Source organism: Mesoplodon mirus, assembly GCF_964341445.2.
Source record: "Mesoplodon mirus genome assembly, chromosome: 4".
NCBI classification, from domain to species: Eukaryota; Metazoa; Chordata; class Mammalia; order Artiodactyla; family Ziphiidae; genus Mesoplodon; species Mesoplodon mirus.
This window is the reverse complement of record NC_138979.1, coordinates 36,829,666-36,882,922: the sequence shown is the minus strand read 5'-3', so window position 1 is coordinate 36,882,922 and position 53,257 is coordinate 36,829,666. Positions and strand designations below refer to the sequence as shown.

General features: G+C 48.4%; 1 protein-coding gene across 1 annotated transcript; it reads left to right on the top strand.

The window, feature by feature from the left end:
- Positions 1-3,419: 3,419 nt before the first annotated feature.
- Positions 3,420-51,846, top strand: ALPK3 (alpha kinase 3; the record flags this gene model as incomplete). Its single annotated transcript, XM_082617713.1, has 13 exons — positions 3,420-3,562; positions 12,301-12,422; positions 23,170-23,287; positions 23,874-25,101; positions 39,287-41,378; positions 42,030-42,177; positions 42,553-42,680; positions 42,831-42,866; positions 45,095-45,375; positions 45,935-46,023; positions 46,824-47,047; positions 49,410-49,458; positions 50,065-51,846. The coding sequence occupies 13 exons, from the start codon at positions 3,420-3,422 to the stop codon at positions 50,408-50,410; spliced, it is 5,004 nt and encodes a 1,667-aa protein (XP_082473839.1). The 3' UTR covers positions 50,411-51,846.
- Positions 51,847-53,257: the final 1,411 nt, after the last annotated feature.

The following is a 53,257-nucleotide window of genomic DNA, read 5'->3' as shown; positions in this document are numbered from 1 at the left end:
CAGAATTCAAAAAGAGATAAGAAGGAAAGGGAATGTGTGATGAAGAACATGAGATTTAACTTTAAAAAAAAAGGTGAAAGTTTGCACTTAGGATATAAAAAGACTTTACAAGCAGGAGTGGGAAAGACTTAGAGGAACAGTGGTTCATGTTGAAAATTTACAGGCTCTGGATCAGTGAAATAATTTGGCTGCCAAAAAGGTTGTTGCTGGGACTTCGCTGGTGGCGCAGTGGATAGAATCAGCCTGCCAATGCAGGGGACATGGGTTCGAGCCCTGGTCCGGGAAGATCCCACATGCTACGGAGCAACTAAGCCCGTGCACCACAACTACTGAGCCTGCTCCCTACAGCCCCTGAGCTGCAACTACTGAGCCTGCAAGCCGCAACTACTGAGCCCACGTGCCACAACTACTGAAGCCCGCGCACCTAGAGCCCGTGCTCCACAACAAGAGAAGCCACCATACTGAGAAGGCGGTGCACCGCAACGAAGAGTAGCCCCCACTCGCCACAACTAGAGAAAGCCCGCATGCAGCAACGAAGACCCAAGGCAGCCAAAGGAGAAAAAGAAAAGTTGTTGCTAATTGTGTGGAGCCCAGACCCAGAGAGGTGCTAATTCAATCGTGGGCTGCTCTGGTTTGACCTCTGTTGGGGTATGTGTGTAACATTTTCAAAAGGAAATTGATAAATTGGAGAGTCACTGGGGTAACTAGCAGCACCATATCCACTGTCATGAGAAATGGCCTGAAAGGGAATTCTAGGTTCTTCATTGTACTAGGCAAGGCCTTCAGGATCTGGCCTCTGCCTAATTCACTTCCTCTCTGTTTGCTCAAGTCCTTTACACTTGAGTGACATGAATGCCAAGCTGCTTCACACCTCCATATCTTTGTGCATACTATTCCCTCATCTGGAATATTCTGTCCACCTGCCCCCACCCACAAGAGTCTATTTGTGAGTGCCTACACAATTATCAAAACCCTTCTTCAGCTTTAGTTTCTTCCTTGTAAACTGTCCTAACCAAATCCCCAGACAGAACTAACCACTCTTTCTTCTATACTTTATGCTCCGCTATGCATGGCTTTATAATTGTACATTTCACCTTGCATTGTATTTCACTTATATTCCTGTCTCCCCTGTGAGACCATAAGATTCTTGAAGGCACAGATCCTGTGACCCTTGCCTCTAGCACATGTGCTCTAGCCTGATACATGGGTAATCACTTAAACAAATGAATCAAAACTCCAAGCAGGCTTTCAGATATGTGCAGGACTGTCCTGTAGACAACTGAAGAGATTTTAATATGCCCACCTCCAGAGAGCCAAGAACAAGGATGAATGGGGGCATGTGGTCAAATTTGGCAAATTCGGGCTCATTAGAAGACAAGCCTTTAGTATTGGTTAGGACTCTTAGATTCCACTAATAGAAGCCTAACTTGAATCGGCTTGAGCAAAGGGAGAACTTTTGGGGTATGGATTCCAGGAAATGGTTGAACTGCCAAACTGCAGGAAGGCCATGGACAAAGGCGGATCACAGGAACACTTGCAACAAGGCACCTGAAAGCCATCAGGACGCTGTACCCCTTGCCTTTGCTTCTCTCTGTGTCAGCTTCCTTCTTCCTCACTACAGACTGGCCTCCTCCACACAGCAAGAAACATGGCTGCTAAAAGCTGGGACCTTGCAGCTCACAGCTTTCCACCACAGAGGGACAGGTTTTCTTTCCCAATTCCAGGTGAAAACATTTTGGTGAAGAACCTTGATTGACACAGCTTGGGTCTGATGCTTGCTTCTGTAGTCAGGGAGATGGGTACCATGAATAGACTGGCTTGAGTCAGAAGGGAGGGTGCGGGGAGTGGGGGAAAGGGAACATGTAGGATCAAGGCAGTTGCTACTGGAACCACACAGTGAAAGTGAAGGAAGAGCCATTTCCAAAAGGAGTGGGGATGTGAGTGTAGCTTCTATAACAGAGGGGTTGTACTCCTTTGCTCCAACTTTCCTTCTTTCTTTCTTTCTGGTTGCATTGGGTCTTTGTTGCTGCGTGCGGGCTTTCTCTAGCTGCGGCGAGCGGGGGCTACTCTTTGTTGTAGTACACAGGCTTCTCATTGAGGTGGCTTCTCTTGTTGTGGAGCACAGGCTCTAGGTGGATGGGCTTCAGTAGCTGTGGCACCCGGGATCAGTATTTGTGGCTCATAGGCTCTAGGGCGCAGGCTCAGTAGTTGTGGCGCATGGGCTTAGTTGCTCCGTGGCATGTGGGATCTTCCCGGACCAGGGCTCGAACCCGTGTCCCCTGCATTGGCAGGCGGATTCTTAACCACTGTGCCACCAGGGAAGCCCTCCAACCTTCTAATAATTATAACCATCCAGCTCCAGGTACTTTCTGGATGCTCTCAAGGATGTAGGAGACGAAAGAATGGGTAAACAGACTGTGGTCATTCTCAATATTTACAACCAGGTTTACACAGTGCTTAGAATTTTGCTCTCAGAAATTGTTGAATGATTGTTTTTCTGGGCATTAGGACTCAGCCCATATCCCCCTTGGGTGCTGGGAAATCGAGACTGAACAGGGTGGAGAAGGAGGTTCAATTATTCTAGAGGTGTTTACTGAACCCCTAATCTACTAGATAACGGAGAGGAACATTCTGAGGAGTGCTGGCCTTCTCCGGAACTGAGGTCACTTATGCAGGTATGTGGGTTTGGGTTTGTCTAAGTGCTGGATCAACAGCCACTGGCAAGGCCAGGGTCAGTCAGGGCTGCTGCCAGCAAGAGGGGCGGGTCCCTGGCTCCCTGGTCTCCCACTGGATCCAGGCCCCCAGGTTCCGAGCAGCTTTTCCGCCCCCTCGCGCCCCCGGCCCCCGGCTTCTTTGGCCTTCCAGGGCTTTGGGTCGCACACCCCACGCAGCTCCTTGGGTACTTCTGCACCTTCCCCTTGGCAAAGGCCGAAGAGCCTGAGCTTCCACACCTGCGAAACGGGGTGCGAGCAGGAAAGGAAGGTTGGCAGGAAGCCTGGGTCCTAGGGACCTGGTGAGGGGCATATGCTTGGTCTCCTTTCAAGAACCGCACCCCCCTTTCCCCTCTAGCTCCGGGAGGCCTCCCCGGGCAGCTGGCCCCGACGCCAGGGCGGCTGCGGGGGCGGAGGGGGCGCTCCACACAAGTCGGGCAGTGGGCTGAGGGAAAAAATAGACGGACCCTCGGGCAGGGCCTGGCGGGGCTGACGAGGCCCCCGCGGCCCGGCGCCCCTCGGCGCCTCGGAGGCCGCGCTGGCCGGGCCGGGGGAGGGACAGCAGCAGGTGACGACGGCCCGGCCCGCGGCTATAAATAGAGGCGCGCGTCTGCCGCGGGCGGGAGCGGCGGCCGGCGGCGCGGGCCTGGCGGGCGGGGGGCCTGGAGAAAGGGCAGAGGCCGGTGGCGGGCGCGGGCCGGCAGCAGCATGGGGTCGCGGAGGGCCCCCGGCCGCGGCTGGGGCTCGGGCGGACGGTCCGGGGCGGGGGGCGACGGCGAGGACGACGGACCCATGTGGATCCCCAGCCCCGCCAGCCGCAGCTACCTGCTCAGCGTGCGGCCCGAGACCAGGTGAGTCGCGCCCTGGGGGCCGGGCCGGGCTGGGGCGGCGCGTGGGGAGGGCGAAGGCCTTCGGATGGGCCCCTGGAGCGCGGGCCCGAGGCCTGGGGACACAGTCAGGCCGGACCGGCCCTCACGGCCCCTCACGGCCCCTCACGGCTCCCCTGACCTCTCATGGCCCGTGGGCCTCTAGCCTCCGGCAATGCGAGGCTCTGGGGACGAGGAAGGCCCTACTTTGGGGTGATTTCACAGGGGCCTGAAGGCTCTCCTTGTCTCCCCTACCTCACTCTCGCCCCTCGCTCAGCTACTCCCGGGCCTTGGATTCCACAGCTTGCGATAAGGAAAGCCAGAGAGGCTGACATTCCTGCCGGCTGGAAGGGAGGGGGAGAACATCCTCGGGGGTGGGCAGGGGAGAGGGGGAGGTGGGGGGCGCTAGGGGCACTGCCCTGAAGGGGGCTGCTTAGCCCCGGATTCAGCGGAAAAAATAAACGCTGCAGAGAAGGGTCTTCCTCTGGGCCCAGGACTCTGGTCTTCCCCGGGATCTCGGTGGGGGCTGGTGAGGTGAAGGGGTTGCTCGAGGTGCTGGTCGGCCCGGCCTGAGGATTCAGAGCTTGTGGCTCTGAGGAAGCCAGTTTCCCTGCCCAGTCTGGGGGACTGGGATGCCAAGGGAAGGGGCCGAAATGATGAGCCCTTTACTTCTCTTCCAAGAATTAAAGAGGTGTGGATGCTTTGTTTTGGGAGCTAGGCTACGCACCCGTGTAAAGACTTGCAGACAATAGAGGGGCATTTTGGCACTCAAAGGCACCCAGACACACAGGGACACGTTCATTACCATGGAGACGGACACTTCCTGTCCCCTCTGGACAGCTTCGTTTCCCTCCAACTCTGGAGTCTATTCCAAAGGGAATTGTGATGGTTGGCTATTGGGTTAGTGGTTGTGTCCCAGCCCCAGAACTTGTCTTACCGTAGGTTACACAGAAAACAGCCAGTCCTTTGAGAAGCTGTCTGGAGACTTCTTGTCCTCCGTTCTTAAAACAGCACAAAAACAGACATCAAGGACATTCAGGAAAAGTCCCAGGCACTTCCTCGTGGATTGGCTGAGTTCTGTTGACCTTGGAGTTGGAAAAGTTCAAATGTAACCGGAACCGGTTTCTGCATAAAACTCGTCAAATGGTGTCACATGTCTGGGGCAGGGCTGAGGGCTGGTGTTAGTGATTGAGTCAGACTCGACAAGGTCCCTGGCTGCCAGAAAGAATGCCCCTTCCTCCTAGCCACTGGCTCTATGGAAAAACTGGAATGACATTTGTATATTTACTCCAGTCCATGGTGAAGCTGATTGCCTTCCAGGAGCCTCACGCTTGTCTCACACTTGTCACAGTGATTTGTCTGGGCTTTGCCTCCTGTGTCTGGCCTTTGTCAATACCAGTGGAACAAGGAGAAGCGGGAAGCAGGGCCCTTCTCAGAGACAGCATTGGGGTGGCTTGAAAACCAGGCAGAATTGGGAGGGCAGGGGATCTGGGCTGTTAGGAAAAAGGCTGGAGAGTGGACACATGTCCACTCTCCAGCTGCCACCTGAGAAGTTGTAGATACAATTGCACATGTGATGAACGCAAAGCAGTGTGTCAGCCTGAGAACTGTAAGTGGGTTAGAAATGTCTGGCTTAAGTCCCTTTGGACCTAAGTGAGAATGTTCTTAAATGGAGACTCTTTTCATCAAGTGTTTGGAGGGGCAGGGCTGGGGCCTAAAAGAGTTCTTAATGATACCTTCATTAAGAGCGAGGGTTTTCTAGCCCAGGACTGTGGGCTGTGGTTTTGCCTCTGCCAGCTGGCCACAGACCCCCGCCCCGCCCCCGGTCCTGAGGGACAAAGAAGGCTAGGTTTCTCTTACCTCTGGAAAAACTTCTGGCCAAAGAGGGGAGACTGCGAAAGTGAATGGGGCTGTGTTGGGTACTTGGGGCGGAGGCAGTTCACAGCTGTCTATCAAGGCCTGATTCCTGTGTTAGAGCAGGCAACCATAGAGTCTTCTGTCTCTCAGAACAACCTGACTGCCTGTGGGTGTGGGAAGAGGGCCCAAGAGATGGAGGAGAAAGAGGGTCCCTTGAGGACTTTGCCAGTTAACCGTGGCTCCAGCCTAGATGAGCCCTGACTATCCAAGAATTCTGATCGAGAGGCAGGTTCTGTCCCACTCACTCTTGACTTCAGTGTTTTCAGGTCTACCTTGATCACAGAGCTGGTGAGTCATCATTCTCATGGGACCTTGGGAGGGTAAGCTGCCCCTGCGAGCCGATGGACAGCTGGGCTGTGAGCCAGGCCACCAGAAGCCTTGGCCCCTGTGTAGAACCTGTCTTCCTGTGCATACCTTTCCTTCCTCCAACCCTGGAGGGATTTCCAGTCCATAGTCAGCTCAAGGATATTTCCAGTACCCCTGGGATCAGAGGTCCAACATGCAAGTAATCCCCCCCAACTGTAGGCCCTCCCTCCTAGGGCATCCAGCCTCTAGGACCTCACCCCTATAGGAAGGTGGGGTATGGGTAAGCTAGAGTAGGTTAAGGAACCACAGTCGGGTGGATGCAGTTAGTACTAACTTGCTTCCGAGGGACACTTAGAAGTTCCAGAAATCTCTGACCCCTCATTTCTTGGACGCTCTGGTCCAAGTGGGCTCAGAGGAGCAGCAGAGCCCATGATATTTGCTATAGCTTTGTGACACCTCTTCTGTTCTGCTTGGGTCAGGCAGGTTGTCTAGGGCTTTCAGGGAAACTGAGGCAACAGGCCAGGACTTTCTGAGGGCCTTTTATGTCCCAGAATATATGAAAGCCAGGAAGAATGGGAGGCCCCAGCTACCAGGGCCAATCCTGGTCCCCCGCGCTGCCGCCCCCTCTCCCCGCAGGCCTACTTTTCTCCTTTATGAAGAGACCTTTCCTTCCTGGGCCCTGAATTTCCATTCTAAGAAATGAAGGTATCATTAAGAACTCTTTTAGCCTTTCTACCCCAACATTTGATGCCTCTAATTCTGACCCACTCACAGTCAGTAAATGGGGAGTTCCCTCCCTGGGTGAGAGCCCTGAACCTACCTCTGGCCCAGTCAGCAGCGCACAGGCACCTTCTGAAGACAAGGTGCCTCCACAGCCCAGGCCTCCTCCTGACACGGCTAATTATGTAAGGGTGAGGCCTAGAGAAAGCAGGATGATGGAGCCAGGAAGCAGAGCATCACCACCAGCCCTAGAGAGAGCCAGGGAGGGGCCCCTCTCCCAGTTCAGACCCTTGCCCACTTGCAGGTGGAACCTATCGTTTTCTGTCTGAATTAGAGAGCTGATTTTCTGCCTCTCCTTCCTAGGGAAGAAATCCAGACCCAGCAAAGGGGAAACCTCTCCACTCTGAGGAGAAAAGCAAGGGAAGTTCATGGTCAGGAAAGAATGGAGTTGGGTAGTGCCTTGAAACCATGGGAGGTGTGCCCTCCTGGCCTCCAGAGGATTTTTTAAAGCTGTGAGCAAAGGCAGCTGCATTCTGGAGCAGCAGCTCCCTCTGGGGGGCAGGACCCTTCCAGGTTGAAAGAAATACTTCCCTTCTCTCCCTCCCTCCTCTTCCCTCTTTCTCGCTCTTTCTTCCATAAAACAGAGGTTGAAGACCCACTGTATGCCTAGCACTGTGCCAAGAGCTACAGAAGTGACAAGAGCTAGGTTTGCAGGCCGGGTAGGCAGGATTTAGATGAGCAGAAAGAAAGAGGGAGGGCTTTCCAAGCAGAGAGGACAAAAGTGAAGTCTCAGAGACCAGGAATGGACCTGTCCATGCCAGTTAGGCGACAGGTCTGGTTACAGTGGAACCTGAGTATTGGGAAGTAGAGAACCGTGTGTGATGGGGTGCGAGTAGGTGAGGGAGGGGCCTTAAGTGCCCAGTCAAGGAGTTGAGACTCAATATAATGCACAGTGGGGGGATTGTAGCTTTTTTTTTTTTTTTCAGAGAGGTGGTGTGATGAGGGGTGAAGGAGAAGGGTATGGTGTGCTCATCCAATATAGAGCCACGAGGGTCTAGATCAGAACACAGCAGCAGGAATAGAAAAGGAGAAAGAAGGGCCTAGAATTATGGACTAACTGGACTTGGGAGGGAGAAGAAGGAGTCCAAAATGGCGGATTTACAGCTTCAGGAGAGTGCTGGTAGTATCCACAAACCCAGGAGCACTGGAGTGGAAGCCATGTTTTGGGGTAGAGGTTGAGTTTGGTTTTTTTGGTTATAAAGATACAGGCTGTCAGTGGTCAGAGATGCACACAGAGTTCCATTGAGCAGACTGGACTGCTGATAACGAAGGGAGAGCTATTCTCATGGTGGGGACAGACTGAAGGGAGTGAGTGTGGTTGGGTGGCCCCTGAGATCTCCCAGAGAGCAGTGGAAGATCGTGGCCCTAGACTCCACTGGAGGTATTTGTGTTAGGAAAAGTGGAGGCAGAGGCAAAAGTTGACTCATATCAAGTGGGCTGGATCTCCACTAAGGGGCAGCTCTGTGTGAGTCCTCACCCCTCAGTGGCCTACACAGCCCCTAGCTGGTGTCCACTTTCAGCTGCCCCGGGGCAGGAGGGATGATCAGGGCCTCTGAGTGTAAAGGGCCTTGTGCTGGTCTGACCAAACTGGGTGCCTCCTGGCTCCTGTTGAATTAACTGCTTTGTTCTTCTCCTCTTCTTCACTCTCCCAGCTGGTTTGCCTTGTGTGGTCTCTTTAACCATACTTTAACATATTAATGGGTGTTCTCCAAGCCACCTGTCTCCTTCCCAGCCTGTGAGGGGATTTCCAGGAACGGAGGCTCTTCTCCCCATAAAGGCAGACGGTTGAAGCAGGAGCTGCCCCCAAGCTGGCGTGCTGCGGAGTGGGGAACCCTGCCAGGAAGCTATAAGTGATTCAGGGACCTGGGACACACCTTTCTCAAAGCTCGGCCCCTGGGGGCCTTCTTCCTGCCTAACCATTTCCCTGGACTCTGTTGCATTTAACGAGCTCTTGGTTTCAGATACATTGTGTCGGGTGGTGAGGCCACTTGCTAACTGGAGCAGGCCAACTAAGACAGCTGGTCCCTTTTAATAGAAAAGCCCTTGGGCCCCAGATGGTGGCCGATTAATACTTTGCCGACTGTTGTTGATTTCTCCTCCTCCTCTCCTTGCTTTTTTGACCTAATGATTCCATTTGCTGTTTTTGCTTAGCTTATCAAGCAACTGGTTGTCTCACCCCAGCTCTGGAAGGTAAATGCACCATTGCATTACATTTCTCTGACTGCTTTTTTTCTTGTGTCTGGGCATTGAGGGGCCTCTGGGTGACTGCTTTTGCACTAACCAGGCTGCATGGGGTGAGGGGAAGGTGGAGGGTGGTTGGGGAGGGTGTGAGAGGGCACTCACATGAGCATGGGTCTCACAGGGGCCAGAGTTGATGCCTGCATGCACCATCTGAAAGGGGTGCTGGGACCCAGAAATAGGCAAGGGTCCCTGAGATGCCTGCAACTGTATCTCTGTGCCCCTGGGAGAGGCACCATGGGACCAGAACAGAGAACCACCAGTCATGTGCCCCATTTCTCCCCCCATCCTAGGCCTTCATGGTTTTTGTAACCACGTATCTAGGTTTGACACCTTATTGTTTATCTTCTAACCATGGCTACTTCCTTAAAAAAAATTTTTTTTTTTCTCAGTCCCATAAGCTCTCCTTCTGTCATCTCTTTCTCCCAATTTCCCTCTCCTTTGGCTCCTCTCCACCTCTGCAGACTGTGAACCCTGTAAGGTCAGGGAATACCATGTTACTGTATTCTTGCATTAACTTGTTCTCTGAATCTGCTTCAGAGACAGATCGGGGCCTGAACAGGCCCACGGTCCGGGTTTGCCTGTTGAATGACTGTCCTCTTGCCTCCTTAGCTGGGGACAGCTCTCCACCCCTGGCTGAACTGACAATTATGATCAAAATGGGAACGTTTCCTGGCTACTTCCAACCGCTTGGGCCTCATCCCCGACCCTGGTAGATTTGGGGAGAGTTGGCTACAGTTTCTTTACACAGAGAAAGATTTCTGCATAGCTAACTGGTTTCGGAATAGCTAATAATTAGTGCCTACCATGTACGTTTCCTGTGATAGGCAAGAATACTGAGAGACCTTTGTTCTGGGTGGCTCACAGTCTGAAGGGGTAGAAGAGAGGGTATCACAACTAATTCAAAGCAGAGTGTGGTAAGTGCTCAAAGAGAGAGGGTCTTGGAAGTCTATTTAAAGCAAGGTAAATAACCAAACCTAAGGGCAAGGTTAGGTTCCTTTGAACGTGTTGAAAACCAGTGGTGATTCTGGTGTTCTATAGAGACACATGATTAGGCTGTGATATCCTTATGAAGTCACAGAATTAGAAGGACCTGGAGGTGTCAGGGTGGGACCAGACCATTTTCAGATGCATGGACTTCCTGGCTTTCCAGGGCACAGGAAGCAGCAGACTCAGAGTCCATCGCATGTCTGAGTGGTTTGGAAAATGGGAACAGAAAGTGGGTGACATTCAGTAGAATATGATAGTATATGCAGTGACTCTCCCTGTCCCCCCAAATGTACCCCAAATCCACTCTCCCAGAGGACATTCTTCTAGCTATACTTTTCAGCAGTTAATATAGTTAATAATATAGTTAGGACCTAGTCTGGAAAGTTTGAGAAGATAAGCATTCTTTCTTATTCAAAAAAAGTAATGAAATAACATAACTGCCTGTTGTTGAATATCTAGTGTGAGCACTGCAAATTCTCTTGAAGCATAATTTTCCTGTTTTCTCACTTACCCAGTAGCTTATTTTCTTAGATTTGCCCAAGCAGCTTCACCCCTAAGAGTCTAAGCTGAATATGAGATCCAGGCTCATGTTCATGAGTAGGGTAGGATTCAAATTCTGTAGGGAGGACATAATTAGGTATGTTTTGAATTAGTTGCAAAATCATAGAAGTCTGATTACTTTTGGCCTGGACTTTCCTTTAGAAACTGTTGGTTGGGATTTGGTAATCCCCAAAGTCAGAAATTGCTGCTAGTACGAGAGCAGCAAGAAACATTTTCAGATGTAATTCCCGAGTGTCAGGGAGTTGATAGTCTAGGTCCTGAAGGACCCTCTATTTTGAATGGATTAAAAGGGAAAGGAAAGGTCAGTAAGTTGTAAGAAGACAGTTCTTACAACCATCTAATAGGTTACTTAGGTTCCAGGTGAGAGTGTGGCCAGGGAGTGTTATGGCAGCCTTAACTGCAGTCCTGACTCAAGGGTTCAGGCACGTGAGAAGTTGGAATCCCCTTTCTGGGTAGTCTTTGTGGGGGAGGACTCCTGTCAACTGCTCAAAGGCCCAGGCATCTGCATTCCTGTACAGAAACCATGGCTGGACCCCCTCAGTCCAGAAGTCTTACTTGATTCCAGATACTCTTCCTGGGATGTGACCTTTCTCCTCAAACTCAAGTCCAGAATGATAACCACAGAAATGATAAATTGAATGTGGGGCCCTCCCCACAAAGTAGGGTATAGCTCCTATTTGCTTGTGTTCCCACAGACTCTTACCTGCCCCTGGTGGAGAGATTACAGGCAGACACACACTGCCCGCGGGCGACTACCCCCTCCTCTGAGGCTCAGAGAAAGGCAGCTCTGAATGATTTGTCTTCCCCCAACACAGTTTCTCCTGCTCCCCTTCACGTTACCCCTTGCAGTCCTCCCTGCTGCTCACAAGAGGGCGTGTGAGTTGGGAGGGGGAGGAGGGCTGGGCACGGCTTGTGCACCACACAACCTGGCTATGTGGTTACACGTCACGCCTAGGGATGCACTGTGCCTCTGCTGGCCCATGGAAGGGTTTGGCATGGTGGTTTGCTCGTGTGTGCAGGCAGGAGAGGACTGTAAATGCTGAGCAGTGCTGCTGAGTCTGTGCTGGACTCAGCGCACAAATGCCCCTGAGTTCTGGAAGATGGACTATCATGAGGGAACTGGAAGCCCTGGCTTTTGCAGTGGTGGATCTGTTTGTGATTTGGCGGTCTTGCTGGTTGGTCCTGGAGCTGCCAGCCATGTATTCACTTGAGCATGTGGATCTAAGGGGGGAGCAAGGGAGCCATGACTGGCTTTCCACTGGAAGTCCATAGCCCTCTTTAGGCTGAGAATTCATTTGAGACTTTCTTTTCTGATACTCCTAGGAGCTAGAGGCCACCATTGGGTCTAGACCCCTGGCATTGACCAGCTTATTCTTTGTCTACTATGGGCCTATGCTCACAATTTCAGGGGCTTTTCTTCTGAGCCTAAGCTTTAGGAGAGGCCCCTGAGCTCCTAGGACCTATGTATACATGGGGTTGGCTGGCTTTTCCCTCTGTGGCATGAATGGAGGCTCTGCTTTGCTGGGGTCTGCATCTCTGAGGCTGGGCCTATCCATGTGTGTGTCTCCCCCATGCACGAGCTCCCCTGGATATGAAAGGTGGAGTGTGAAGCAAGACTCCACAATAAGGATGGAATGGGGGTGCCAGGACTGGTGGTCTGGCATGCTCAGGAGTCTGGTCCGTGGCCAGATGCTGCCTACTGTAATGGGTCTAGGTCAGGATCCCATTCAGCCCCTTGGTAACTTCCCTGCTCCCAACCTGGCCAAGAGGCCTAGGCTCTCTGGAGGAAAGACTTGCCCAGGTGCTGGAGCCATGGCCACGAGATGACGGATGGACATGGTAAGATTTAAGCTGCCTTGGACACCAGGGTGTGGCATAATGCGGTGGAGGTGGGAGAAAGGCTGCTCTGAATAGTTCTTTGCCTTTCCTAGGAGCACCTTCTGCTCCATCATTGCTCAGCTAACAGAGGAGACCCAGCCGCTATTTGAGACCACTCTCAAGTCCCGGGCTGTGTCTGAGGACAGCGACGTTAGATTCACCTGCATCGTCACAGGTAATGAGGCCATCTGTATGATCCATGCCAGGGCTGCTGCACAGGTCAGGGTCTAAGGGGGCTGTGGGGACAGGCATGGAGAGGGGTTGACTGTGTGCACAAAACTGTGCAAGTTGACATTTGTCTTCTTAGCTTTCTCTCCAGTTTCATCTCCTTGTGTGGGCTGGGGTCCCTTTCTCCTCCCATTCTGGAGCCACATATACACCCTGCTCTTCTTCAAAACCTGTCTTCTGTAAAGGTTCCTCACCCTCAGGCATACATACACGACTGATGAATCTTATTCCAAGGAAAGAAGCTCTCCAGTCGAAAGAGGTGTTCAAGGCTACTCCTCAAATATCCCCATTTTACAGTTGAGTAGTTTGAAACTTGGGAGTCTCAAGCCTGAGAGACAATAATGTATAGTGATTCTGACTGCAGACCCTGGAGACAGACTGCCTGGCTTGGAATGCTGGCTTGTCCCCTTTCCAATTATGTGACGCCGAGCACCTCACCTGCAAAGTGGGGACGATAATAGTATGAATACATGCAAAGCATTTGGAATAATACCTGGCATACAGTAAGTAACGTATAAGTGTTAGAAGTGAAGACTATCATGTGTGCATTTCACTGAACTCCGTGGTGGAATTTGAAGCAACAGTTTGGCAGAATAGGAAGCAGAGAGATACTCCTTGGAAGGGAAGGATAAAGGGGTGAGGGTACTGGGAAGCTGGCCCTGGGCATTGTATCCCTCCCCCAAACCTCCCAGCAGTGGCTCCATTGCACTAACCCAACCCGCTTCAGGGCCTGCAGGACTCACCAATGGGTGACTACCTCTCCCAGCTCTGCAGCCACCAGGTCAAGATTCCCTCCAAGAGCCCATTTTTTTCAGTAAATCAAGGGCGTTGGTGGTTTCCAGCTATGACATGCCCTGATTCTGGGGAACCTGTCTGCCCCAGCCAGCTAAACATCTTCTCTGGGACTGGGTTCCCCTGGGCAGTTTTCACCTTGCCCAGAACCCTCTGTGCTAAAAGCTGAGAACACTTCTGAGGGATGCAGAGATGCACCTGCACCCCTTAACTTTGTACAGCATAACACCTTTTGCAATGTTTATCTGTTTCCACTGTTGTCAAATTCTTACAAAACCCTGTGAAGTCAATGCTATTATTAGTCAAATTTTACAAAGGAGGAAACTAGAATAGGTTAGGTGACTTGCCAAAGCCCACAAACCTGGTGAAGAGGAGAAGCTGCTTTTGCTCTCTGCAGCATCTGATGCTGCTTGCTTATGCCTGCTCTGCTATGTTACTGTGCTTCTCTGCTTCCCCTCACTTATCTCCTTTATTTATTTATTTATTTATTGGGTCTTCATCGCTGCACATGGGCTTTTTCTAGTTATGGTGAGCCGGGGATACTCTTGGTTGTGGTGTGTGGGCTTCTCATTGCAGTGGCTTCTCTTGTTGTGGGGCATGGGCTCTAGGCACACGGGCTTCAGTAGTTGTGGCATGCGGGCTCAGTAGTTGTGGCTCGCGGGCTCTAGAGCGCAGGCTCAGTAGTGTGGCGCACGGGTTTAGTTACTCCGTGGCATGTGGGATCTTCCCAGACCAGGGCTTGAACCTGTGTCCCCTGCATTGGCAGGTGGATTCTTAACCACTGCGCCACCAGGGAAGTCCCTCTAATAGCCTTTTAAAATAACTTTCCACAAGATCATTGCCATCAGTACCCTGTCAGTTACTTTCCTTAGAGACATCCCTATTCTTCTATGTGAACTGGTGGCCTTTTAGGTCTAATACACAGCTGTTATACTGGGTCTTCCCTTTGCCTTTCTTCTGGGTTTGATTCAGTTTCCTGGATCTTATGTCTTCCTTTTTCTTGGCTTACTCTGGCTTTATTGAGCTGCATCCTCCAGTGGCTTCATCAGGTCCCAAAGATGGTACAATAGCAGGAGGCATTCTGATGACAAGCTCTCAACCTATCTCTCCTTTGAGTCCCTCTGCTCCAGTATGACTTAGTTATTCTCTGCGTCTGGTACACAGTCATCACCCTAGGATCTCCCTTCATCATCATCCTGTGGATTTCCTTTACCCCTCCTGTAATGGATTTCTTGTTTATTTGTATTCCACATTTGTCTCTTTCTTGATTTACATCCTTGTTTTGGTAGCTTCCTAGGAGGAGTACATGGTAAGTAAATGTTAGACAACTTGTGTCTGAAAATGTCTTTTTTTCCTGCTTTACTCTTGATGGAGAGTTTGGCTAGGTATAGAATTCTAAGTTGAAAATAATTTTCCTTCAGAATTTTGAAAACATTACTACACTGCCTGCTTCCAGTGTTTCTGTTCAGAGCAAGAAGACAGTTTGATTCCTGATTCTGTGCATGAGACCAGTTTTCTCTCTGGAAGCTTTTAAGAGTGTTTTGATATTTCATAATGATGTATCTTGTTACGGGTGTCTTCATCCAGGGGCATGCTTGGATGCTTTCAGTCTGGAAACTGATGGCCTTTAGTTCTGAGAAATTTGAGATTATTTTGATGTTGACTTCTTCCCCCTGTTTTATCTGTTCTTTCTTTCTGGAACTCCTGTTATGTGCATATCTGCTCCCCTGGACTCATTCTCTTATTTTCTTATCTTTTCTTCCCTTTCATCTATTTGTCTTTTTGTTCTTTCTGAGATTTCCTCAGTGTTATATTTCAACTTTTCTTTTGGGTTTTTAATTTATAAGAGCTCTTTTTTAATCCTTTTCTAAAACATCCTGTTCTTTTCATGAATGTAGTATTTTCTTTTAATTCTCTGAGACATGTAATGATAGTTTTCTAAACGTTTCCTGCATGGTTTGTGTTTCTTCGAGTTTGCTTTTTTTCCTCTTTAATTGTTTTGGTCCTTAATCTCCTGTTTATAGGCTTTCCTCAGATATCTAGGAATCTTTGGTTGTCAGATAATGAGTAAGAGCAGGAGAAGTTCTGGTTGGAAGTTCTGAGCAAGTAGGAGGGGCCTGAAACCTTGGGTCTTCACTCTAGGGTGATCTGGCTACCACTAGAGTTGGGAACTGACAAAGTGAGTTTCTTTAGTTCCTTCCTCTTGGACTAGCCAGATTCCCTAGTGAGTATTCTTCTAGTCTCTTGCCTGAGTTTTCTGGAAGCTATGCAGATGAGAGGATTGGGTGAGCTCTCAGCATAAAGCATTTATTTATTTTTATTTTTTATTTTTAAAATAAATTTATTTATTATTTACTTTTGGCTGCATTGGGTCTTTGTTGCTGCGTGCGGCTTTCTCTAGTTGCGTCAAGCGGGAGCTACTCTTTGTTGCAGAGCTCAGGCTCTAGGCGCGTGGGCTTCAGTACTTGTGCCTTGTGGGCTCTAGAGTGCAGGCTCAGTAGTTGTGGCGCATGGGCTTAGTTGCTCCGTGGCATGTGGGATCTTCCTGGACCAGGGTTTGAACCCGTGTCCCCTGTATTGGCAGGCGGATTCTTAACCACTGCGCCACCAGGGAAGCCCAAACATTTATTTTATAGATTCGTTTTTCCATAGAATATTCATGCCCTCCACCGAGCTGGCTTACCCTCAGGGCAAAGTTTTACCTTTCCAGTTACTAAACTGCATCTTTGGACATGGGGGGAAGGAGCAGTTAGTTACACAGTGGTATGGAGTGGGTGAGGGGATCCAGAGATCTGACTGTTTTCCACGCCTCTTTTTACCTTTCCTTCTTTCCCTTTACCCCCAGTCCCAGAGATATCTGGTTGCCAGTTCCTATGCCCTTTGAGGATTTTCTGGTGTTCAAAGGGTAGTTCTCTGTTTCTCATTGGGTTAAGCTGTCTTGGGTCTGCTAAGTCAGTTTCTACTTGTCCATCTGCTTTCCAGCTTTCAAAATGTTGTTGCTCCTGTTGCTCTCCTTGCCCTTATTCTCCCATTTTTTAGTGGCTATATATATACTACATATATATACACACACATATATACACACACTTTTTTTTTAATAAAAAAATCTCATTAGTGTAGCTTAGTGGGTTTGGGTGAGAGAGTGAAAATAGGTGGTATGCTTATGCTGCCTTTTTACCTAGAAGCCTGGCAAGTTCCTTATCATCTTTCAAGGCCCAGCTCAAACAGCTCATCCTCCAGGAGGTCATCTCCAGCATTTCCACAGAGAGCTCTTGCTCTGTCTTTCACAGTATAGCTTCTTGGTCCATACATCTCTCTCCCCAGTGAGACTGTGAGATCTGGGGGATAGAGCACACACCTGACACATCGTGCCTCTGGAGCAGGCACGAAGAAGGCGCCCAGTACATATTTGCCAGTATGACCACAGTGACCCTGACTGTGTGGACAGCAAAATCAGTGTCTTTTCCACTTTCCGCATTGCCTGTTCATTGCAGCTGCAGCTTTGGTGCCTTGACAACAGCAGCTGCTGTGGGGGCCTCCCTCCTTTCCTTCTTCCATTCTGTCCTTTGTAGCCATGGACTCTGAGAGCAACATGCTGAAGCTGACATGAGTCTGACTTACAGAGTCTTGGAGTATTTTACTGGATGCCCCCAAGGTCATCATGGGAGTAAGCTTTTCCTTGTCTCAAGCCCAACTCAAAGGAACAAACTTTTATCCCCTCAATTGCCATATTACCCATGTCTCATGATGACCAGCCAGGCCCGTGGTCTTCTGCTCAGGAGCACCTGCCATGATGAGATCTACGACTCTGCTGAGCAAGGCTGTAAGATTTCTAGGGCTCTAGCTATCTCTAACATCCACACCTTAGTCCACTGTCGTACCTAGTTCCCTCCTCCCCACTCCTCATCCCCACGTATATAAAAAAAATCTCAGGTTACCTGAGTCTTTTGTAGCAGATTAAGAAAGAAGTCTGTGTGATCACCATAGTACACTGTAAATAAGCCTTTCCCAATTAACAAGGAGAAAAGGTAGACTGTAAGAGAGGGGCCAGGGGGAGGGGAAAGCATTATGCAGAAAGATCAGAGAACAAAGGAAACAGGGCTAGAAACTGGGTCTCCCCTCTGCCCCCATCTGGAATGGAGGATGGTGGATGGGTGTATGGCCCAGACTGGCCTTTGTATGAGACTGGTGTGGTGATCCTGGCTCGTCCCATGGAGATAGAGTGACCTCACTTCCTCCCACCCTGCTGGTAGCACTCCTTGAATGAGGTTGTGATGAGTCAGTCTAAGCAGGGCCCTGCCAGGAGTAGGTGATGCTTTCGTGGTGGGTCAGGACCTAGTCCAGGTGAGGAAGAAGAGTCTGTGCCAGTGCCCCTGCTGGCTGAGCTCTGAGGGAAGCCCTTTGGGACTTGGAGAAGTGGTATATGACCCTGGGGTTCTCCCCTCTCAGAGTGGGCCTATGGGGGATAGCAGGCCTTGACTGGACCTTCTGGCTCCTGTCTCCCCCAGGGGCCCCTCTGGCCAGAGTGCAACTGTCCTCCTTGAGGCTGCCCATCTCTGTCCAGCATGGTGACCCCTTTCCCCCACTCTCCTCAACTCTGTTGTAGATTCTATGTTAGCCTGTGTGTGTGTGTGTGTGTGTGTGTGTGTGTGTGTGTGTGTCAGGCCAACTGGACAGAGGGACTTAGCCTTTAGACAGAACCAAGTTCTTGAAGAAACTCTTTTTAGAGAAATAAGGCTAAGATAATGACTGCTGGGGGCAGAAGCTTACATATTAGTCCCAGAGTCCCCAGTGGAAAGAGCAGTGGAATAAGGAAAAGGACACCAAGGGCTTTGTCATGTGCCAGCTGTGTGACCCTGAGTAAGTTACTTGATTTCTCTGAGTCTCATCTTCCTTTTGTGTAAAAGGAAGGGATTGTGTAAAAGGCATTCAAACACCTGCCTTACCTGTTTTATAGAAGAGAGGGATTTGAATTTTGGCTCTTCTGTGTACCAGCTGGATGACTTTGGGCAGGAGCTTTAATTTCCTCTTCCTTAAATTGAGGATTAATAACAGTACATTCCTCATAGGATTTATGAGAGGATTAGATGAGATAATACATGAAAAATGTGCAGGTCAGCACCTGGCATATAGTAAGTCTTCAGTAAATGTTCACAATTGTTTTCACAGGTTTGTTATGAAGACCAAATGAAATTCTATATTTGAAAGCTCTTTGAAACCTCTAAATTTACATTCACCATTATTCTTCTCCTGAATCTGAGCTTCTCCCAAATGGGAATGGTGAGGATGAGGCTGTAAGTCTCCAAGCTGAGTTCTGGACTCAGGCCTGCTGGCCGTGGAGCAGAGGTGTCAGTGCGGGAAGGGGAAGAGGGAAGGCCTCAGGCTTCAGTGCTGCTGTGGGCTCTCCTGGTCAGGACCAAGTGTGTGTGTGTGTGCGTGTGCGCACGCGGACACATGTGCGTGCCAGCCTGTGGGCACACACACGGGCACACTTGTGTGTGCAGCTGGGAGTGAAGGACCTCCCTTGCTTTTGTGTGTTTCAGAATACAGTTCGTATTACCCAGGGGACAAAGAAATGTTTTCTCCCCGAATAAAGTTGTTTCCAGAATCCATTGTTGCCGTGGAGCCCTAAGCTGTCAGGTTGGCCCCCACCTAGTGAAGAGGCACCAAAAGGTGGCATGGGGGCTGAAGCCCCAGCCTTGTGGCTGTGGGGTCCGTTCAGCGTTCCCTTCTTGCCCCATCCCTGCCCTGTCTCTACAGCCTGACTGGACTCGGATGCCCTGGAGGCTGAGGCCTGACTGGGCAGATCATGGGGCAGGGAGGCTCTGAGCCGGGCCCTTGTAGGGATGAGATCACCCCATGGGATGGTGAGGACACGCACGGTGATGTAACCAAGGGCCTTAGCTCACTGTGGAAACATGGAGCTCGCTTTACAGTCAGGGCTGCCCAGAGTTTATTCCTGGCTGACCCAGCTGCAACCTCACCTCCCTTGCTCCCTACTCCTGTACACAGTCCCCAGTGTGCCCTCTGCTTTCCACCCCACACTCCACTGTTGTGGTTCCTTTGTCAGGCATGCCCTTCCCACTCACCTCTTGTTTGCTCACTTATTCGCTTCCTCATTTACTCACTCATCCAGCAGATTTTTATTTTTATTAAGTAACTACCCTGTGCCAGGTGCCATCTTAGGTGGTAGGGATACGGAAGTGAAGGAGAGATGATGCTGACTCACATGGGACATAAGTCTAGGAGGGGAGACAGACAAGGGGATAGTCAGTTACAGTATTGTGATTAGTGCTATGAAGGGGAAGTACAGGCACTGAACACACGTTTTCTGAAATTCTACCCACCCTCATAGCCATTTCAAATGCTGCTCATGCCATAAAGCCTTTCCTGATTCCCCAGCCAGAGGTGCTTGTTCCCTTCTCTGTACCCTGAGCCGTTAGTGCATTGCTTCATTCATTCACCTATAAATACTTAACGAGTGTTGATTCCATACCAGGCACTATTTTAAGAACTGGGGACATAGCAGAATGACACGGACAAGTCATGGAGCTGTTCTTTCCCCAGGGAGTTGGAGAAGATGGATGTAAACCAACAACCCCATCAGGGTATAATATGTCAGGCAGCAATGCATTCTATGAAGAAAAAGAAACATAGTAAGAGGGCTAAGAATTTCCAGGGAGACAGAGTCGCTGTCTCACACGGGGTGGTAAGGAAGGCCTCTCCAAGGAGGTAACGTGTGAACAGAGGCGGGAGGAATCCAGATGTGATTCTCACCTGCTGTTAAAGGCCAGCCAGCAGAGCCGTGTGGCAGGGGTACCGCAGGCAAGGCAGAGAGCGGGAGGAGCTGAGGCTGGTGCGCTAGCGCGGCCCACGTCATGAGGGCCTTAATGACATGGGAGCTACTAGGGTGTTTTGAGCAGAGGAGTGCTATCACTTGACTTTATTTACTTCATTTTATTTGTTTTTGTTTTTGTTTGTTTGTTTGTTTTTGCGTTACGCGGGCCTCTCACTGTTGTGGCCTCTCCCGTTGCGGAGCACAGGCTCCGGATGCACAGGCTCAGCGGCCATGGCTCACAGGCCCAGCCGCTCCGCGGCATGTGGGATCTTCCTGGACCGGGGCATGAACCCGTGTCCCCTGCATCGGCAGGCGGACTCTCAACCACTGCGCCACCAGGGAGGCCCCTATTTACTTCATTTTAAAAGGCTCACTCTGGCTGTGCTGAGAATGGGCTGAAGAGAGGCCAGGATGGAAGTAGTGAGATCAGCAAGGAGGTTGTTGCAGAAACTGAGGTGTCAGATGATGGTGATGGACCAGGTTGGTGGCGGGGAATGGCAAGAAGTGATCAGATTCTGGATACAGTCTGGAGGAAGGGCCCGTAGAATCGTCTGATGGAGTGGACATGAGGAAAAGAAAAGAATAAGGGATTGCCTCCAGGTTTTTGGCCTGAGCCAAGTTAGAAGGATGAATTTGCCGTTTACTGATATATGTGGGACTTGGCTTGGAGAGGGGAATAAGGAGCTTGGTTTGGAACTTGTTAAGTTTGATACCTATTAGACCTCCAAGTGGAGATGTCAGGTATGCGGTCAGAAATAAGAACCAGGAGTTCAGGGGAGGTCTGGGCTAGAGTTACAAATTTGGGAGTCAGGAAGATACAGCTATTTAAAGGCTGCAGGACAGGATTAGATCCTCTAGGTTTTATGGCTAGAGAATGGAAAATGGTTCTGAGGCCTGAGCCCTGGTCTATCTAACACTTATAGTCTTAGGTGGTGATGGTGGGGGAGCGGTGGAAGAAAGAGATTAGGAAAAGTGGCCAGTGGAGTAGGAAAGGCACCCAGAAGGAGTGGCATCCAGGAGCAAGTGAGGAAAAGGTTTCAAGAAGGAACGGTAGGGCCTCCCTGGTGGCGCAGTGGTTGGGAGTCCGCCTGCCGATGCAGGGGATGCGGGTTCGTGCCCCGGTCTGGGAGGATCCCATATGCCGCGGAGCGGCTGGGCCCGTGAGCCATGGCCGCTGGGCCTGCGCGTCCGGAGCCTGTGCTCCGCAACGGGAGAGGCCACGGCAGTGAGAGGCCCGCATACCGCAAAAAGAAAAAAAAAAAAAAAAAAAAAGAAGGAACGGTAGACGAAGCTTAAGAAACGCTAGTGGACTTGGCGATGTGTGACTCATGGGTGACCTTGCCAAGAGCAATTCTGGTGTAGCGGTGGGTACAAAAGCCTGATTGGAGGAGGCGGAGTGAAGACAGTGAATACAGACAACTCTTTCAAAGAATTTCTCTATAAAGGAGAGAATAGAGAGATGGGGACAGGAGCAAATGGGGGACGTGGGGTCAAAGAAAGTTCTTTTAAAAGAAGGGAGACAGTACAGAGGCTTGTATGCTGATGGGGATGATATAAGAGAGGAAAAGCTTGATGATGCAGGAGAGGAGGAATGATTGTTGGAGAGATGTCCTTGATGGGCAAGAGGAGATGGGATGCAGTGAGGCATGGGGGTAGTGTATCCATAGACAGTAGGGAAGACAGAGAATGTGTACCCAGATACAGGTGCATCCCTCCCTTGTGTGGAGACCTGTCTTATCTTTTCTATAGTACAGTCGGTTCCCTGAGAGCAGAGAGCTATCTGTCAAGCTCCTATATCTTCATAACCCTTGCTTGGCAGTCAGCACACATCTAATCTATATGTATTTAAGGGAATATATGTTAGGAGTCTTTAATTTCTAATAAACATTGCAAATTAATTGGAGTCAGCTTAAGAAATGAAGCAGAATTTTTTGGTAAGGCTTAGATTGGCTTCTTATGGAATTGACAAGTAGGAATGTAGCTGTGCCCAGGCAAGGAATGGAGCCAGTATTTGGAAGGATACTGGGACTCTCTCTGTCTTCTTTTTTTAATTTTGGCTGCACTGGGTCTTCGTTGCAGCGTGCAGGCTTCTCTCTAGTTGTGGTGTGCAGGCTCAGTTGCCCTGCGGCATGTGGGATCTTAGTTCCCTGAACAGGGATCGAACCCACGTCCCCTGCATTGGAAGGTGGATTCTTAACCACTGGACCACCAGAGAAGTCTCTCTCTCCTTTTTTCTTATTCTATCCTGAACATCAACTTCAGTTTCCATCTCACTGTGGACCAGCTTTGTCTGCTTCTCAGTCCATGTGACAGAATATAGCTGTACCCCTTCCAACTTATTTCCAGACACTAGGGTAGACTGTCTCTAGGTTCCAATTCCCAAATACTAGGTCAAAGAATTGGATTAGATTAACTGATTATGTGTCCATTACTGGACAAATCACCCAAGTGTCCAGGGAGGAAGGGACATGTGATTTTTACAGTTGGAAGCTCTTTGTGAGTGGGGCTGGAAGTCCAGAGAGGAGGGGCTGGGAAGATACCTCAGTCAGTTTCACAGTAGTGAATGGATGGGAAGGTAGGTGTGGATGGATGGATGGATGTTTTAGCTGTGTCATCAAATAATACTAACAGCTCAGGAACCTGGAATGAGAGAAGGAGGGCTCTTGGCAGCGGTGTTGATGTTGGGTATTGGTGAGAGACCTCCGAGGATAGAGCCGTTACTACCGCTGAGGATGTAGAACAGGCCACTGAAGAAAGGAAGCTTATTAATACCAGCCAAAGCTTTCTGGAAACTCCTTGCTTCCCTTCTTACCAGAAGCTAGGAAGTTTCTCCTCTATATTTGCCTTCCAGCTGCTGAAGGGGAACAGTTTTAGGCTTTGACAGGGCCTAGCTTCTAAAAATAAGCTGAGCCATATGATAGCCCTCTTCTTCCTACAAGCCCCAGGGGCAGGTGGGCCAGTCCAGTCTCTTCAGGTGGTCTGGGGAAGCCATGGCATCCTGTTCTCTCCTCCCACTACTTTGGAACTGGTCTCCCTGCAACCCAATCTCCTGCTTCCCTCTTAGGATACCCAGAGCCACAGGTGACCTGGTACAAGGATGACACAGAGCTGGACCGCTACTGTGGCTTGCCAAAATACGAGATCACTCATCAGGGCAACTGCCACACACTGCAGCTCTACAGGTGAGGGAGAGGGGCCTGTTCTGCTCTCTCTGCCCTCCTGAAGGTCCTATGGCCCAAGTCTGTCCTTAGAAATGGAGTCAGCTGGATGAAGACGCCCAGGCAGGATCTGGGGGTGGAGGCGGGGTTCTGCAGCTAAGCTGAGCCACCTGCTGAAGCGTGTCTGCCTGCCAGTGTCTGGGATCTCCTGAGGCCAGGGCGGGAGTATTTCTGACAGCCAGAGAGCTGAGTGTAACCAGAGGGGATCCTGACCCATAGCAACATTTTCCATGAGGTCAGCTTCCCAAAAAAGCTCCTGTGTCATCCTTACTTCACAAGGGGCTGTGTGGGTCACCTGCTTCTGAAGGGAGCTCTCCTGGGCCCCAAGTCTAATCAGTCCTGGAACAGCATGACCTTGGCCAGCTCCCACCCTCTTGCCAGCCTCAGTTTCCTCAGCTGTAGTGGGGAATTTTGGAGGTGGTGCTGTCGGAGGTGGGGCGTGGCAGTCGGGGCAGGGCTGGCAGTGGTTGGGGCGGGGCGCTCAATTCTGCGAGGCTCTGGCTGCGAGGATTGGGGGCTCTCACCTCCCATCTCATGCTCCTGCCTCTAGGTGTCAAGAAGAAGATGCCGCCATCTACCAGGCCTCTGCCCAGAATGCCAAGGGAATTGTGTCCTGCTCGGGGGTCTTGGAGGTGGGCACCATGACCGAGTACAAGATCCATCAGCGCTGGTTCGCCAAGCTGAAGCGTAAGGCTGCGGCAAAGATGCGTGAGATCGAGAAGAGCTGGAAGCACGGGAAGGAGGCCGTGGAAGAGGCCGACACCCTGCGCAAGCTTAGCCCCGACCGTTTCCAGCGGAAGCGGCGGCTGAGTGGGGCCGAGGTGCCAGTCCCCTCGGACCCCACCCGGGAGGTCGAGAATGGGACACCGGTGGCTTGGCAGGAGGGAGAAACGGAGCCTGGTCAGCACCCAGGTTTGGGCCTGATCAACAGTTTTGCTTCTGGAGAGGTGACCACCAATGGGGAGGCTGCCCCTGAGAACGGGGAAGCTGGGGAGCATGGCCTGTTGACATACATCTGTAAGGCCATGGAGCTGGGGCCTCAGAGAGCCCCCCAAAAGGAGTCTGGGGCCAAGAAGAAAAAGAAAGATGAGGAACCTAAGCAAGGTGTGCGGAAGCCAGAAGTAGAGAGGGCAGCTCGAAGCCAACGTTCCTCTGAAAACTGTGTCCCCAGTTCAGACAAGCCTGACTCCTGTGGGACACAGGGGCCCATGGACATGGAGCAGGTTCAGACCCAGCCCAGGGGCAGGGCCGCACAAGGGCCTGTATCCTCTGGAGCAGATGGCACCAGGAAGCCAGCCTCTGCTGTGGGTACTCAAGACCAGGCCCAGAATGCCCCTGTCCCAGGCCCAGACCAGGAAGTGTATTTCTCCCTGAAGGACATGTATCAGGAGAGCACCCAGGCAGACAAGCCTCAGGGGGAGGAGGGGGCCCAGACCCCCAGTGTGAGGACACCTGGAGAGATGCCCTCAGGGAAGGTATCTAGCAAAGCCAGAGGTGAGAGGGAGCCTGCTGTCCCTGGCCAGCCCACGCCCTCAGCCCCCGAGCAGACTAGGCCCTTCAACAGGAAGAGATTTGCTCCTCCGAAGCCCAAAGGGGAGCCCACCACCAGCTGCAAGCCTGATTCTTCCCCAAGTCAAGATTCAGAACTTGGGGCTCAGAGCTCAGGGAAGGCCCCACCTCAGGCCTCTGCCCAAGTGCCCACACCCCCTGCCCGGCGGAGACACAGCACCCAGGATAGCCCCCTGCAGGGGCAAGCAGGCCACAGGACTCCAGGAAAGGTAAGTGTGGGTGTTGGGTGCCTGGAGGCCGCTCGGGAAAGATGACCTCATGGAAACTGTTGCTGCAACAGCTCGGCAGCCAGTGAGCAGTGGGATATTTATAGAAGGGAGTGGGGTGAGGTGGAGTGCTGGCCAGGAGCAGGGGACCACAGGCCTGGGCCTCACCCCAGGCAGTCCCCAGATGCCAGGCGTGTGGGCAGCACAGCCTGACTGTGACCATCTCCTCTGACAACATGGAAGTTCACTGTCAAGGGGACTATGTCGCAGAGCAGGGTGGAGGAAGAGGATGTTCTTTGGGGAAAGAGAATGGGGAGACTGAGGAGTGCTCTGTAGTGTGCAGTGAGCCTTGACCTGGATGCTGATTAGAAGACTGAAAAAATATCCACTGTCCAGAAAATTCTGACTTGATCTGGGGTTTTATCTAAGCTTTCGGAGTCAGGTATACCTATGTGCAAATCTGACTATTCTTAACATTGTGTGATCTTGGGCAAGTCATAAAACCTTAATAAAAACAGTGCCTACTTCATAGGGCTGCTGTGAGAATCAGAGTGCTTGGCCCAGGGCTTGGTGCGTGCTAAGAACAAAATAAACGGCAATAGGTCTGAGACATTACAGTGGTGGGAGGTAGAGGCAAACTGTTTTCCCTGAGAACAGGAGCGCTGGCATTCTTCTGGGGATCAAGTAGCCAACAGAGGACAGAGGTTTTGTGTGGAGACAGGGGAGGGGAGGGCATCCAGGTGGCAGCATTAAGCAGTTTGATGGGGAGAGGGGGCAGGGGAAGAGGGAAGAGGGGAGCGGGATTGAGAGGATTAACAGAAGGGAAACAGTTGATCCCGTTTGGTCAGCATTTCATGTTTCAGGGGCAGAGGGCAGGCAGTATTTCACAGGAGTGTAGAGAGAAGGAGTGTTTTAGAGTGGGGCAGAAGGAAAAAGTGTATCAAGACTGGGGGTGGGTTGGATAAAATAGATGGGATGTACTTATACTAAGAAATGATTGGTTGTGGGCTTCCCTGGTGGCGCAGTGGTTGAGAGTCCGCCTGCCGATGCAGGGGACACGGGTTCGTGCCCCGGTCCGGGAACATCCCACATGCCACGGAGCAGCTGGGCCCGTGAGCTGTGGCCGCTGAGCCTGTGCGTCCGGAGCCTGTGCTCCGCAACAGGAGAGGCCACAGCAGCGAGAGGCCTGCGTACCGCCAAAAAAAAAAAAAAAAAAAAAAAAAAAAGAAATGATTGGTTTTTTGTCTGAAATTCAAATTTAACTGGGTGTCCTGTATTTCTCTTTGCTAAATCTGGCAACCCCAAGTGGAGACAGCATTTTGGCGGGAACTAAGATGAAATTGTTTCTTGGGGCAGAGGAAGCAGGAGCATGGGTCCCAGGAGACAGGAGGAGCAGCTGAAAGCAGTGTTTCACAGGGGTCAAGGCAGAAGACAGACGGCTTCTTGGAACAGTGAAGGGAAACATGAGGGACAAGCTGCTGCAGTACCTCCTGGAGGGCAGCGGGAAAAGGATGCTTCCTGGAGAACAGGGAGGGGCTGCCTTTCCCACAGAGAGAGCTGTCATGGGGGTAGGAGGGAGAGACCAGTTTCAAGGGTGGCCAGGGGAGATGGTTTTATTTCAGTGTGTGCTGAGGGTACTGAGGTTAGTCTGTGGGGACGGTAGTTCAGAGGTCTTTGGAGTGGGGTGAACCTCAAACCAGACTCTCTGAATCTGTTCATGACTCTCAGCCCCTCATGCCTGGTCTCAGGAGATTTCAGCAGCTGCAGTGGTGAGTTCCTAGGAGCCCAGATGGGGCCACTCCACATGCGGACAGCAGGGCATATGGTAGGGATGGCCCTCCTGGGCCCCTAGGAAGCGCATTTGGGAAGAGATCTGGCTGGCGGCCAAGTCTGTGAGTGAATCTGGCTTCTGTGCCCACAGCGGCAGGGAATACCACAGCCAGAATGGCTGCATCCTCCTGACAAGGCCCTCCTTGCCTCTCGCAGGTGGGACAAATGGGCTGGGGCCCTGCAGGCACAGGAGGGGCTGTCTGTAGAGGTTCTGCTGTTCCTGCAAAGAGCTTGTGTGGCCTTTTTTTTTTTTTTTTTAGTACTTAAAAGAATTGTGAAATGTATCATACATGTGAAAAATGCATTTAATATCTATATGTATTTTTGAAGCTGTTGCTTTTTAGTAGCTGAATTTGATTGGTTTTTCATATTCTCATTCTACCAAATCTTTTTTAAAAAATCTTATTTTTTGATTATGAAAGAAACACATGGCCATAGTAAAAAATATGGGGGAAAATTCTAAAAACTGAAAGGAAAAAGTAGAAATTCACCTATAATTCTACCATCCAAAGACATCTTGATATATCTACCAATTTTTCTGTATATGTATTTTATTATTTTAAAATTTGATTTACATTGTTATTCTGATTCAGTTTTATATTCTGCTTTCGTTACTTCTCATTATTTCATGAGCAGTTTTTCATGGTTCCTGAAAATTATCTGAAAAACTTCATTTTTAGTGGTTATGTAAGATGACACAATATGCATATTTTAACCATTTTTCTTCAATAGTGTTTATGCTTTTCTTCCTTATTCCAAGGTTAGTTAAATATATATCTGTATTTTTATAATTTTTGTTTGAATTCCTTCATTTGACTTTTAAATTAATCTGGAATTGATTTGGGTGTATAGCATAGTATCAATCTCTAGCTCAATTTTTGGTTAGTAAGTAATTTCCCCCAAATTCAACCTTTTCCTATTAGTTTGTGATTCTTTCTTTATACACTAATTTTATACCCACTAAAGCCTATTTTAGTTCCCATATATACATCTATCATAATCCATTAATCTGTTTGTTGATTCTTACAACAAGATGATCTCATTTTAATTGTTGTAGCTTTCATTTCTGGCAGGGCAACCCTCTTATACATCTTTTAAAACATGTTTCAGCTCTTCTCTCTTGTTTATTCCTCTAGGAAAACTTTAGAATCATTGTTTGAATTTTTCCAAACTCCCAGATAACATTGTTTTTTACCTTGTATCCTTATATTCACCATTTAAAAAAACTACATTTTCAAAAAAGTGATGAATTATTTTTACAAGATCAAAAGCATATTACATCCTTTCATGGAAGACTAGTCAGATTTGAATTTTGAATGGTCTTTTAGTAAAATTTGTTAAGTTTATATTTTTAAATATAAATAGCTTGATCGAGGTATAGTTTATACACCAATAATAGTCACCTATTTAAAATGTACAATCCAATGTACACAATTCACAGTTGTACAGCCATTACCACAATCCGGTTTTAAAACATTTCCATCACCCTGAAAAGATCCTTGTTCCTTTTTTGCAGTTAATCCTTGTTCCCACCCCCACAACCAGGCAACCACTAATCTGCTTTCTGTCTCTATACCATTGGTATTTTGATTGAGACTGCATTAAGTATCTTTACATATAAGAATTAATTTGGAAATATCAATATCTTAATATTTAGCTTTCTTATCCAGGAGCATGATATTTTTTTCTATCATTCAAGCCTTCTTTCTTCTTTCTTTTTTTATTTTTAAATTAAAAAAAAAGTTTTGGCCGCACCACACAGCTTGCGGGATCTTAGTTCCCTGACCAGGGATTAAACCCAGGCCCTTGGCAATGACAGCGCAGAGTCCTAACCACTGGACATTCCCTCATTTTTTTTTAAGCTCTCTTATTTTCTCCATATGGGTCCAGCATGCCTCTTGTTAGCGTTAGATATTTTAAAGGCCTCTGCTTCTGGGATATGCTGCTGCTGCTTCCCTACGCTGTCTTGATTTCCTTTCCTGGAAATAAGGGGTATCTCTGACGGCTCAAGTTAGGCTTTCATCTTGGATATGGATGAGGAGCAGATGCTAAAACTGAGGCCTCTTGGGTTGTTAAGAATGTCCAGAGACCCTCTCCTTGAACCCAGCCATGCTATTCAGGGAGCTCTTTCCCTGGGCAGAAGCAGTCTTGCTTAAGGTACTTAGTGAATGGGAACTGGCCTTCAGTGTCCTCAAAGGCTACTTTTTAGTGCGCTAACCTGAGATCTTCTCTGAGACTGGCTTAGATCTCTGGAGCTGAGGTACAGGAGCATGGGGATATGGTGGAATGTCCCATCTGCCCAAATCCTCAGAGTGGGTGGTATAGACATGAGAGGGCTCTGCTGAACATCTTGAGACCTCACAGTACTTTACATCCTGTATGTCCTGAGGATGATCATCTCAATATGCGGAGAATCCCCTTGCATAATTAGGGTGCTTTGGTTTTCAGAGACTACGTGAATATAAGTATTTTCTGAGAGCTGTTGAAGGGAGGGGGGCTTGAGGAGAGACATGATCGTTGCCTTAAGAAATTATCCAATGAATCCAGGGGATTAGACTTGCACCAAACCATAAGCGCCAAGAGGCTGTGGAGAATGTTATTGCAGTAGGTTTCTAGGGATGGAGAGTGGGGTGGTCTGCAGTCACGAGAGAAGGCATCTGGGAAGAGGCTGGTTGGCAGCATGTATAGGGTTTATTACTGGAAATACCATAGTAGAAAAACATCAAATATAATTTTTTTAATATAAAAGAATGCCCAGGGCTTCCCTGGTGGCGCAGTGGTTGAGAGTCCGCCTGCCGATGCAGGGGACACGGGTTCGTGCCCCAGTCCGGGAGGATCCCACATGCCGTGGAGTGGCTGGGCCCGTGAGCCATGGCCGCTGAGCCTGCGTGTCCGGAGCCTGTGCTCCACAACGGGAGAAGCCACAACAGTGAGAGGCCCGCATATCGCAAAAAAAAAAAAAAAAAAAAAAAGAATGCCCATAATATCCCCAGATAAAAAGAAATTAGATAGGTTAAAGAGAGGAAGGAAGACATTCTGGGAAGGACAAATAGCATGAAGCAAGGGTAAGTGGTAGGTAGGAATGCACACCTGCCTGTCCTAATCTTTTTTAAATTTTTAAAAAATTTTTCTTTAAAAAATTTTTTTTTTTTTTTTTTTTACCACACCGCACAGCACATGGGATCTTAGTTAGTTCCCTGACCAGGGATCACACCCATGCCCCCTGCATTGGAAGCACAGAGTCTCAACCACTGGACCGCCAAGGAAGTCCCCTGCCTATCCTCACTCCCAGTCTTGGGAGTGAGACAGAAAGGGGAGAGAACTAACATTCTTTGAATATCAGCTTCCAGTAATGCTGGGTTAGATAATTCCAACCAACTTTCCTACTGAGGGCAACTAATAAAGCTGAGCAAAATATTAAAATGTCTGCTTGAAGGCACTGGAGAGCTAACAAAGTGAAGAATCACTTGCCCAGGATCTGGGAGGAGATGGAAATCCAGAATGGTGAGCTCAGCATTTGGCATAGCTTTTGTCCTGGGGTTGTTTGCCACACCATAAGGGGAGAATGAGAGACTCAGCAGTATTGTAGACAGTCTCAAGGGACTTGGGGGACCAGAATTGGAGCCCATGGTCTCAAGAGTGGAAGCCCTGGTAAACCCCCTTGTCTTTGGGTTGGGAACCCTGAAGGTTTGTACCATAGGATTAAGGGAACCAGAAGCAAATTACCCTCACAGGGATTGAAGCTTAACTCTGAGTTACCTGGGTGACCAAGAAATATCTCAATCCTTGAAATCAGATTAAGGTGGTTCAAGATACCTTGCTCCCAAGCATCTGGAGGATGATAACATCATCTTAAGCCACAAATTATTTTAGAAAAATGTTTCAAATATAATATTCAGCACCTAAATGAAGATAAGCAGGCACACAAAGAGAGGAAAACGTGAAAAAGGGGACTTCTCCAGCAGTCCAGTGGTTAGGGCTCAGCACTTTCACTGCTGTGGCCCTGGGTTCAATCCCTGGTTGGAGATACTCAGATCCTGCAAGCTGTGCATTATGGCAAAAAAAAAAAAAAAAAAAAGAAACATGAAAAAGAACTAGCAAAAACAGCAGACAATATATTCCAACTTTTGGAATTATCAGACGTGAACTATAAAACTAAAACTATACATTCTATATTCAAGAAGATAAAAAGGCAAGATTGAAGATTTCAGCAGAGAACTAGAAACTATAAAAAGTGGCAAAGACTTTAAAATGAACCAACTAGAAATCAGGAACTAGAAAATACAGTAATGAATGTTAAATTAGTTATCGTGGTTATGGTAGTTCCAGTTCTGGATAAGATGGAGTAAATACCATCCACCCTGTATCTCCCACTGAATGCAACTAAAAACTTGGGCCAAATGGATGGTGCAGGTACTTGATGACTTTTTAAAAATATATTTATTTTATGTATTTATTTTTGGCTGCATTGGGTCCTTGTTGCTGTGTGGGTCTCCTTGTGGTGAGCGGGGGCTACTCTTCGTTGCAGTGTGTGGGCTTCTCATTGCGGTGGCTTCTCTTGTTGCAGAGCACGGGCTCTAGGTGCATGGGCTTCAGTAGTTGTGGCTTGCTGGCTCCAGAGCGCAGCCTCAGTAGTTGTGGCACACGGGCTCTAGAGCGCAGGTTCAGTAGTTGTGGCCCAGGGGCTTAGTTGCTCCGTGGCATGTGGGATCTACCAGGGCTTGAACCCATGTCCCCTGCATTGGCAGGTGGATTCTTAACCACTGCACCACCAGGGAAGCCCTACTTGATGACTTTAATAAGCAAATAGTAGCAGACAGATTGAGGAATAAGACCAGAATTAAGTACCACTGATTCAGCAGTATTTACCCTTAAAAAAATCTAGTATTCCCTGGCCTGGTCTTAATGCAATCAGAAACTCAGAAATAAGCATCAGGATGAACAGAGAGAGCTTTAGGAGAAGCCCTTTTGAACGGGCTTGAGGAATAGGAGAGGAATCTCCTGGTAGTGACAGTAGCAGAGGCCACAGGGGTCTAAAACTTTGAGGGAGGACTGGAAAAGGGAATCCTAGGGACCCAGAAAGTAAAGGGTAAATCATGCACAGGAAGAAGTTTGGGAAAGTGACTTCATGAGCTGTTTATAAATTCCTGGGCTTATTCTCACGCTGTTCATGCATGGATCTTGTTCTGAACATTGTATCGGGAAGAACTAAGAGACCATCATCCAAGTCCCACACTGGCCACTGGGTGGCACACACACAGGACAGATCTGAATAGCACTGCAAAGACTTTGAAAATGGAACTGACATTGAAACTACAACCTCAGAATGTTGAATGGAACTTGCAGCCTGAACACAACCAAGTAGATTGTCTGCTAAGACAAAAATATTAGCGTTCTCTATAGGATTTATATAAGAAACCAGAATCTCATAATATTCAAAATGTGCTGGATATAATAAGTATTATTTGGCATATGAGAAAATCAGGAAAATCTCAACTTGCATGGGAAAAGGCAGTTAAAGAATGCCAGTGCCAAGATGGCAGATATGTTGGAATTATCTGACTTTAAAGCAGTGACAAAAAGTAAGGTTGAACACTCTGGAAATAAGTGGAAAGATAGAAAGTCTTGGCAAAGAAAAACAAGATATAAAGAAAAAATTGTTCATTTTAGAACTGAAAAATAAAATAACTGAAATAAAAAAGACTTGCTTGTTGGGCACAACAGCAGAATGAGGACAATAGGGAAAAACTCAGTGCACTTTGAAGATAGGTCAGTCAAAAGTATTCAATCTGAATAACAGAGAGAAAAAGACATGAACAGAGCTTCAAGGATCTGTGGTGTAATATCAAAATGTCTAACATTCATGTCATTGGATACCCAGAAGGAGAGAAGAGAGTATGGTGCAGAGAAAATATATGAAGAAATAATGGCTGAAAACTTCCCAAATTTGGCAGCCCCCCCCCACAAACTTACGGATCAAGAAGTTCAGCAAACCCCAAATAAGAAACACCCACAGAATTCCATGCCAGGGAACAGCATAGTCAAATTGCTGAGAACTGAAGACAACAACAGCAATAAAATCTTGAAAGTAGAGAAAAAACGGTGCACTATTTATAGGGGAACAGTAACTTGAATGACTGCAGATTTCTCCTCAGAAACAATGGAGGTTAAAAAGGAAGTGAAATAATTTTTTTTAACTGCTGAAAGAAAATGCTTTTCAATCTATAATTCTACATTCAGCAAACATATCTTTTAGTATTGAAGGTGAAATAAAGACATTCCAAGATAAAGGGAAACTAAGAGAATACATTGCTAGCAGACCTGTTCTAAAAGAATTGCTAAAGTAAATTTTTCAGACAAAGGGAAATGATACAAGGAATCTTGTAAATACCTGGGTAAACATAATAGATTATTCTTCTCTTCTTGAATTCTTTTTTTAAAAATTAGTTATTTATTTATTTGGCTGCGTTGGGTCTTCGTGGCCGCGTGCAGGCTTTCTCTAGTTGCGGCGAGCAGGGGCTACTCTTCGTTGTGGTGTGCGGTCTTCTTGAATTCTTTAAAAAATGTTTGAAGGTAAAAAGTACAGATTATAACATTGTCTGCTAAAGTTTTTAATGTATGTAAATGTAACATATAGAGAGGGAGAGGGCAAAGGGACCTATGTGGTGGCAAGATTACTACATTTCACGTGCAGTGGTAAGATGTTGACTCTAAGTAGACTGTGGGAAGTTAAGTGTATGTGTTGTAAGTCCTAGAACAATAATTAAAATACAAAGAAATACAGTAAACATCACAATATGTAAATTAAAGTGGAATACTAAAAATTTTCAAATAATCTACAAGAAAACTGGAAAGGGGAAACAGGAAAAAATAACAGAGGGAACAAATAGAAAACAAATAATAAAATAATTGATGTAAATTCAAACGTATAAATAATTATATTAAATATAAGTGGTCTAAACACATGAAGTAAAAGACAGAGATTGTGAGACTGGATCAAAAAAAAAATTCCCAACTCTATGCTTTTTAAAAGAAATTGACTACAATTCCAATGATATAGGTAGGTTAAAAGTAAAATAATAGAAAATATATACAATGCAAACACTAATCAACTGAAAACTGGACAGGCCATATTAATATCAGACAAAGCAGACTTCAGAGCAAAGAAAATTACCAGGGAAAAATAGTGAAGTACATAATGATAAAAGAATCAATTCAAGAAAATGAAAATGAGTTTGCCCCTAACAACAGAGCTTCAAAATACATGAAGAAAAACTGGCAGAACTGAAAGGAGAAATAAACAAATCAACAATTATAGTTGGAGACTTTAACACGCCTCTCAATAACCAATTGAACTAGTAAACAGAAAATCAGTAAGAATAGAAAAGAACTGAATAGCTTTATCAACTAACTGGATCTAATAGACACATAGCATACTCCACATAACAACAACAGAATACTTATTCATTTCAAGTGCATATAAAACATTCACTAGAATAGATCATATCCTGGGTCATAAACAAACCTTAACAAATATAAAATATTTGAAATAATACAAAGTGTGTTCTCTGACAAAAATGAAATTAAACTAGAAATCAGTGACAGAGGATAATAGGAAAGCCTCCAAACACTTTTAAACTAAATATCACACTTTTATGCGTCAGAGAGGAAGGTCTTAAGGTCAATTGGGAAATATTTTGAACTGAATGAAGGTGAAAGTACAACATATCAAAATTTTAGATGCTGCTAAATCAGTGTCTTGAGGAAAATTGATAGCATTAAATATTTATATTAGAAAAGAAGGTCTGAAATCAATACTCTAAGCTCTCATATTGAGAAACTAGAAAAGGAAGAACAAAATTAACCCAAAGCAAGAAGAAGGAAGGGGAAAATAATAAAAGAGAAAAAAATGAAATTGAAAACAGAAAAACTATGGAAAAAAATTAAACCAAAATCTTGTTATTTGAAAAGATCAATAATATTGATAAACCTCTAGCAAGACTCACAAAGAAAAAAAAAATAAGAGAAGATACAAATTACCTGTATTCAGAACGAAAGAGGAGCTTGATTGTGGTGATCATTTCACAGTATATAGATAAATCAAAACACAAGTTGTACACTTTAAAGGTATACTGTTTTGTCAATTATACCTCAATAAAGCTCTTTAAAAAAATGAATGAAAGGAGATACCACTAGTGACCCTGCAAGCATTAAAAGGATAATAAAAGACCATTATGGAAAAAAATGCACTCACAAATTCAACAACTTAGATGAAATAGAACAATTCTTAAAAAAAAAAAACTACCAAAACTCATGTAAAAATGAAACAAGATAATTTGAATAACGCTATGACTGTTAAGGAAATTGAATTTGTAATTTCAAATCTCCTCCCCAAAATCTTTAGGACCACGTGGTTTCACTGGCAAATTATACCAAACATTTAAAGATGATGAAGCCTCAGTATGAGCCCTGGGTCTGGGTTTCATCAAGGAAGTAGATTCCAGGTCCTTGACAATGCCCTGCTCCATCCCTGTTAAGCCCCTGGCTTTGTATCCTGCTTCCCCAAACCAGCACTCTCTCCTCTTAGAGGGTTACAAGCCATAGTACTTGACATTCAGTGGCTCATTCCTGTGAACCTCCTATGTGCCTCGGTCTGTGAAGGATGCAAAGGTGATTCAGACTGGTTCCTTAATCTCAAAAATTTTACAGAGAAGACAGAAAGACAGGATGGCAAATTAAAACTGCTAATGTTCTTTGTAGTGAAATAGCCCACAGAGAACCAGATAGGTTCACCCCAGCTCACACAGTTTTTTATTTTTAAGAAATACATGACATTCCTCCTCACTTCTCCATGCTATTCCAGATGCAGACACACACACACACCCGCCCCACATAGTGTTTAGAGAGGTCAGTCTTTATAGTTATTGCACACCAAGTCTAACCCTTGGCCTGTGCTGGGCCCTCTTTGAAAGGGAAGAGTTCACAGATTAGCAGGTGACATGTGCATAACTGCCGCAGAGAATGAGGGTATAATAATAGAATTAGGTACATTTGCCATGGATACATAGGATAAGAAGCCACGTACGTTTTTTGGGGTGGAGAAGGGAACTCAGAAGCCTTCTAAAACGAGAAGAAACTTGAGTGAGGTCTTCAGGGAAAAGAAGGAGTTCTCCAGGTGAGCAATGAGAAGGCTGAGAATGTCCAGCAGGGAAAAACAAAATGGTTATAAAATAGCACAGTAATCAGCATGGTATGTTAGTGTTGTTGGATGGAGGGACCCAAGAGATGAGCCTGGAGAGACAGACCTGGATTCCCTGCTGAAGGACAGGCCTCACTGATCACACAAGGGTCTATTTTCTTATTCATTTTCATTCTTAATTGGATTTTGTTAAATATGTGTCATAGGCACATGATATAAAATCCAAAAAGTATAAAAAGTATTTAGAGAATATTAAATCTTCACCCTTTCCCTACCGCCACCACCCCATCCCTCTTCCTGAAATAAGTTGCCATAACTGGTATCTTGGGCATCCTTCCAGAGCTATCTTGTGTACATTTACAAATATGTGTCTCTGTATTTTCCACATAAAGGTGGCATATGATACTTTCTGTCCTATACCTTGCTTTTTTATTTGGGTATTTATTTTATTTATTTGGGGTGTGGATGTACCATAATTCATTGGATCAATCCTGTATTGATGTAATTTAGATATTTTCTAGTCTTTTGCTATTATAAACTATGATGCAACGAGTATCCTTGTATATATGTCAATTTGCACATGAAAGTATATCTATAGGGTAAATTCCTAGGAGTGGAACTGTTGGGTCAAAGAGTATAAGTATTTTTAGTTTTACTAGATAATGCCAAATTACTATCCATAGAGGCTGTGCTGATGCCTGTTTCCCCATACCCTGCCAGGCAGGGAGTATTCTTAAACTTTTTGCTCTTTTAGGCTAGGGCTTTTAGGCTTTAGCCTGTAAGTGATGATAAGTTGCTGAGAGGCTTTTAAGGAGGGGAGTGTTACAATCACATTTATTTTTTATTTTTGTATTATTATTTTTAATTTATTTATTTTTGGCTGCGCTGGGTCTTTGTTGCTGAACGCATGCTTTCTCTAGTTGCAGCGAGCAGGCATTACTCTTTGTTGCGGTGCATGGGCTTCTCATTGCGGTGGCTTCTCTTGTGGAGCTGGGGCTCTAGGCACGCAGGCTTCAGTAGTTGTGGCGCACGGGCTTAGTTGCTCCGTGGCATGTGGGATCTTCCTGGACCAGGGCTCGAACCCATGTCCCCTGTATTGGCAGGTGGATTCTTAACCACTGCACCACCAGGGAAGCCCAGCTCCCAGGTGTTTTTGTCTGTTCGTGTCTTACTGGTTCTCAGAGAAGTTGGAGGAGCATTTTTACTAACGTTCTTCGGTCAGTCAGACTTACATTTGATGGCTCCTGTTATTCACCAGACTCTTCTATTTTTTTCGTATTCATACCATTCATTCAGAATTCCATATGCAGTAAAGTAACTTTAAATTCTATACTTAATTTAAGTATAATTTAATTAAATACATAATAAGGTCTCATACGTTCTGTTTGCTTTGGTTTTGTGTGTGGTTCTTCTGATACTTAGAAATATTTGTATGTAGTAATTTATAATTTAAATTTTATGTAATATCATCCATAATTTTATCTGTTTAGTCAGTGTGTTTTACTTTTTTATGATGAGCAGTGATCATGCTTCCACTTCCTCCCTACCTTTTTTCCCTTTCATTTTCTATCTCCTGTTATCCCAAAGTTTTATTTCTAAGTGACTATCTTTGTATAGTTGAATATGCTGTATTTCTGTTACCTGGGTTTTCAGCTTTGAGTCATGCCTTTGATTCCTGGCTTGTATAAGTGATACAACTAAGGCAGTTAACTCCACTTGTTATCTTCTTCCCCCTTCCCCTTCTGTGCTAGTTGTATCGTTTCTGCATTGTCAGGGCATAAACAATGACATTCTGATGTGCCACTCTAAACTTTTTTGGTTTTAGTCTTGGTTCTATGGTTAAATATATGTTCAGCGTTCACCATCAATTCTTTTGCTGTGGTTTCCCCAGTCATCTTTTGGTTGACCAAAGTTTGTTCTCCAGTAGTTTCCTCCAGGGCCCCGGAACACTATTCCTTAGGTTCTTATATGTTCAAAATCTATTTTCTTAGCAATTTTCGTGTATTTTTGCTCATGTTTTTTGAGAACTGCGTCCAGTAGGCTGCTCCACTGTTCTTTTCCTGACTGTTGGACGTCTCCCTTGTATGTCTTCTGCTTGATTTCCACCCAGTCCTCCATGATCCTACAGCTCTTGCAACCTCCCAGAGTTTCATCTATCTGCTTTTGGCAATCCTTACCCATTTTTTTTTTTTGAGACTGTAGGTTTTATTAGCCTCCATTTCCACTATCAATGGAATTTGCTTTGATTTTTCTTGTTTACTTAGTTGGTTTTGATTATATCCAACAGGAAAAGAGGCAATTTACTGTTTTATGCCAGGATGTTTAGATAGAAGGTCCTTTAATTATATTTAAATGTGTGACCATATAGTGTAACAACAAAGAACATGAGATTTGAAGCTAGACACACCTAGCTTCTGAATGAAACTCTACCGCTTACTATCTGATAATGGACAAACCATATTCCTTCTTTGACCATCAGTGTTCTTATCTCTAAAATAGAGATGATTCTTGCAACTATTTGGTATTGTTGTGAGGAGTGAGGTAATACATATGTGATAAATAGGGGCCTAGCATAGTGTTTTGCAAATAGCGGGTGTTCAGAAGGGTAACGTTATAATGTTTCATGGATCTCCTGGCATAGGTGTCACTCCTAATGACTTTAACCCTCTCTGGATGGCATTTTGTAATTACCACTCACTCAGCATTAATGATGATGCTGTCCCTGATGCTGTCAAGGAGACCCTTTGGCACTCTCCCACTTCACCCATAATTCTATCCAGGGCAGTTAGTGCCACAAGAGAGGGACAGGTTGACTGCTCGGAGGCCCTGGGCAGAGGACACTCCCCTCCTAATGGCAGGGTTGAGGGGTGGGGTAGCACGTGATCAGGGGCTGTCAGGAGAGGCAAAATTTCTTCAGGGAGAGGTGGGGAGGGCCAGAGCTAGATCTGGATTCTGGATATTCCCTGGTCTAGATTCTGGGATCAGGGATTGGGTGGGTGGGCTTGGGACTCTGTCACCCCTAGCAGGCCTGAGAAACCAGGTGGCAGGATTCTCATCATGGCAGTTCTGGATGAGGTCAGAGGAGGCTGGGATGTTGGATTGGAAAGAGATTCTAAGGCACGTGTAGTTAAGTTCTTGCTTCTGTCCGTGTGTTCTCAGGTCCAGGAGTCCCAGGCAACCATGGCTCCTACCACATTGGCCAGCAGCAACTCTGAGACGGTCTCTGCTGGTTGCATCACCTCCAGAAGTCAGGACATCATTGAGCCTATGGACACAGAAACCCAGGAGGACAGGAGAGCATCTGCTGATCAGAACTCTGGAGGCAAGAAGAATACAGAGGTGGATAGGAAGATGCAGGTGGATGGGAGGACGCAGGGAGTCGGAACACAAACCACCCAGAGGACACAGGCAGTTAGGAAGACACAGGTGGATGTTGTGACACAAGAAAGTGAGAGGTCAGAGTCAGGCAGGAATTCCCAGGAGGACATGATGGCACAAGGAAAGGTGGGGACCCAGGCAGATGAGAGGACACAGGCAGACAGAAGGGTGCAGGAAGACAAGGGGACATGGTCAGAGGGGAGCATTCCCACAGCCATGAAATGTTGGTCAGAGAAGGCGTCCATGACCGGTATCAGCCCACAGTCCAGGGCCCCCAAACGCCCACCCTCAGAGGATCCTAGGTCCCCTCAGATTATTGAATGCTTTGAACAGACCCCAGAAGAGTTCTCCATCCCAGACAAACCTGATTTTATGCTCAGATCTGACGAGGCAGCAGGAGCAGCCTCCGGGAACCGTGAGGAAACTGTGCCGGGTCCCCTGGCGGGGGGCCTCCCGCGCAAGGCACAGCTGCCTCCTGAGGGCAGTTTGGAGCAGGTGGGAGGAGAGAGATGTCGAGGGCCGGAGCAGTCGGGTCCAGTTAAGGACAAGCCCGAGGAGGGCCTGTCCCAGGGCCCCAAGCAGGAACAGCCGGGAGAAGTGCCGCCTGTGGATCTGGGTGGCTGTCCTCCAGCGGGCCTGAGCCCCCAGGTGCCCACTCTGCCCTCTCTTCCTGGGGCTGGCCTGACTGATAACTCACAGCAGCGGCTGCCCAGCACCCCGGCTTCTCAGCACATGAGCACAGCTGCCTTCCTACCCTCTGGGGACAAGGCCTTGCTGAGTTCTGCCCCCCCACTGCACCTGGGGCCGGGCACCCCCAGCCAGAGTCACCCGCCAGGAACCAGGGCAGCAGACGCTGAGGGGGCCAGTGCCAAGGTGCCCGGTGTGGAAGGGAGGACTTCAGGCCCCCAGACCTGTGACCCTGGCCTCATAGACTCCCTGAAGAGCTACTTGCTCCTGCTGCTGAAGCTATCCAGCTCAGAGACGAGTGGCGAGGGCCCAGGGGCCCAGGGGGAAGCTGCTGCTGGAGATCAGGCACCCTCACCCTCTCTGGCCCCCACCGTGGAAGTGGCCGGTCTGAGTCCCCGGACGTCACGGCGCATCCTGGAGCGTGTGGAGAACAACCGTCTGGTGCAGAGTGCGCAGACCCTGCTGCTGAGCCCCTGTACCTCCCGCCGCCTCACAGGCCTCCTGGACCGAGAGGTGCAGGTTGGTCGTCAGGCCCTGGCTGCTGCCCGGTGCGCTGGCCCCAGCCCCCTCTCTGTCCCTGCCATCGTGGTAGGTGAGGAGGAAGGCCCCAGGCTGGCCTCAGGAGGATCCAGTGAGGGTGAGGGAGAGGTTTCCCTTGAGGGGCCTGGCCTCCTGCAGACCTCCCAGGAGAGCGGCATGGGTGGGCCGCTGGGGGGCGTGGGTGGGCAGGCAGCCCCTGGGCAGGGACTGCTGTCAGCAGAGAGCAGAGCCCAGGAACCCTTCCGAGAGGAGGAGATCCCAGGGGAAGCTCTGACAGATCTCCCCGCAGCTACACCCGAGGAACTGGCTCTGGGGGCCCGGAGGAAGAGGTTTCTCCCTAAGGTCAGAGGAGCAGGAGACGGGGAGCCAACCAAGCCCGAAGAAAGGGAGAGCCCCTCGGCTTCCCCCCGGGGGCCCCGGAAGGGCCTTGCCCCTGGGCCCCTAGGGAGTCCAGGGAGGGAGAAACGCTCCCCTACTCAGGGCAGAAAGGCAGGCCTGCTGGAGGTGCCGCGGGCAGAGGAGGAGCCGGCAGCCGGGGCCCTGGGCTCCAGCCCCAGAGCCAGCGACCTGGAAGCAGAGCTGGCCCTGGAGGAAGGCAAGCAGGGTACTCCGGCCAAGCCAAGGAGAGCCAAAGACCTGCTAAAAGGTGAGCAACAGGTACGGCTTCCCAGGAGCGGGCTGCCCGGAGCAGGGCCCTGCTGGGGTAACCCTGCCTGCTAGAGGTTTAGCGTACCTCTTTAAAGGGTATTCTTACGTAATAATCCCGCAGGCTTTGGAATCGGAAAGGCCCTTTGGAGTTGGAAATAGTACCAACTTTGTAACATTGTGAGGGTTACATGGGATAGAATAAATCGAGTACTCAGCACAGGGCCTGGCTTCAATAGTATCCTAGCTCTATCATCATCATCACCACCGTAATCGCCTCTTTGCAGACTTGTCCCGCGAGTACAGAGTGGTATGGACAGGATTCAAACTCAGGGTCTTAGGTTTAGGAGCCTAGGCTGCAAACTGAAGTTCCTCTCTTGACTGCTGTCTGCGGCCTCAGCTGTGAGGCTCTCCCTGGCCTGGAGTGGAGGTGCCATACTATGTTCTTTCTAGCTAAGATGTGTGCTTTGAAGTCAGGGCAAAAGCCTCAGAGATACAGGTGGGACTCAAGTGGGGGCTGTGTGGAGGCTTGAATCCCGTTTTCTCTCAGCCTGTGCCACCAAGGACACCCAGGAAAGCAGGGGTAGGGCCAGAGAGGGCACACGATGGAGGGGAAGTGGCTTGTTCCTCTCAACTGTGCCCCTGCTCCCAGCCCCACAGGTGATCCGGAAGATTCGGGTGGAGCAGTTTCCTGATGCCTCGGGCAGCCTGAAGCTCTGGTGCCAGTTTTTCAACATTCTTAGTGACTCAGTCTTGACATGGGCCAAAGATCAGCGCCCAGTGGGCGAGGTGGGCAGGAGGTAAGCCAGCTGGGTACCACCTCCAGCTGACCTGGCTCCCTAATAAATTACAGCAACAATACCGCGGGGGGCATTGTCCCAGCACTTTGGATCTACCTCCTCACTTAATCCTCACAAGAACCCTATGAGGGAGATGCTAGTATTCCCATAGTGAAGGGGAGAGCACTGAGGCTCAGGGGTATTAAGTCACTTAACCACAGTCACACGGCTAGTGCAGTCCTGAGCTATGTGATGCAGGCCCAGCTCTTCCCAGAGCTCTCAGAGACAGGGCTCACAGCATCCTCTGAGAGTGGGGTCTGCGAAGCCTCAGGACCGCAGGGTGGCCCTGGGCTGTGCCATGGTGATGGCCTCACGGAGAGGGTCTCCTCTCTGCAGTGCAGGGGATGAGGGGCCAGCGGCCCTGGCCATCGTGCAGGCGTCCCCCGTAGACTGTGGCGTGTATCGATGCACCATCCACAACGAGCACGGCTCGGCCTCCACTGACTTCTGCCTCAGCCCCGAGGGTGAGTGTGAGCTCTGCCCGGCCCTCCCCGGGGTCTCTGCCTGGCCCCCACTGGGGGTGGGGCGGGAAACAGTCGTCTTTGCAGAGGTGGAGCTCTCTCTGGGCAGACCTGCCTGAGGATAGCGGCTTTCTCTTCTCTTTCTCCACACAGTGCTGTCAGGATTCATCTCCAGAGAAGAAGGTCAAGGTAGGTGCCCCTCAGGGGGAGGAATGGGTGGGCCTGTGTCCCTACCCTGCTATCTACAGGGGCTTCTTTAAAGACTTGGAATCTGTTCTAAATGCCATGTTTATCGCCACATACAGCTACCCTTTGCCTCCTAGTTTAGGATATGGCTTGTGGAGGAGGATGGGGGAGGACAGCTGTTTCAGAAGATGAGGGGGGAGGAAGTGGCTAAGGGGACATCCTATGAGGAGTTCATTCAGCCTGTGCCCTTTGCCCATGTCAGAGCCCTTGATCAAGAGCAGGACTGGCCACTAGGGTACTTCTCACCCTGCCAGCTCCCTCCCCGGAGTTTCTCACAGTGGTTTGTGGACTCCTGCATTAGATTCACACAGGGAGCTCGCTGAAAATGCAGTTACTTGAGCCCTACTGCGGATACTGTTAGTCACAGTCTCTGGGGTAGGACCTAACACAATTGCATGTCAGTAGATGCCCTGGTGATTGTGATACACCCCAAAGTTTGATAAGCATTTTAAAGGCTCAAATATTAGGGGAAGAGATGTATTGCTCCTGCAAAAGACACTCTAAGGATTAGGACCGTGAAGGCGGCTGGTGATGGAAAGGTTTCTAGAGCTTCATTTGCCAACTAATACCTTAATTCCTTCCTTCATTCACTTATTTACTCATTCATTCAACTAGTGCCTTTTGTTCAGTTATCAAGTCAAATTTAATCAATATCAAATATAACCTCACCTAAAAACTAAAAAAGCCTCAAAACTTAGTAATAACACTTTATTATCATCAAATATCCAATCAGATTTTCCCAACTTTCTCATAAGTGTTGGTTTATTTTAATTAGGAACCACTCAGTGCTTTTGGCTAACATAATCTCTTAAATCTATCAAATGTATAATAGTTCCTCCTCCCTCATTTGTCTTCCCTCCTTGCCATTTATTTGTTGAAGAATTTCTTACATTTTGGATTTTATTGATTATATCACCATTTAACTTGTTGCTTCATTGATGTGCTTCCTCTAAGCTGGTAATTAGCTTGAGATGCTTGCTCCAATTCAGGTGCAAATTTTGGGGGGTGTGAACATTTCACAAGTGTGCTGTGTATTTCCTTTTGCATCCTATCTGGAGCCATGTGACGTCTGACTGTTTTAGTAATGTTAGGAATGATCACTGGGTTCATTCAGGTGTTTTCTGCCTGATCTATCCCTTTTAAACTTTAAAAAACTGTATCTGATACAACCCCTGTCATCATCTAGGGGTTTTAGCAGTCACTGATTATCACCTAAGTCCTTTATTTCATTAAGGTTTGCAACATGGAGTATTTTAATTCTGTCATTTCTTCTTTATTCATTAGCTGAAATTTTTTGGAAAAGAAGAAATGGTTATTTGGTAATCCTGATACATATAGGTCCAACAGAAAATGAAGGAAAAAATACTTTCTTTTCCTCCTTGCTTTTATTAGATTTCAGAATAATGAGTTGGTGCCCTAACATCCTCCAAAGGTCATGAATGAGGGGTTTTTTTTCCAGAGGGAAGGTTTTTTTTTTAACTTATAATTATGAAAGTATGGATTTTTAACACATTTGAATGTTCAATACTTTGCAATTATTTTGCTGTTGTTGTTGGTGGTAAGATTGTCTCGTTTTTTGCCAGTAGAAGCCTCTTCAGGTTGGCTCTTGTGTCCTTTTGACAAGTTGCCAGTTGTTTATGATACCTTACTTGCTTTCTGGTCCAGAGATGTTTCAGGTCAGTCTAGGACACTTCCTGCCCTAGACATGGAATCAACCATTTCTTTAGGGAGTTCTGGTTCCTTTTAGTGGAAAATGGTAATTTAGTGATCCCAATCTGAGCACTAGGAGTGATCACTGCTACTGGATTTGTCTCACAAACTTTTTGTTTCAGTCAAACACGTTGTTGAGATGGAGTCATTTATTCATTTGATCAAAACACTGAATTCTAAAACAAAGTAATTCTGATATTCTGTATTGATTGCTGCTTCCTCAGAAAACCCCTGCCTTCCACAGACACTGGCTGAGCCCTTACTCTGTGCACACACGAGCCCTGTTGAATGACGGTGGTTTTACCAGATACAGCGTCTGCCCTCAGGAGGTCATAGTCCATAGGCCCCCCACCAAGTGCACACCCAAGGAGCAGTCATGGACAGAGTGGTAGGGTGCTACAGGTCCCACAGCAGTCGGGGGGGAGCTTCTAGTTTTCCACATTTCTCCTGTTCCCCTTCAGTTGGAGAAGAGATTGAGATGACCCCCATGGTGTTTGCTAAGGGTCTGGCTGACTCTGGCTGCTGGGGGGACAAGCTCTTTGGGCGCCTGGTGAGCGAGGAGCTACAAGGGGGTGGACACGGGTGTGGCCTTCGGAAGGCCTCCCAGGCCAAGGTCATCTACGGGCTGGAACCCATCTTCGAGTCAGGCCTCACGTGCATCATCAAGGTGTCCAGCCTGCTTGTGTTTGGGCCCAGCAGTGAGACTTCTCTCCTGGGCAGAAACTATGACGTCACCATCCAGGTACTGTCCCATCCCCCTGCCCCACCCTTCCACTCTCTCATCCCTCCCCTTCCCAGCCTGGGTCCTACTGGGAAGCCCAGTATGGAGGAGGAAGCCACCTTAGTCTCAACTTCACCTCGAGGAGAGCCTGAGATGTATTCCAGGCTACATCTTTGGGGCTATAGTTTTCAAACTGTATTTTTCAGCAGAAAACTTTCTTCACTGCCCTCAAAGATATCTTTCACAGAAGCCTTATTTGGGAGTTAAAAGGGGAGTGACTGTGGGCGGGGTCGGTACCTTGCTCTCCTGCAGTGTGGCCCCTGGGGCATTGCCATCTATCACTAGGGCTCCAGGAAGCACACTTTGGAAACCACTTTGAAAACAAGTCCAAAGCCTCTTGTTTTACAAATGAGAAAAATGAGGTGCAGAGTAGGGAGGAGGGTAGGAATGAACCCCACCTCCCCCAGGGCTGGAATCCTCCCTGCAGCCTCTAGCAGATGGCCTTCCCACTAAGAGCCAGGCACGATAGAGAACCGGGATGCTTCCTTGCTGATCAGAGTTGGTTCTCTTCAATCCACAGGGGTGCAAGATCCAGAACATGAGTCGAGAGTACTGCAAAATCTTTGCGGCCGAAGCCCGGGCTGCACCTGGCTTTGGGGATGTGCCTGAGTAAGTGTACAGGGAGGGGGCCGTACAGTGTGCAGACCTGTTGACTTGAGCTTCTGCAGAGAACCATGATTTCACAGCCTCCTGGGGGCCTCCTGAGTAATGGTCATGTGTAAATGGGCCCCCAGCTAACCCCATGCTCAGCTCAATGGTTCCACAAAATCTAGAAATAAAGACCTCAAGATTCACTGCCCACTTTAGAAAAGCTTCTGCTCTGGTCTTCAGTCTCCTCCCACCCACCCTAATTCCCCACTCCTTTGCCCAGTTTTTGCTGATTGCAGAGTTTGGGCACAGCAGGTTCTGGGCCTCTCTGAAGGTGATGGGGTAGGCTAAAGCTTCCAGGCAAACTGGTCAGGATTCTAATGTGGTAGGTGGGCAGGGTCAGTGTGGATTTTTGTAGGAGTCAGCTACACATGGAAATTGTTTTCATTTTGAGACTTGGAACTTCAACTCTTGAGTATTAGGGTCTAGCTGGCATTGAGCACAGTCTGGTTGAATCCTCTCAGAGGTATTCCTTTCTGTTTAGCACATACAGGTCTTAGTCCCTCACTCAAGCACAGAGGCCTCCTGGGGCTACAGGGTTCAGTTCTAATCCCACTGACCTCAGAGAATGGAGGAGGCCTCCATTTCCTTTCCTGAACTCAGGGTGGAATCCCCCTTCCTTGCTGTCCTTCAGGCTCAGAGCTGAGAGTTCTGTTCTTGGAAGGGCCTTCCTTTTGGATCCAAGAGTGTAGAATTGAGGTGGAGGGAGGAGATCTCTGGGGCCATACTTCCTGCTCACTGCAGGGTGACACTATGTTTAGGATCATCCCACTGTATCTGATCTACCGGCCTGCAAACAATATCCCATATGCTACCCTGGAGGAGGACCTGGGCAAGCCCATGGAGTCTTACTGTTCGCGGGAATGGGGCTTTGCTGCGGCTCCAGCAGCATCTAGCAGCTCTGAGGCCGTGCAGAAATGCCAGACCTTCCAGCACTGGCTGTATCTGTGGACAAATGGCAGCTTCCTTGTCACAGATTTGGCAGGTATGAGGGTGTGAGGTGTGCATGTACATGTGCAGGAGAGCATGCGGAGGGGCAGGGTCACAGCTCTCGTTTACTAGTGTGCAGCGCACTTTTGCACATATTCTCCTTTGCTTTCACAGTAACCTTGTAAAGTGCATTGGACAGGAACCACTTTGTATGCAATGCTAATACCTATCAGGGCCTCATGGAGCCTAGTCTATAACTGCAGTTGTATTTAAAGGAGTACACTCCAGGCTTCACTTAAAATTAAAAAGGAATTTACTTCAAAGACCGTTACGTGGGATCTAATTCAAACCCCACAACCGCGTTTTCAAAATCTCCCTTTCCTTCTTCCCTGCAGCTCTGCTCTGAACTTTCTTACTCTCTAACTTCCTAAACTCTCTCTTCCATCCCTGCACACATAGCTTTGCAGTCTCCTCCTTCCCCTCTCCCCCCTCTGTCTTTGGTAGCTTTTTATTATGTAAACAAACTTAGTCTCTCTTGCTTCTTTTTAGTTTATTTCTATTTCTCCCATTACTCAGATTCTCCCCAACAAAGGAAGGCCAGCAAGCATGAATTCTCCTTCCTTCTTTGACTACTCCTCTCCAGGCCTACTCTCTGTAACCAGACAGGGCAGGGGAGAGGAAAAGATAAAATTCTCTCTACAGTGAGAGGACTGGAGTGCTGGGAATATCACACACTATTACATTTTATCCCTGATGTAAATAAGTGAGAAAACCAAGGTCCAGAGATAGAAAACTGGTTTAAATGTGCTTTGCATTGGGGTTAAAGAATAAATATTAATACAATAAATATTGTATATACAACTCTATATATTGAAGGGAGGGGGGCTAGTAACACATTAAACCATTATCATTCACTGTATTTGTTAACTCATAAATTTTTCTTTCCTTCCTTCCTTCCCTCCTTCCTTCCTTCCTTCCTTCCAACATTACTAAATATTGGGAAGATAAAAAGGTGAATTAGGAATAGCCATTGTCCTCAAGAAGCTATGATAAGTATACTAATTTCTACAATGAGATGATAACAATATAGTAGAAAGACTTGAGAGTCAAAGAAATTCAAGCCTAGGTCTCATCATTTTCTAGCTGGGTCTCTGTTTTACAGAGAAGAAAACAAGCTCAGACAGGTTAGGTCATTTAATCTCTCTGAGCTTCCGTTTCCTTTCCCTCTCTAGGAATAATCATATCTTCCCTGCCTATCTCTCAGACTTGTTAAGAATATTAAATGAGACTGTATTTGTGAAAGCCCTCTGCAAACCAAAATTCTGTGCAGGTGTAAGGGATCATCATTATTATAATGCAAAATGGAATGTGATAAATGCTGAAAGAGAAATGACAAAGAAATTAATATTTATTGCATGACTACTGTTTCAGACACTAAGTTATAGTCCTACACATACTGTGATCTTCTCAATTCCCCTGCAAGATGGGCAGCATTATCTCTAATCGAGGATTAGAAATAGTAAGTGACTGGCCAAGCACACACAGCTCCAGAGTGACAGAGCTGAAATGTGAATCCAGGTGTGCCTGGTTCTCAAGCCCACATTTGTGCCACTCTATCATCCACGGGTACTCAGGCCTGTTAGTGAGAGGTAGGTTCCTGGAGGAAGGCAACCAGACAGTGTACAAACAGGGTAGGAGAGTCACAGACCTGACGCATGAATGCTAAGATGCATGAATGCTAAGATGCTGGGGTGGCCTGGCCGGGGTGGGAAATGTCTCCTTTGTCACCACTTGCCTGGATCTGTTCTTCAGGCTTTCTTAACCTAGGAGCCCATCTGGGCTTCTTGGAGTGCTTGCTTGCTGCACTTTATGAGTAGGTGGAAGCCAGTCTTATCCAGTGTTAACGTTTCTGCTGGCCCAGCCCTGAAATACCTTCACATTTCCACCTTCTCCCTCTTGCCCAGATGGGCTAATCTGTTACGAGGAAGGAGAAATTTTTAGCTCAAAGCCAGAGGCCAGCTCAGTTTGTGACCTAATCTCATCCAGTAGAGGCAGGATTGCACAGCTGGAAGACTTTTGGATCTAGGAGTAAGAAAGACTGAACTTTGATTCACGGTGGTCATTGCACACAGACAGTGTTCAATTATTAAATGAATGAATAAATGTGACTTTGCTGCAGTCACTTAACTTTGAGCCTATCTCCTCACCTGTGAAAATGGGAATAATATTACTACTAATAATACAGAGATACCCACACTGCCCATGAGACAGGCCAGGGTGATGCCCAGTGAGAGGGTACCTGAAGATGTGCCCTGCAATCTGGCAAGTTACCATCTAAAGTGATATCCATCTTGGAGACATGGGGGCCCTAGAACCAGTCCAGGATGCCATCAACTCCCCACTCTCTTTCTTTTCAGGGGTTAACTGGAAAATGACTGATGTGCAGATTGCTACCAAACTGCGAGGGTGAGTGCTTCTTGGGGACAGAATGCCCTCTGAGAGTCTGCTCAGGGTGTAAAATGTCAAAGTTCTTCTGGTTCTCCATCCCTGAGGTGCTAGACCTGTGACCAAAGGGTCCCACTTGCACCCATGGCCATGTAGTAATGTCTCAGGGGCCACTGACCCCCACCTGCTGTGCCCCTGGCCCCAGATCTGGCCCAGTAGCTCTTGACGCCCACGCACAGGACCACCTACATCCTGGGCTCTCAGCGTACCTGCTCCTCTTCCTTCTCACTTGTGAAAGCTCATCAGGGTGCAGATAAGCAGGGCCCTGTGAGTAGAGTGGTGAGCAGGAGTCTGCTCTGATTTATGTTAATAAGGCAGATCATCCTCACACTGAGTGATGTCCCACCTGATGAATTCCATGGGCCAGGGTGTAATGAGACCTCAGTTTAGAATTGAGGTTTTGGATGCTGCCATCTGAGGTGGCCCCAGGCGGACTCCCCAGCACCCTGGGGTAAGGTAGGATGTACCTTGGGCACGACACCCTGGTTGTGACCACCCCACAGTCTGCCCCCCAAGGACTCTCTCTCTGGGTGGGACTCCTACTCAGCTCTTACTATTTGGCTGCAGATACCAAGGCCTCAAGGAGAGCTGTTTCCCTGCCCTGCTGGACCAGTTTGCCTCTTCCCACCAGTGCAACAGCTTCTGTGAGATGCTGGGGCTAAAACCTCTCAAGGGCCCTGAGGCTGCCCACCCCCAAGCCAAGGCCAAAGGCTCCAAGAGTCCATCTGCCGGCAGGAGGGGCCCCCAGCTGAGTCCTCAGCCACAGAGGAAAGGCCCCCCCAGTCCCCAGGGCACCCAGAAGAGTGCCTCAAGCTCCAAGGCCACCCCTCAGGCCTCAGAGGCAGTCGCCACCCAGTTACTGGGACAGCCTCCCATCCAAGATGGAGGCTTCAAGGCCCAGGGCATGCGGTAGCCCCCACAGGAGGCTGGGGGCCTCCACCCAGCAGCAGACCAACAAGGAAGCAGCTCGAACCGATGGAGACTTTCCCAGTACAGGACTAACCGGAGCAGGCGCACTGAGGAGGCACCACTCGGGGCCTCTGCCCGCAGCCTCTCCTCATCAGATGCTTGGTACCTGACACCCAGCCCGGTGGCCTCTCCTGGTGCCATCGTCCCCACGGCTCCCAGGCCCTACCTCCCAGCGCCTGCAGTCTAGCCCTCCTTGAAGTTTACACTGGCCACTGCTGGAGGCTCCCTGAGTCCTCTGCATGAGTTCTGCAACCAACCCCTTGCCCCAGGCCCTGCCGTGAATGTTGCACTCTGGGGGCACGCAGGCCAGCACCTACGCTTTTCCCTTCACTTGGCCCCGATCCCTCCCTGTCCTCAGGGCTCCAGACTTCCTCTGTGGTGTCTGGCCTGGTGACTCTCAGGGTGTCTTTTCTTTCGAGTCATTTTGCCTCATTCATCCCAGCTTATCTTGCAACTAACCTGTCCCTGAGCCGGAATGGGGCTCAGGGCCCTTCCAGAGACTGTCATATCCTTGTGCAGTGGTCTTTGGTGATGTGTGTTCATGCTCTTCCTTCCCCCATCACTCAGGCACTCAGTCACCTGCTTCCCATGCTCCCTTGCACCCTGTCCCCCATCCCTGGCTTTGAGCCCAATTGCAGCCTGCTGCCTGCCTTTCACTGAGTTCTGTTTGTTCCCCTGCCCGAGGGCTTCCCTAACCTGACCCCCACCCTACCCACCATACCTAGGTGAGGAGCAGACCCTCTGGCCTCTCAGCCCACCCCAGGACACTCCTCCCCTACTTCTCCCAGGCCCTCTGCCCGTGAAGTGAGAGCTGGCATGAGGGTTGCATCAGCAGCTGTGGCTAGAGGGAAGGTGTTGACTTTGTGGGACCTTGTGCTCCATACTGAAAGGAGGTGGGGTCACAGTGAATTTCACATCCCCCCTTGACCAGGGATAGAGGGCTGGGACTCTTCTCCAGAGGGCGTGCACCTGGGAGTTGTAGGAAGAATGCAATCCACCCATGTGCAGGGTGGAGGAGTGTCTCTGTGCCTCAGAATTAGGCCCCCTGCCCCTAACCATTAGCTCTTGACCCTGGGACTCCAGCTCTGGGCCTCAATATAGGCTCCCAAGGAATTGCTGTGCTCGGCCCAGCACCCTGGGCCCTTCCTGAGAACCCTTCCTTGAGGCCTGGGATGGGGTGGGTCTGGAGCTAGCCTGCTCCCCTTGGAATGCAATAAAGGCAGCAACTGTGTATCTTGCTTGCCCTTATCTGGTGTGGTTGTAGGTATATGGGGTCAGGGTCCCGTCTCCCCAGGCGGTTCTCTGAAGGCGTCCTACAGTCCCTGGACCCACTGGAAAAATGAATCCATGTTTTGGATCCTAGATTGGCATTCAGCCTCAGCCTTCTGTGGCCACAGCTAGACAGTCTGTGCTTCTTGTACTAATGGAATGATGGCTTGTGCCCCTTACGAGGGCGCTTAGGCCTTTGGAATTGCTCATTCATTTGGAAGAGGAATGCAAAGGAAGGAACCAAGGAAGGAAGAGCAGAGCTGGGGCTCTGGGGAAACGCCCAGTGTCTTTGGCTGCCTCCACTGGGGCAAGACCAGCCCCGGGAATGACCAGCTCCTGCCTCTCAGCTACTCACTGACTGTTTCCCAGCTGCAGAGGCTTCTCATTCCCCGCCCCACCCCATCACCCAGGCCTTTCCTTGCTGATCTTTACCCACCTCCATTTGACATTTCTGACTTTTCTACCTCCTTTTGTGCTCAGGTGACTCTGTCCACTTTTTCCTCTTGCTCCCAACTCTCCCAGCCTGCATATCCAGATTGCCTTGGTGAACTGAGAGCTGGAAAATTGTTGATTTATTTATTCATTCATCCATTCATTTGGCAGACATACTGAGCAGACTTACTTTATGCCAGACCCTGAGCTGACCACTGTTGGGAGGCAAAGATGCACGAGGTGGCCTCAAAAGAGGCACTTTCCATTAGGTTTCTTGGGTTTTGAGCAACAGAAATGGACTTGGACCTTCATGGGAAGGGTGTTGGGGGTAGTTCACAGAACCAAAGGAATAGCTGAACAGTTGGCCTTTAGAAGGGCAGGAGCCAGGGTAGCTCCAGAGCTTGCCTCCCAGGAGCTGCTGCCATTGGCTCCAGTGGGTCTCCCTCCACTCAAGGTTCAAATTCCTGTCCTGGAGCTCAGGGCATCATGGACTGGGAGAGAGGTAGTTTTCCAAAGGATGGGGGTTCTTACCAGAAGAATGGTGGAGAGTGGAAGGGTAGAAAGGACTTGACAGGCAACCACAGAAGATACCCTCTCACACACACACACACACACACACACACACACCTTCCCATCTGATGCACTACAACTCTCTCACAACCAAAAGCAAATCACTCTCTGCTTGGGGAGACCATTCAAGGTAATAGTCAATGACTAAGTCCAGGGGTAATGACCAGGGCTACCATTCTCCAAAGTCCAGTGTCACTAATGATACTCTTCCCTCTTTTATCACAATCTCCTTTTGAAATTCTGCAACCTGTGGAAATTATATAACCCAACAAGAAGGGAAGTATGAGTAAAGGCTACGGTCCATTTCTATAACTGGTCATGAGAACTAGTATTTATGACTAGGGATTTTTTTGCCCTTTGGAGTGACCCAAGTCTTCAGTTCCAAAGTCCAGTTCCTAAACGGTCCTGCCTGTGTGGCAGGCATTAGCCACTGGACATGGCAGTACCAGGAAGCACTTTAGGAAACCCCCACGTCCATCTGTACCCTGCCCCCTTTTAAGTAGCCGCAATCATATTTTCC